This window comes from Lagopus leucura, unplaced genomic scaffold (assembly GCF_019238085.1).
Source record: "Lagopus leucura isolate 7727_CA_CO unplaced genomic scaffold, USGS_WTPT01 Super-Scaffold_100029, whole genome shotgun sequence".
Lineage (NCBI taxonomy): Eukaryota > Metazoa > Chordata > Aves > Galliformes > Phasianidae > Lagopus > Lagopus leucura.
The window spans coordinates 3195045-3267133 of record NW_024962280.1 but is presented as its reverse complement, the minus strand read 5'-3'; the positions used below and the strand labels follow the sequence as shown (position 1 = coordinate 3267133).

The following is a 72089-nucleotide window of genomic DNA, read 5'->3' as shown; positions in this document are numbered from 1 at the left end:
ACCACAGAACTCTTGAAGTAAGAAGTGCTACTTAAGATAGCCTAAAACTACTACTAATGTGAATCAAATTTTGTATTTTGAGAAAGTAAAAGTATAGGAGGGGGAGGAAAATGTTAGAAATTGTAGGTTTAGTGTAGTATGGTTTGAGTAGGAAAGGAGCCTTGAAGAGAAATAAGATAAAAATGAAGAACTCTTTAATACCTGTAAAGTCAAGTTTTGTCATTTAAAAGGGTGACATCTTATAAAAATAACTTTTAAGCTCCACTTCTTGAAATGTTTTTTTTGACAAAACATTTTTAGTAGAAGAAAACCCATGATTCAGTTAGAAGAACGGTTTTATATGTCATGATGAGAAAAATGATTTGGTTTATTTTTGATTTTGGGTTTTAGCCACCAATCCACAACATCACTTCTCCCATCTCTACTCTTCATGTCCCGCTAGCAAAGGATTTAGTGCAGGTTGTTCAGCACCTTAGACAAGCAGGGTATGCTTACATTTTGTGAAGCAGAAGTCTTTATTCTTAGGAGTGAATTCAAATGTATTGCTTATTGTCTAAACTATCATGATGTCAATGTAAAATACAGCCTTGTAGAAACAGATTGTTTCTGTTATTGTTTTTTTATTGCCGAGTTTTAATTGTGACTTTTCTACGCAAGTGAAATTCAGCTTCATAATACTTGTTTCTTGTTTTTATTTGATAGAAAAAGAAAAGACTGCTCGCTAATGTAGATGGGAACGTGTCTTCAAGACGTGAGATTATATTCTGAAGTCCATTCTCCACTGCTTTCGGTTAGTAAAAGGCAGTGGAGGAAGTTGAGGTAAAATGCACTCTGGATAGTTCCTCAGGAGGTGACTAATAAGCTACAGCAGCTTCCAGCCAAGTTCACCAGATCAGGGTGTGCCCAGGAACCACAAATCGTTACCAGCTGACAGCTATTCAATAGATCTTCTGAAATAAGCTCGTGGTCTCAGGTGTCCAAACTCCAAAAAAAAAAAAACAACCTCTTTAGAATTGGAATTACTTTACACCTTTTGCCATTTCAGCAGTGACCAGCCTGCAGAGAAGGCAATACCACTGCATTCCCCCAGGGAACTGAAAAGTGCAGGAATTTATCTTTTGCTAAAGCTAAATAGAATGCATGACAATCACCCTTGCCCTCACAGTTGGAGATCTCAGCAAGCTGTTGGGTGTGTGCACTTCATCCTGGGGGTGGAACTCATCCATGGATGTCAGGAAAGCTGCCAGAAGAATCAGCTCTGTCTGAAGCTCTCACTGCAGCCATTCTGATCCCTTGGCTCAGCCTTCTGTTATTGATGGTGAGATGGGGGCTGGGCTGGGTCTTAATACCTTTGTGTCAGCTCGAGAGGGCTCTCTACTTTTTACAGGTGAGGCTGACAGGAGTTGTGTGCTTTATTTCCTTGCTGATAATTAAAATATCTGGATGAGTTACACTACAGGTGATAAAAATCAAGCATTTGGGGGATATTTAAGAGTTGTTGGCATGGATGTGACTGAATAAAGCTGCTTTTGCTCTTTGGAAAATACAAGTTTAGATTAGTGAGCAACAGGAACTCACTGGAGGTGTTTTCTTGCCATTTTAGAAGTCTCTAGGGTGAAATGGGTCAATGGAAAGAGACAGCAGGGAAGAGACTACAGAGCAAATGCCTTAAACAATCAGAGACACCACAGCCAGCTGGTAGCAAGAGTAACCAGTTGAAACCATGGAAGTTTCAGCATCCACATAATGCAGTAACTCTGTGTAACTTCCAATAATGTTTTGTTAGAGACAGCGGTGGCTCTCCTACAGCTGTTCCTTTTGCAGGCAAAAAGATTTGGTTCTGCAGCCTGATTGTTAGCAAGAAACAGTGTGGGTTGGCCTGGAGTGCTTGCACAGGGACACTGCTGTGTACAACCTTAGATATAGAGCTTACAATGGGTGTGAAGCCTTTGTAGCTTGTGGAGATGCTAACACTTGGACTCTCATTGACAATTTCATAGTGCCATGTATTTTGGCAGCAATTCTGTGATAGCTTTTAGTTTTCCACTTCAAAATGAAAAAAAAAAAAAAAAAGGTTGGTTAATAGAAGGCTGCTTGGTCTTGTTTTTGTAGCCTTCTGCATATTTGTGGTTTTGGTTTGTTTTCCTTTGTAAGCCCAGAGCTCTTTGGTAAGTCTAAACTAGGGGAAGCTATGATTGTGTTCATATATATTTTAAGCTAATAAACAAAGTTTTAGAAAAATATTTGGGTGAAAGGACAGTGCTGGCACAAGAACATACATAAATTGGTCCTGAAAGATTTAAGTATGCAATTATCATTGGGGCAGCTAGTTTCAGGGCAGCTGTCCAATGGGAACTGTAAAAAGAAATTATAAACGATCAAGCAGCAAGAAAATGTCCAAACTGCATTAAAGTTGGATTATTAAATTTCCAAGAAGACTTAATATGTCGCTCACAGCAGCAGAGGTTTGGACCTGCAGGCTGAGGAGGTTTGTTCTGTTGCTGTATATATGCATGACCTGAATGGGATGAGAAGGTAGGCACGAGGATATGTCACTGTGTCATAAGACGGTGGAAATTAGAGGAGAAAAGACCTCTCGTGTCACTCACTCCATTTCCTTGACAGCATGGAATATGAATTCGGCTCAGAGCGATTTCTAATACTCAGGATAAATTGCCCTCGTCCTAGCTGCAAACCATTGCTCACATTTATAATCACTGTACCATGCTAAGCAGTTTTTTTTCTATTTATGTTGGCTGCCATCAATGACTCTCACACTGTCTCCCCCTGTATTTGTCACTCTCCTGGGCTGTATATGTTGATGTCTTTCAGTCTCCCCTTGTAAGCAAACCCCTTCTGTCTCATTAAGGAGAACAGCTGTAGCAGTGGTACTAAAATGTACAGACCTGCCAGCTGGGGATGGTTAATAGGGCTGAATCTCTGTGCTGCCAATAGGGAAACCACCTTCAGCTGATTGGGAATATCGAGGTTGACAGAACTTCCTCCCTCCCCCCCGAATTTGATCTTTCTTTGGCAGGTACAAGTTAGTTCCTTCACTGCTGCTCCAGTTTCCCTGTTTGAAACATCAGCTCATTCTCCCGAAGGGGAAGGCTGCAGCATTTCCTTCTTGAGCCATCAACTGATCCTTGCACCCACAATGTCACCTTATTGAAGTGAGCAGTTACGAGTGCCTGAGTACACACACACTGAATCAAAACCACCTGAAAAAGAGCAGTGCCAGGGCAATGTGTCAGTGTGGGATCTGTGGTGTGGGTATGGCCGGTGCTGGGCCCTACCAGCACTCTGCTACTGCATCCTGTGAGATGGAGAGGGCAGCTGCTGGAGCTGCGTCAAAAAAGCACTGCCAATGCTGAGGAGAACAATTGTCAAAGCGGGTTTATCTTGGTTGTCACTGATTTTTTAACTTGGAACATTGCCCAACCCCTGAGATATAGTAGAAAAGATCCCCAAAAGTTGGTAGATCTTAAATATAAAACTCGTGTGCAGCCCACTGCTGATTGTAGGCGAAGTTTGCATACAAATCCTGGCCCACTGGATGAGGGAGAATTTTATTCTAATTTTTGCTGCTTTGCATCCAATGCAGTCACTGTGCAATTTCAGCTGTAAAATTATCTTTGAGAACATAGTTTGAGTTCTATTTAATTCCATCCTTCAGATGGGTCTTCTCAGGGTATTTCCTTAAACTGAATACAAAGGAACACATAAATATGGTTATCAGTCAAAAAGAAATGATTGGAGGAAGGATTTATAGTTATTTAGTAGTCTATGGTGGGAAGCTATTGATGTGGAAAGGGCTGAAGGCCCTAATGCACATGGCAATAAGCATTTATGGTATAGATTAAGCAAAAAAGTAGAATGCAGAAACTTTCTAATGAGAAATGTTGTAATATCTGGAAATGTGAAAGGGAAAAAAAAAAAATGAGGATAGCTGTTTTCTCTCTAAGAACGAGAAAATGATGTGGATTACAACAAGCTTTATTTATTTCAATTGGTTAAGATGGAGTTGCTGAAAACTGGTAGACTCTTTACTTTCTAACAGGTCAAACTGAGTATAGGAGAGTGGCTTTTCTTCTTACATTTACCTTTGGGGACGTTTTCCCATGCAGTGAAACACGCACCTCCCTGGAGCAATGAAGGTTTATACCTGCAAGGAGTCTGCTCCAAGGAGAAGGTGGTTCTGAGTATCCAGCATTTCTGAAAAATGATTTTGAAGAAGTCATTGCTGACCGGTTGAAAATCAGATGCTCTGCTTTTTAAAGCAGATGTGACATTGTGGAGCTTATAGACAGGAGGCAGATCAACTCTGTACTTGGGCACGAGGGGGAATGGCTTTAAATGAGAAGAGAGGAGATAGAGGTTGGACGTTAAGGGGAAATTTTTCACTCAGAGGGCAGGGAGACCCCAGCACTGCTGCCCAGAGCTCTGTGCCCCATCCCTGGAGGTGCTCAAGGACATGGATGGGCCCTGGGCAGCCTGAGCTGGTGGAGGCTGTCAGCCCATGGCAGGGGTTGTGGCTGGTGGCCCCCATCCCTGATCTCTGGCTGCTTGTATCCCTCCTGTTCCGTGCTCTGACTGCTTCCTGAGCTTTCAGGAGTGCCACAGAGGACAGTCCCCACATGCCCTGCAGGCTTGGCAATTTCCTGTCATCAAGAGCACTTACAGCCATATGCTTAATAAAAACCCTTCACAATGCACCAAGTAAACAGTGGCTCAGAAATCACCTACTCATTTATGTGCACGACAGACCCCGTTTCCATCTCAGCTGCTGGTCTTCTGCCCCACAGGGGATATTTATCATATGGCTTCCTAAACCTGCATTAGTGGCTGCAGAGCTCAGGTTTAACCTGCCCAGATCTTTGGAGACCCTTGCAATACAGAGGCCTGCCAGTGCAGTTTCGAGTCGTTTGAAGTTTCCTCTGATAGCTCTAATTGCTTTCTGCGTGCGAGCGATTTGTGGCCGTTCGGATTCTGCTTCCTCTCATTTGCCTGACTGTAAAAGCAACGTCTCAGTGCAGATGCATCAAGTGAGAAAGGCACGAACTGCAGAAAGAAAAGCATGATTCATTTGCTGAGGTGTTGCACTGTAGCAAGACCAGGAGCGGGGCTGACTGCAAGCCATGCCCTTTATCTGCTGCATCACCTTGGATGCATCACTTGTTTCCTGTTGATGCACACTTTAAACATGCTATGAATGAGCTGGTCTGACAAACACTGTCTGAAGAGCAGGGGACTGGGAGGACAGACTGGGGTCTTTGAGCTGATTCTCCTGCAGCTGTGTAAAGGAATGTGGAAGCTGTGAAACGTAGCGTGCTGGAGTAGGAATGGGATATGGTTGGAATATATTGTGTGTTCATACCATGAATAATAACACAACAGGGCCCTGGCTGTTGATATAAAACAAATAATAAGAGAAAATAGTCGTTGACAACTCATTATAAAATGAACCCAAATGTATTTAGTGGTAAATGAGGAAAATAATAAGCAAGGCAGAACTTCTGCAGAGTGAGCTATTCATCTCTGAATCCCCTTCTCAAGCGAAAACTGGAGATAATTGGTGATCTCTCTATTATGTTTGCAGGTGTTGGGGATCTGGGGGCATTCAGCATCAGCTGTGCATCCAGAAGATTGCTGGCTTCTTCCCAAAGAGCTGAAATCTCATTCTCCTCTCTGTTCTTTTAATGAAGCTCGCAGATGCCCCTTTCTCTCATTTGATAAGCAGCTGAAGTTCCTGGAAAAGGAGCAGGAAATGAGTGGAAGGGTCAAAGGCAGCAGAAAGGTGTGAGCTGGGCAACTCAGTGCTGAAATAGGTGAAGGAAAAGGGTGAACCAACCTTCCTGCATTTCCCTGACAAAAAGCTTGAAAGTGCATGCATAAAAGAGGCTTCTGAAAGTTCAGAGGGGTGAGGAGAAACCCTGGAATGGAAATCCCATGGTGATGGAGCCTCACTGTGCTATTTTGATGCTTCCTGGAGGGAAGTATGGGCATCTTGCTTCTCCAACCTTTGAGCTGAAGTGGTACACCAGCTGAAGTCCTTCACTCTTCCCTATCTGAAAGGGCTTCATTTCTGACAAAAGGTTCAGTGTTTACAAAGAGATATACCAAATCTTCATGTGTCCCGTGCTTCAGCAAAGCACTGACAGCAGCAATAAACCCCCTGAGGTGAGATGTTCTGGGGTTATCTCTGAGGAAGGCCGCTCTTCACGCGGCTGCCAATTGCAAATGAACTGAGTTACAAAATTTCTCTTTAATGCCACCTTTCCATATCCCTGAGGTTAATTCTGAAATATGCATGAAATGTAATTAGTGCAGATTCGTTTCTGCCAGCACGTTTTACACAAGTGGCTCCCGGTGGCAGATCTGGATGTATTCATAATAAAATGATTCAGTTAAATGTAATGCCACTTGGTATGCAGCAAGAGTGTTGTTTGTCTTCACAGCACTTTAATGATGCACTGCAGTCTTTGGTATCGAGGCACTACCTGCATCCCAATGAAGAGCTGTGGTTGCTGTACAGGGGAACGCCTCTGATAACATTTCCTTGAGCTCAGCCCAAACTGCATCCTTTATCTATTGCTTGAGATGCAAGCTGTAGAGCATGTTGTGTCCTGATAGGGGCTATCATGACTTCGGTCATCACTTTGATGCAAGGGGATGTTTATACAGGGCAACAATGCAACAATCTGATTAAAGAGGAAAAACAGGAAGGAGAAAAAAATCAAGCCATCCACTGATCTAATTCTCATGCTGGGTTAAAGAAGCTAGTGTTTCTTAAACATCTCACTCAGAGCTCTAAGAGTATTCTGAACCCTCTCTAAGAAGCTTATTGTCTGTTTCACAGAATTGCAGGACTGCAGTTCTGGATTGGAAGCGATCTGCTGAAGCAGGTTCCCTACAGAAGGTTGCACAGGTAGGCATCCGGATGGGGCTTGTATATCTCCATAGAAGGAGACTCCACAACCTCCATGAACAGCCTGTTCCAGTGCTCTGTCACCCTCTCTACAAAGAAGGTCTTCTACGTGGCTATCTGGAACTTCCTACGTTCAAGTGTTAGGCCATTGCTCCTTGCCCTGTTGCTGTGCACCACCAAGAGCCTGGCCTTCATCCATTTGCCTCTCACCTCCCCGTAGGCGTTTGTTAACATGAATCAGATTCCCCCTCTGCCAATCTTTCCCCCAGGTTCCTCAGCCTTTCTTTGTAAGGAAGATGATCCAGGCCCTTTATCGTCTTTGTGATGATTGATGATTCATTAATGGAGACACCAACATGGTCTCTTCTTAGAAGCCTATGTGATTAACAACCATCCCATTACAAACTTTCTCAGACATCACTTGGTGCTCTCTTGAGCATTGCCATCCTGCCTAGTTTATATCTACGGCTTGCTTTGCCTGTTTGAGTCCCCTTCTGTTTGTAACTGACCAAGACTTCTTCCCCTACCACCCTGCTATAAAACACTGGTATCCATTTGTTGGGACGTATCAGAATTTCCTTGGAAAATGGATCAATTCCTGTATGCTTTCTATTTAAGACTACAAAGGAAATTAGGGTTTGGAACACTAAGTATGAATTTAATTTTATTAGTAGCAAAATATTACTTAGACTGACATTGTTTTCAGTGTATATATAACTTCAGATTAGCTGTTGAAATTGAACGCTCTGTGAGCTACAATCAGAATCAAACAAAAGATGACTAATTGCTGCAAGAGAGAAGCGTCGCTGGGTGGTTCTATTGCAGGGACAAAACCATCTAAAAACCTTATTTTGGTAGTGGCATTCAGAAGTTACATATATGTCTGAAGTTAGATAATTAATTTGTTCTGATGTAACAAGAAAAGATGAAGACTCAAAGAGCAGACAGTACTTTACAATATGGCCTGATGTTCAGAAGGTGATACTGATGTGGCAGTGCTGAGCAGCCCCTGGTTTGGAGACTTGTGTTGGGCTGAGTCTCTTCTTCACTAGGCATGTTGGGTCTCTTACTCGTTTGTCAACCTTAAAGCAGTAGTAATGGAGCAGTTGGTGAAACAGGAGGAAGGGCACTTGTTCCTTCAGGATTATGAAATACTGCTGTACACAGAACTCATGAAAAAGCCGTGTTCCTGCAGTATGGAAACAGCCTTCAAATAGTCTGGGCTTGCTCTGAAGGGCATCACCTTGCAAAATGAAGCCTAAACCAAAATTTTGAGGAAGTACCTATTTGAAGCTAAGAAAAATGGTTATCACTGTTATTTTTGCAAATCTTTTCTCTTGCTTTGTACCACTTATCCTCATCTCTTTTATGTCTGCAGACAGCGTTTGACATAAGTGCTAAAGAAACTCAAGAAACAAGATAAGATGTTGCCGCATGGTGATTTGGGAAAAGACACTTAAGTACCTGATCTGATTCCAGCTGCAAGAAGAATCATGAATTTGATCAGAAATGTTCCCTTTTTCAGTGCCTTTTTCTGAAGTTAAACGCTTCCTTAGGGAAAGCTTGTAATAAAATATTACCCTTATGACAGAGAATTGTCTCAGAAAAGAGTGAAATACATGTCTAGTACTTGTTTAGATGAATTTAGCTCTTCCGTAGAGTTAATCTGCTTCACAGATGGCGGTGATCTAGATTTATTTCTTCAGCTATTTTCTTCAGCCTAGTTTCTTGACCAAAGGTTGTGTGTTATTGCTAAATTTAGTCTTGCTTTTTAGTATCTGGACTCATGGGGAATGGCCAAATACCTGTGTGGGCTCAGCCTGCGTGACCATGAGGTGAGCCTTTGGGAAACTCCTCTTGCTTCTCCTCCACCTGAGCCAGTCTCCATCCTCACTCTCTTCTCTGCAGAGGAGATTGGAGAGCGCTGTCCTGCTGCTCAGAAGTGTTGGGCTGGCACATGTGGAGCACTTGGATGTGAAGATAAGAATGCATAGTGCAAATATCTGTGAAACCTGTGTTTTCTGAGTTTTAGACCTCCATTTTCACTTTGGTGTGGGAGCGTTTGATGCACTCTATGCTGTCGTATTTTCCCCTTTTAACCTTTATGCAATTTTAGATGCTGATTTTCTCGAACGGAGCCATGACTGTCTTACAGTAGTACATCTGAGTGTCATGACCAAGATTGCTCCTGCAAGGTACCCATCCACAGTGCATCAATCATGCCTTGGAGTGCTGGTCATGTCCTGCACTGTTTGCGCTCTGAGTAGTGGAGAGCTGCAGTCTGTTGTGCCATGTCTGACAGCCTCGACACAGCCAGCCTCAGTGCTTATATATCTTAGTGTCTGCTCCTTGCTTTGCTCAGTAGTTATATCCTATTGTCCCTTGCTCCATGTTTAAATCCTGGTTATGAGTCCATCTGAACACTGAGCCTGCTGCTCCGCACCCACAGAAGAGCAGAGTGTCCCAGGAGGTGACCTTGTGGCACTACAAGTTGTTCTTACACTAAAATCTTTTGCTAATGGAGGCTCCATTCGTTCCTCAAGCAATTTATGCTGAGCTTACTTTCTCCTTAACGTTAAAAAGCTTTTTCTAAAGCATTAGTGTTCTCCTTACTGCAATTTGAGGTCCCTCTTGCTTCTCTTATCCCCCTGTGGTCATGGACAGCAGATTATTACTTTCTTTTGGTGCAACAGCTTCTAGGGAACTGGAGAAGGTGGAATGAAACAAGTTGTTTCTCACTAAGTGACTAAAAAAGGTCTTGTAAAGGGTAGCTTCACACTGCATCACTTTAATGAAATTTTCTTGTGTGCAAGAACGTTCCTGATAGTTTTGGCCAGACTTTACTTACTAGAATCAATTAATACTATGGACTTAAGCGTGAAGATCAAACAGTTGTTTATGCTGTAGTTTTTCTGCAGTTTAGTTATATGCTATGGCTGCAAGAACTGTTGTATTTCCCTACATTAGAACAAGAATATACAATCTTATTATCTCGTAAGGCTTCAGAGAAATAATGTGAAAGTTTTGTAGGAGGAACTTGGAAAATGATATGGATTTGCTTCTAGGAAAAATATACAAGTTGTTTTTGTATGTTGGATTTTCGTTAGGAGAGGAAATATTTCAAAAGCAGGAACTGCCAGATAGCTTTTGTTGTTATTGCAGGCTGTGCAGAAGCAGGAGTTTTGCACTGTGAGGAACTGCTGAGTGAGCTGTTACAATGGATAAATTTCAAATGCCTGTCATAGTTCTCTTTTCTACACTTAAAATGGGGCTCTATCCATGATACTTCCGTCCAAAGGAATGTGATGACTCTGAGCAAGTTTGCAATGAGTAGTAATTTTCATTGCATTCTTATAATGCTGTACCTGCATGGCTATGTAATGCACAGGGGAAGGGTTTTCACCTGGGCAGGTGTCCTTTTGACCCCTGGCTGTGATGATTCATAGTGAAGATGCTTCAGGTTTCATGGGTGTTGAGTTCACCTGCCAGGAAGGCAGTGTCCCTGGAGTAGCCTGATTAACGCTCCCTTCAAGGCCTGCTGGCTCTGGGATGGATGTCCCAGGTAGAGGATATTCAGTCTTTACTCTTCTGATATCTAATGTAATGGTAGCTCAGTTTGTTTAGAATCGGGCTTTGACAGGATCAGACATTTTTAATGAATAAAAAAAGGAGGAAAAAAAAATCCATGCCAACTGCTCTGCGATTTGCATTTCAGATGCTAATAATTCTCCAATTTCAGAGCACATATGCATAAGATGACTGTAATGAAGATACACAGAGCAAGACAATATTTCATCTCAGTTTCTGTTTTCCCCTACATAATTAGCTCAACACAGCATCCACTGCTGTCTCCTCAGTGACTGGCAGTGGGCAGAAAACCAAACATCGGTTGGTTGTCATGGCAATGCTGAGTTCCAGCGCTGTGGCCCTGGATGCAAGTAAGCCCAGGCTTTAACTGGGAGCAGAAATGGAGCCATAAAGGTGTAGCAAAGTCCTTCTCCTGTAATCTTTCAAGGAATTGGCTTCTCATGCAGTTTTACCCACACTGATAAAAAAAAAGATGTCAAAACAACAACAGATTTTTCCACCGCCTGGCAAAGGAAGATGCTGAATTCATAGAGTGGTTGGGGAAGTGCAGTTTGGTGTCACTGTTTTTCTAAGAGCTCGGATAAACACAGAAATCACAACGCACTCCTTGCTCTGAGAAATGTGCAACATGTGGTAGAAATCCTGATTTATTTATTATTTTTTTTTCAAACAGGAGCTAGATAACTGCTAGTTTCAACTCTGGGCTGTGCCAGTTGAAGATTTAATAATAAGATTTAAACAGGTTTATCTATCTGGCTTACTGTGGGGTTTGGAGGAAATGGTGCTGAGTTAAAAGTCCACTGCAAACGCACTGAAAAACAGCAGCCTGAGTCAAATGGACCCATTCAAAGTTCTTCTGGTATCTCGTGGGCAAAAACTTCTCTATAATGACAAGCACTTGATGTTCTTGCTGCCTTGACCTCAGTGTTGTGACACCAAATCCAGCTCACGCCCTCAGCCTTTCCCTGCTTCCAAAGTGCTGACGCAGAGGTTAATGTGAAGGCAACTCTTGGCTTTGCTGAAGAAGAAATGCTCTCAGAGGAACATTACTCCAAAGATGTGGGAAGAAATAATAATATTCATTTCCTGGAAAAGAGGCTTCTCTAAAAGTTATATTAGGACTTATCTAACTACAGGTGTTCTGTCAGTTTACTGAGATTAATGTGAGCAAAACGATGTACCCAGCTCCAGATACACTACAGTTATGGCAACAGAATTAGCTCTACTTCCATGAATATGAGAATAACATTCTCTTCTATGTAATATTCCTGTCTTCCATATTGACTCATTAAAAATAGCCTTACAAAACCAGAGCTCTATTTTAAATAGGTAACAACCTATTTAAAACAACAAAAGCACAGGTGCAAAGGTGATGTTCTTCAAAGGATTGCCCAAGGAAAGATTTTAAGAACATGCCAAAATTTAAGTTAGTCACTTGAAGATTAGACCAAGTGTTTCCATCAGGGATGGTGTAGCAAGGGAATTCCTTGTTTCAGTTCTTCCATCTTGGAAATAAATTCGAAGATGAAGCCTCCATGAATCTCATAAAATAAATGTATGCAACACCTTTGTGTGAGATTCCTACATTTAAATATGCATAGTTGGAATACCAATGGGTGGAGTATGTTCCAGCTTGAATGGCAAACACGTGTCATCTGAAAATGTAGATAGAAATGGTTGCTGCATGAATTATTTTGCATTTAAAATAAGAGGTGCCACCAATTCTTCCTCAAATGGCATCTTTTGAAAAGCTGTTCTGATTAGCTGAAGCCAGACTGTAAATTAATGAATATCAGACAAAGGAAAGTAACATATCTGCCCTGATTTTCTCCTGCTTTAATGGAGATTGGTGTGTATCTCTAAAGCCCTGTGAGCAATGACTGAGAAAACCATGAGGTGTTTGGACAGAGAAGTGTCCACAGCCCTTGAGAAGGAGTTTCCTTCAAAGCACTGAATACATCCATGGGGATTTGGATAGAATTTACATCCCTTAACTACCAGATGGTTGGCTCCCATCCTGCCCCTGGTCTGCAGCTTTGTCATTGTCTCAGTTAATGATCCACAGCACATAATATAAGTTTTGTCTGCCCATGCTGTCACTGCTGCTTGCTTCTGTGTCTTGATGGCTGAAAGTCCACCAAATGAGGTGGGTGTAGGTTGTGACTCAGTAACCCCTGTGAGCTGTCTTGTCTCTCGTATCGGGCGTTTTTTCTTTGCCCATAGAATCCCTCTGGTTTACATGCATCATTTTTAATTTATAACAAATTGGACACTAGGGATGTGTTCCTTCATTGCCTTATTGATTCTGAAATTACTGGAGCATTTTTCTGCCTTGCCTATGCTAGGAAGGGAAGATAATTTTTTTCTTAATTAGAAGTCTGATCTCACTGTTGTCATAAACTTAGTGTTGGAATGGACGCCAGGAGCAGCTGACATACCTCTTCTGCTATGGAAGAGGATGATGTTGGGTGCAGGATGGGAAGGTACTGTATATAAGAAAAAAAAAAAAACAGAAGATATTGTGGACGTGTATAGTTTGCTTCATTTGTTTTAAAGGTAAAATCTGTCGAAGTTTAATTTCCTCAAAGCTTAATAATTTTCTGGTTGGTTGGCAATGTGGTGCAGGAAGGAGATGTAGGTTTGGCTGCACATCACTGGGGAGGGAACACTGCTGTCCAAGTTGCTGCACTGTTGAGGGCATGACTTACTGTATCTCTTACAAAACCAAGCACCAGTTCTGCATCAATGGATCCTGAATCCTGCTTCAAGCCATAGTTCTGTCCACATACAGGTTGCTGTAAGATTTGTGTATGCAGGTTAGGATTGCCACAATACTGACTTTCAGAGGCTTTGTTCTCTCTGCCTCATAGCAGAGGAGAAAGTGCACTTCACAACTGTTCAAGATTATCAAAGAATGGAAAAGAAAAATATACATAAAAGCCCTTTTCTGCTATTTTTATGCCATTATTATGAAAAAAATAAGACAATTTGCAGACATTTTTTGCAAGAAATACAAATGTTGTAACTAGGAGGGACGACTTACACAGCAAACTCTTGCTGAGAGATGAGGCATACATTGCTTCTGTATCACCAAATACCTTCTTTCGGTGCCCTTTAAGCAATAAAAGCAGGAGGAAAAAATACTCAGCTACAGCCACAAGCAATCAGTGTGATGGAAACGGTGAGAAATGCCTTTTACTATCATGGGCAAACAGTACCTCTCCACGAGTATACTATGTACCATAGGTACAAAATCAGATGCAGTAATACAGAAAATGCCTGCCTTAAACTTTGCAAAGTGTCTGCTACCCGAATGGAACAAAAACACAGCTCATCTGGGAGATTTTGCTGAGAACTGAAGGTGACGTACTGCGTTCTCTTGCGCGTATGATATCCTGGGTGCCACTAAATTACTGGTAATTGAGTGCAGACCGGGGGATTATTTACCTCTTTGTCCCATCGGAGTGACAAAAGGCAGCCTTGGGGTGCTGATCACTTTATTCACCTCCCCGCTCTCAATATATTCTCAAGGCTGTTCCTTCTGCTCTTGTCGCAGCCCTACATCAGCATTTTCCTATCATCACCTCCAGGAGCGCTCCCTTAATTTCTGCCTCGTTTAGCCCTCGACTATAAATAACAGTAACTGCTCACAGAACCGAGTCTTACAGAGCACTACCCTGGAGACTGCTCAAAACCTGAACATTTCAGTGGTTTGACAGCCTTTCCAGACTAACACCTAATACATACTAATCCTCATGCCAGGTGCAAATCCATAATTATAACCCACTGTCAACAGCAGAGGCAAAATAATTCAGAGTAGTCCAGTGAGAGAGAAGTGTTTGTCGAGCCATTTTCTCTCTGTAGTTCTCTCTCCCCTGGTTCCCCAGTGAATATGATGGGAAAATAAATATGGATCTTTATGTCCATTTCCAGGAATGCAGTTGTCTCTGTGTGTACGGCACCCAGGAGGGCTGTAAGGAATAAATTAGTGATCTGCTGCGTGCATGTGTCAGCTATGATCTATGTCTCTGTTTGGCTGCATCTACAGAGCTAAATATTTTATGTGAGGAAGACTTATAGTACTATGAATGTCATTGACGAGCAAAAGTAACGAGGAGATTATTGAGTTCTTTGGGGTCTATTCTTCACCTATTGCTGCTATCCCTGCTGTGGAGAGTGGGATGCTGGGGCAGTCCTTGGAGGACGTCACCCTGCAGAAGCCACTAATATGGCTCACTGGTGATAAAGTCCCCATCTTTTTTGGTGTAAAAGGAGTGAGGCCGCTTTGTGGATCTGACTCTGTAATTAGGGAATGATTTTCTTCTTCAGACAGCTGCTTGTGTGCAGACAACTCACTGATGCAGCGGCCGGGATGTGCAAATGAGATGGAGCCTATGTTTTGTGCTCATTAAAGGTGCTAGAAATCTCATATGGCTGCCATCTGCCACCTTGTTTGTTGAGTTTGATTGTTAGTCAATGAATGGTTCCACTGAAGCTCAGTGATTAATCTCCAGCATATGATTCTCTTTATCATGAGAAAGGATTGCAGAATTTTGTTCTTATTATAAAATGGTACAAATGTGCAAATTCTCTTCAAAAGAGATTGGGATTCGTTGAACAGATAAGTACCCAAATGGGGAAATTAGCAGTGAGTTTCTGTAGTGCCTATTTACAAAACCACAAGCTCCTTGATAATAACAGGGAATGCCTCTGGTAGACACACGGTCTCTAAACCAGCAACGTGGTTCTGCTTAGAGGTTGTGTGCTGGAAGCTGTGCAATGCCTGCAGGTGATTTTAATGACTGACACCAACCTCAACAGGATATCATGAGCCTTGTCTTTCTGGATGGTGAAAGGAATGCTTCACTGACAGGTATTTTCTGTACACTGGCTTGGTTCAATTTGCCTGTAAAGAATGAGATGAATTTTGGGGAAAAGAGGATTATTAATGGCTCTAATCTATTAAACATGCAGCAATCTTTCATCTCCTCCTCTCAAAAAGAATGGTTCAATTAGAATTCTTGGTGTTTGTAATCGCTTGTTGGAATATTTTTCAAACAACAATGCATTAACTCGTTACAGATGCATTTTGCTTTTGCAAGAAATGATTTGATCATAACTGATACTGACAGGGAATATAACCAGCCTAAACAAAGTCTGTCTGCAAACATGGAATCGTCATAAGCACTGATTTACTGCCCATGAAATGCTCTGAAGTCAGTGAGGTTGTGTAGGAGATGGATGTGACACATTTTGTTTTTGTGTTCATCTTCAGCTGTTTTCTGAGTGGAGAATGCAAAATGCATGCTCTCTTGCTTTGACTGGGCATCCTTTGGATCTGCATTGTGTATCTACAAAAAGAATTGAAAAGCTTTGGATTGATTTATTATGATTGAAGAAATCTCTTCAAAGGTGTATTGATTTTATTTCTGCATCTCTAGAGTATATTCAGTTTCACCAGTAGTTTTCACTCATGTAAAGAAAACTGTTTACACGGATTTACTTTGGAGCACAGTATTCAAAATAGAAAATAAAGGTTAGATTCCTGACAGAACATTTTTAGTTGTGTAACTGTTCTGCGTTTTGCATTGCTTTGGGAAATGAATGCTTCTAGCAACTAACCTGCAGCATGTACTGATGTGGACAGAATTGATTTGCAGATTTGGGCCACTCGAGATTTAAACACTGATGAGAACAATGAGTTGTGCCCAGCAGAGACTGCTTCAGTGGCCTGTTTGGCCATGCTCGTGTTTCAGGGCAAGCCAACTTTGCTTCCCTGTGCAAGCAAGCGATGACATTTTGAAAGCTTTCAGGCTCCTCAGTTACCTGGTTGGTTTTTCTGGCCAGGACTGCTGCCCAGTGAGGAAATGCCTGGCCACGTCCCCACTTCTGCCCTTCACCAGCTACCTGGCTACCTCCCATTTCTTAATTATGGACCTTCTTTACTAGTCTTTCTTCACATCCCTTTCTGTATTGCTGCAGAGCAGCTCAGGGTCTCTCTGTTCAGCCCTATTAGCTGGGAAGGCAGGAATGTGTTACTGGAATATTTAAGGAATAATTCTCTGTCTTTAGACAGTATTTGGGCAGAAATATGAAACATAAAAAGCAAAAAAAAAAAAAAAAAAAAAGCTGAGGTATGGTAGATATTTTGACTTTTAAAAGCAACACTTTAAAGAACTGAGGTAGAAATAAATACCATAGCTCTATGGAGTCTCAGGGGAGATACGTGCTTGCTGCCTTTCAGGTGACAACTGATATATTTATCTTTATACATAGAAGAGACTGCCGATTTTGTATGAAGTCTGTAAGAAATTATTTAAGCTTCAAGCAACTCTGTGCACAATGCTTTTAGTGGAAAATCAGCAAAGGGAAAACAGCCCTGCCTTCTGAGGGAAGGGTGTTGTCAGTAAAATGAAGAGGTACAAAGGCAGAACAGGGTGAAGATACAGAGCAAAGATACCTTTTACCCTGAAGAGGGATCTCCTCACCTTGGTGTGGAGGATTTTTCTCGTAACTCAAAGTGTGGGGTATTGCAGTGGTACATTTGGACTTGCAGATTCAATTTTCTGGAGCACGTTGGAAGACTTCGATATTTTGTGCTCGTTTCTGTGTTCAAATTGGTAGCCATTTTAACTATTTGTATGGTAGCCTAACAAAACTTACATTTTGAGTAAATTCTTGTTCTTTTTCAAACTGTTTCCTCCTTAAGTTTCCCCACCCTCCAGTTAGCAGCGTGGTTTCATGTCAAGTGCCAAGAGCAAATGGAAGATCCTGGCTTCATGTCCATGGAGGGTGTGCACTGCTCCTTGTCCATGTGCTAGATAGTGTCTCTTCCAAATAGGAAGGGAATGATGAAGCTGGCTAATAGGGAGTATGTTTCTTGGTTAGTATGTATGGATTCTCAAAAATAAAGTGTGGTTTGTTAGAAGCTTTTATGAAAGGTAATGTTTAGAGGCACTGACAACACGCTGTACGAACTTGTAAGAAATGCTTTTAATATACTTTAGACCAGGGCTCTAATTTCAGAGCATTACCCTAAATTTCAGTCCGTAAGGCAGTTCCACACAGAGCTTTTAATATCCTAATAGAAAAACCATAAATTGCTAAGTGAGCTCCATTCTGGGAGCAGAGCACATGTGGTCTCAGCCACAGCCAGAATCATCCAGCAAAACCTTTGTGCTCATCAGGTGGCAGAATCTGCGCTGCCCTGAGGAACTGCTGTTTTCTAAGCAGTGCTGTCTATTCCAAGTGTTCTCTTTAACGTGGAGCAGTGCTGGCCCCTTCTACCTCACAGCAAAGGCCTTGGAAAACCTCTTTGGGAGGGAGAGGCAGAGATTTTTGATGCAAGTTTTAGAAATGCCCAAAGACAAACAGATTGACTTGTTCCACTTCTGGTACATTTTTAGAAAAATGTGAAAAAGAAGCTGGCTTTTGGGTGCACTTGTAAATATTTTACTAGCAAGTGGCTTTGTGAAGGCTTCTTTTTGTTGGGGCCAGACTCCTCAGAAATAGTGCTTTCAGGGATCACATCAGCATGTCCTAGTTTCCATTCTGCAGTGATGTGAGGCATTTCTGAAGAGTAGGATCCTCCTTTTGGAGGCACTTGTGGCAACGTGTAAACCTCTAGACTGGTTTTCTAACTTTTACATAATTAACAGTTCATTAAAAAAAGATGATTTGGAGCCTTATATAAGTAGAATTTCTGGCTCACTTGTTAAGCATCCAGCTCGTATTTGCACAACGAGCGGTCGTTTCACACACGATTTGCAAATGGCTGCTGGCCTGATCTGAAACCCTCCAAAATTGCCCTGAGCCTTTCTCCTGGATTTAAAGAGCTTTTAATCTGATCATAAATTGCTTCATCTCCGTCTGTTGCTTATGCTCATAGAAAGAGAGGCTGCAGATACTTGCAGACATATGTGTGTCATATCACTGCATCATATGGCAGCAGCTATTTCTGAAAGAGGTGGCCAACTTGAGAGAAGGATAGAGCACAAACAACTCACAGAATCACAGAATGGTCAGGGTTGGAAGGGACCTCAAGGATCATGAATCTCCAACCCCCCTGCCACATGCAGGGCCACCAACCTCCATGCTGAATGCTAAACCAGGCTGCCCAGGGCCCCATCCAACCTGGCCTTGAACACCTCCAAGGACGGGGCATCCACAACCTCTCTGGGAAGCTGTTCCAGTACCTCACCACTCTCTGGGTAAAGAATTTCCCCCTGATATCCGACCTAAATCTCCCCTCCCTCAACTTAAAACCATTTCCCCTCGTCCTACATATATCAACTCCTCGGATTTGTGTTTATATTTTAGCCAAGGAGTCTTTAATCGTCCCAGAAATCTTATCCAAAGGTCTTTTTCATGTTGTACATACATGTATAAAAATATTTCCCCCTGTAAAGACATTTTCTATACAGAGACGCATCTCCCTTTTCCTCTAGCAAAGGAGAAGATTGAAGGTGATGTTGTGCACAAGACTCAAGCGGAGGGATTGGCAGGACATGGCTGCTCCTCACGTCAATGCTTATGGATTCCTCCAGTGGGGCTGACCTTGGGGGAGGTGGTTGTGTTCATCTTGGTTGGAGATTCCATGAGTGATGTGGCTTGTCACTGCACAAATTTATTGCAGTTGTGCCTCAGGCAATTTGGCTTTCAATATGGGCTCAGACTGATTCCTGGCTGTCTCTTACAGTCGTTTCTAATGGCAGCTGAATATTTATTTCAATTTGGCAACAAATGAAACAAACACCTGAAGCTTCTCCATGCAGGTTTGTTTTCATAGGATTTGGTAGTAGTTAAAATTATTAGCTATATTCAAGAGTCTGCCCAATTTCCTACTTATTTTGTAATATCTGAGTACATCTCATTTAGGAAGGAATCTACAGTGGTAGACTTTGGGCTTTTTAACTGAGGTGAAAACTGTTTTTAGGAAATAAAGGCATTTTTCCCTCCCTAAAAGATATTAAAGAATTGATAATTTCTCAGGGACTAAAAAATGATCAAAGTTTTATCCTGTGCCTCTGTTTAGAGGTCCTGAATGCTTTTTGCCATTAACTATATTGTCAGCCCAGTCCGGCAGTATTATGAAGATTAGATGAGAAAGTCTAACTTATCATACAACAATTGCACTTATTTTTTTAGTAAACCTGGAGTTTTTAGGTGTGTTTATGGCCTTGAATTTTGGAGCTGGCAAGGAGATTAATGGCACAACAAGTCTGATTCTGTTTCTCCCTGAGAAACACTTTAAGGAAAAGACAGAGAGGTGATCTGAAAACCTGAATCTTCCCAGCCTGTTGGAAAATAAGTAGACCTTCATTATATTCTCATTACTCCAGCTCTCAGCACAGAAAGGAAAGAAATAAAGGTCACTAGCTTTTACCATCTGCACTAGAATGAGATGAAGGTAATAAAGATCTCCAGGATGTATTGCTTAGCTGCTGATCTGAGGCTTCAAGTAAGTCTTGAGGCATATAACCCTGTCTCAACAAATTCCAACTTGGTACAGGCATGTTTCATGACTCACTGAATTTGAGTGGAAAATCAGAATTTCTCTCATTAGACACTGTATTGGGCTTTAATGGGTTAATTGAAAAAAAATTAATCTGAAATCCTGACTTCAAAATTCATGATAAAAGAAGAAAATTATTTTAATTTGTAAACATTTTAAACATATGAACCCAAGAGTATGAGAGTGATATTAGTATATTGCACCAGGTGATTTCTGCAGAACTATGTCTAATAACATGACAGACTTCTTCCCCCAATTAATTTGGAAACATAAACTTCCTTCAGCAGCCAACAACTGAAGATAGAAAACGACAGGAGAATGTCTTGGAAAACCAGAAATAATTCTTGCTGTAATGCCCTTATAGTCCAAACCAGACGGCATCAGAAAATTTCTCTTTTCCCTCATCAATGCTGTGTTAGTGTCTGATGATGACTCAATTGGCTCATTAAAGAGAAAATGTTGATAAATAATGGTAGGAATATTTAGAAAGTAAATATGGTACTAAAAGAGATGCAGGAAGCCACTTATTTCTGCACTTGGTCTTTACCAAGCGCCTTCAGACAACAATATTATAACAGCCTACTATATCTATTCCTACTAAAGAAGCAAAGTCCCGATGAAATGTCAGCAATATCCATCTTAAAACAGGTATTTGCTGTCTAGATGTTGTCCTAGTTCAGAGAAGCCTTTCTACTGTTCAAGTCAAAGTGGCTCTTGGCAAGGTTTGTGGAACTGCTTAATTTGATTCATTAAAGTTCGTGCATTAATTTAGTGTTTTTGCATCCTTAATGAGACACTCTGATGGCTTTGTGAGTTGCTTTGCAGCCTTTCCATACTCTTTACAAAATATCCTATCAAGACAACTGAAGAATATACAACACAACTGTGTGTTTCAGAATACTCGGTGGATAATGGCTCATAGATGGAAATATCAGCTCTTTGAAGGGCAGTGCTTGGTGCTCTTCTGTGAGGCACCATCAGCTTTCAATGAGATGGAAATCAAAGGTCAGTAGCTAAGTTCATGGAAAGAAATGAGGTGAAAGAACCTGATTGTCTTAGATGTCTTGCAGCTGAATCAGCAAGGCCAAAGGTACAATCTTTAAATACTTTGAAGCTCAATTAATTCTCAAATGAGCTTTCATTTTTCAATCAGCTGCCAGTTTTCACCTGGCCAAGGGATGTTATTTCTCAGAAAAGGTTTAATTAGCACTCTCCTTGCTAGAGTGTCTCTCTTTCCCCACCTCTCTTTGCCTGGTCTGTGAAAGCCCTGTGCTTATTATATTTCATGACTTCTTCATCATCTAACTATTCAAAGCTCATCTTTAACAAGCAAAAAAAGAATGTCTTATACTTCCACGTGACTGTGAGGTGCTCAAAAGGAGAGGTTAAGTGAGAGATAGAGCCATACAAGCAGTGTGGGCAGTGCAAATTTAATAGCAACACTTGCATGAAGTGTCGATTACTATGTGTGAACATCACCAGCATTACCAAATTTAAAAAGCACATGTACCAGTAAACCTACATTTCATCTGAAGCCAACATGGGTTCTCAGTGACCACTGCATAGGAGCCACAGCCACACTGCAGACTCCACAGGAGCCTAACGAGCTGCACTTGTGCTTTCTTTCATAAAGAGATACCCTCCAGCTCACTGTTTATTGAGAGATTTTTTTTCTGTGATGGCTGTGCTGCAGAAACAGGGGCTCTCAACTAATTTGCTGTTTGAGGCATTGAGCCATCTCCCATTTCAGCCAGGAGCAGCGCTTGCTACCGTGTGGGTGGGGGATCAATGCACTCACATCAGAGCCTTTTTTGCAGTTAACTTTAAATTGCTTCCTTGTATCTGACATACAGCACTTCAGCATTAAACCCTCCTGGTTGAGTAGTGTATTAATTAGCTTCTATGCATAGATAGATATATATGGTTTTTCTTTATATTTATCATACATTTTAATTAACTGGAGCCACAAATGCAGCTTGCACCTATAAAACTGTAATCCCTTAAATCACCAAGAGTTTCATCTCAGGCTTACTGAAATCAATAGGCCCCAGCAGCTTCCCCGAGAGCCGAGCGTCTGTAATTATGGCAGTGAGGTGACATCCCACAGTTTGACAAAACTGGTCTTGAATTTGTTTGCTTCTTGGTGTCCTGCTCTGCGTGAAAGGTGTAATTTCTTTCTACACTGCAGTGAGTCGGGCTCAGGAAATACTGTGTACTTCTGCTTTTGATTTATTTATTTGTAGCGGTCATTACATTGCTAACAGTCATTTGGGAATAACAGTCTTTGCGTACTGGATTCATAGCATGATTAATAGGCTTTCAGCTTAAATGGCTGCAAAAAGTTCGATCTCTGCGCTGGTGAGCTAATGCTCATCACCTTCTTAACAAGAGACACATGTGAAATTCCTAACGAGTTAATTCCTCTGACATCCCATCTGCATGACACAAGTGGGGTTCAATCAGGTGTCACAGTAACAGTTTGGTGACAGCTTAAGTTTTGTTTATGAACTGGTCTGACTTTAGTGGGAGGGTTATGTGCATGTGGGAAGGATCCTTGTCCTGGCTCCAGGACTGTAAGAATCCTCAAAGGTCAGCTGCTGCATGCGTGTGAATATATGGACACAGGGCAAGTTCATTCAGTCATGCAGACATTTAATGAGCCGTTTTAATGTTTCAAAGATTATTCAATTCTTTTTTTGTTACAAGTCTTCAGAGGCAGGAGAGACATTGCAATAAATACATAAATGGAGAGTTCACTGCTCCTGCAAGAAAGTTAAAATGAAGTTTGCTCCACATTGGAGGGGTTTTGGTGTGGGCAGCACGCACAGGGAGAGGACTCCTCCTTTGGTTGTTTCAGGATTCCCAGCTGATTCCCCCACAGGCTGAAGTAGGGAAGAAATAAATTTAAATCTGCAGTTACCACTGCATCCATAGAGCCGCTTCTGGGGATTTGTATCCTGTGGCTGCTGGGCTCTGAGCTCGGTGCTCACCCCTGGTTAAAGGCTCTGCAGGATGGGGCTGTTCCTGAGGTGTGGGAATTAAGTTCTCCCTGAGATCTTTCTTCACATTAATTAGTGCTTGATCTAGTGGTCAGCAAACAGCCAGCCCATGGCAAAGGGGGTGGAAGTGGGTGATCTCTGAGGTCCCTTCCAACCTAAGCCATTCTGTGGTTCTGTGAGCCTATGGATTAGACTCGACCTGATCTCAGTTCTGGACATGGATGGACACAGTGCAGCCCCCAGGTCTGACCAAGCCTTGTTCCCCTACTGGGAGAGAATTACCAAAAAGCTAAACTTGGTGGCAGAACTGGGGGCGGAAAATTCAGTGCTGTTCTGTGAATTATAGTGCTTCAGGTCTGCTTCTTTTATTCCATTCTCTCCCCCCAGTGTGATTTTTGCAGCACACCTCACCAAATGTATAACTGATTTTGATGTGGGATTCAGGCTTGTTTTGCTGCCTTGAAAGCTGTATTTGATGAGAAAAGTCTGTTCCCAGAAGAAATTCGTGATCATGAACAAAAGGCAATGCAGCTCCGTGAGCCATGTGCAGCTGATGGCGAGATAAGAAGCAAGTAGGGCTGGAAGAAAAATAAACCTTTTCTTCCAAAGGAGAGGTGTGTATAAAAAATGCCAAATCCAGGGTGAAATTGTCTTACTTCTTATAGCACAGATCCTTTTTCTTAGGGGCAGCATTTTCAGCTTTTGGGTGGGACCTCATGCGGCTCCCAGGGCCGGGAGCCCAGCTTTGGCTTCTGCTTGCTGCACTGAAGTAACTGAGATCAATGAGGTTATTTTTATGGGTGTATTTATTTATTTATTTATTTTTACTGTTTGGGATCATTCTTCTTACTGAAGCACAGCTGAAGGCATTTGGATGTCCTTGGAGTGTTTTTAAAACGGGAGCAACCAAATCCAAATCTGATTTAGACAAAATAGTTTGGGTCCAGTGCTGTTATTTGTGAGTTATTTCCCCTCTTTCAGCTGCAGGTTTGCTGTAAGAGATTTCTGTTCTGATCCTAAAAACAGAAATGCATGTGTGATGCTAAAGAAGAATGTTATTTACGGAGGTATTCTTGCAAAGAATTTGCTGTCTTCAAGGTCTGATTGTCATTAATTGAGATAATTGACAGGAGTTGGACTTGATCCATATGGGTCCACTTCAACTCAGGTTATCCTGTGATTCTAGCTATGTACAGACCCCAAATTCTGTCTCTTATTCCAGCAGACTTTCCTTTGTACCTGCAAAAGCATATGCAGATAGCCATTAGCAGCTGAACTAGCTACATAATTGGGTCAGCTGATGTTAAGGCATCAACCATGGCCAAGCACAGCAATTTTTCCCTTGGATGAAAAAAATCTGTAGTTTTTCTGGCTACGAACACTAGAGAATGGACTTTATTCAAAATGATTCACACATCTTACTGAAATAATGTTCGTGTTTTGGCTGATCCTCAAATTTCAGCCGCCCTATAAAATATCCTCTTGTTGGATCATTTATGTGTATTAAATTCCAGACCAAATCCAGCAAGGATTTCAGATGTAGGTTGTACAGAATCCAGTAGGACTATGATAGGTTTGAAAGAAAATCTTCAAGTGCATAGCTGTTTAGCAAGACACCATTTGGGTTTTTCAGAGCATTTTTCTTCAGAGCAAATAAAATCTACAAGAACACAGTTGCCCTGTAACATGAAATGGGGTCAATATGTGCTCATTAATTCAGAGCCAATTAGAACCTGGTAAGATAGGTATAGAAATCAGTGGACAACTTCAGAAAGCAAATGATGCTGAGGAGTTCAATAATTCAACCAAAGCCTTGAAGACGAGAATTACAAATTATTGTTGGTTTGTTTTTCCTAGAACTGTATTGCATCTCAAGCCTATGATTTTTTCTTATTTTTTTAGTACTCTCCTGTAATATTGTCTTAATGGCTTTAGGAGCTTAATTACACACATACTGGATACTTGATGTTTTCAGAGCTGTGAAAAATTATCCTTGCTATGGGGAAATCTAATTCTAAGGTGGATAAATGGAGTAGTCAAATGGAAGAGTGAAACGAAGCAAGCAGTTTGTATACATCTTAGCCAGGTTAGTAAACGTATGGCAAAGATCAACAGTGTGCTAAATGCAGGGTAGGAGCAGCCTGGCCTTGGCTGACTGCTGCATGGATTAAGGGTGTGAAGACGTGCAAGAAGGATTATGGTGACAGGAGGCAGAAGGATGATCAGTAGGCACGGCGGGAGCAGAGGGGGCTTTCCCTTTTGACTGCCCGATGTGCACATGAAACCTTTTTACACTGCTTAAACTTAATTTCAAACCTGAGGAATTTCAAGCAGAGGGCAATTTTTAAAAAGCGATGTGCTGTAGCAATGCCCTTTGTTATTGCCAGAACTGGGAAGAGATTGCAGCACGCCTGCCCCGAGCAGAGTCAAGCAGTTCTGAGGTGCGAATGGGCAGCAGTTCTACTGCTCTGGTGGCTTAGGTTTGATTATTTCCATCTTCCTGGCTTGAAATGAAACTTTCATGCTCTTGAACAAAGAGCATACCTTCCTACAAAGCTTGTTTCTCGTCCTAGGAGATGACAACAGGATGGGCTTTAAGCTAGCATCACCTTTACAGAAAAGCCCTCTTGGTTGACCTCAGTAATATCTAACAAATTATTTATGGCCTTCTCTTTCTTTAAAGCTCAAGCAATCTTAGATTTAACAAAGGCAGACAGTGTATGCTTGTACCATGTAGACAGATGCCATAGGCTGGGTAACAGTGCTGAGTTGAAGTGTGTTTGTGACGGTATGCACAAGTCACAACAGCTTTATCCCAAACTCATACAGAACAAAAGTTTTTGAGATGTTCTATCAGGTATTTCCAGTGCTTTTAATGCCTCAATATCTCTTGTAGATTAGACTGCTCATAGGCTAATGCTGTTTGTTCATGTACGCCTGTTCAGGTAGTGACAGATTAAGCCATGTTTCTATATTTGCAGGAAAAAGCCCTGAAACTGCAGCCACTGTGCTCACAGGGCAGGGAGGAGAGGGGGATGTCACAGAATTTGCTTCTGATTTCTTTTGCTATGGGAAAGGATGGAAGGGGCTTTGGTGCATCGATCCCATTGGCTTTCATGATAAGCGTTGCTGTGTCCTTGTTTGAGTCTTTCTTTTTCAAATCTGTTTTAATACCAATGGCAGAAAAGTGTGATACAATTTTCCAGGTAGATGTAAGCATTAATCCTTTAAATGGCTTTCGGGACCAGTTAATGATGTTTATTCACATGAAACAACTGAAGCGTTAGCACGTGTGGTTAGCGACTGCTGTTAACAAAGAAAAGCTCAATATTTTAAATGGTGTTTAGTGAGACCACTGCCTAAATCCAAGTTCCTTTTGCTTAAGCTTTCAGCAGCAGAGTGGTTAGCAGAGCCTTAATCTCTGCTCTCCCCAAAGATCAGTAACTTTGCTATTGACTGACTTAAATAAACTTGACTGGATTAAACAAATATTTCACTCTGCAGCCTGGCATGTTTGGGCACTGATCCAAAGCCCATTGAAATAAATGGGAAAAGTCCCGTTGGTTTTATTCTTTTTTGGATGATGCCTTTAGGACCAAGCAGGTGACAAGCGGAATTATGGGCTTGGTGCAAGGAAGAGCAGAAGTGAGATGATTTTCAAACTCCTGCCTTCAGCTCCCTGACATGATTGAAGTTTATGCTCTAGGTTAAGTCGTGAGAGAGACACTATTTCTTTGTATAGTGCTTGTCCAGTGAAAAATAAGGTTCCCATAACAGAAAGTAAATATGCTGTGGCAGTTCTTTGAATGGAGGAAAGGATGGGCGGGTGATCCTCTGAAGTGCACTTCTAAGTCAATCTCTGGTAGCTGCATTTCTAAAGAAAAGTTTAACCTGGGTTTCCCAGTCTCAGTGAAAAAATCCCTATTCTCAAAGTGTCTCTTAAGGTCAAATTTATACCAATACCTTTATCCATCTTGACTTTAAAATCCTGGATGGGAGCATTGTGCTACTGAAAACCTGAGCTCATATTTTAACAGGAGAGCCATTCTGTGACTGCAATACAGTCTTGGTGTTGTCATGTATGTCAGAGATGCACAACATTCCTGTAAATACCACTTGTTTCATTGCCACTGGCTCCATTCTCTTCTCTCTACTTTCCTTAGTTTGCACTTTCAGTGGCGTTGTTTCAGAAAGGAGAGACAGATGCTGAAAGATGTAGGAAAGACTCCACAAGGCAATGCGACAGTTTTTGGCTAACGTTTTAAACTGTGTGCAATCTGTATGGAAAAGGTGAGTTCATGTGTTTGAAAGCCAGACTATTTTAATCTCAAAACTTAGGCAGGAAGACTCTTTCCATTACTTTTTATCATTCTAACACAATCTTAACGAGTGCAGCCACTTGGAATAAAAGTTCTGAGGATGTTCAGTGTTGCTTTGAAAGTGTTTCCTACCATGGTCCCTTCTAGACGCAGAAAAATATGAATGTGCCAAAGGATAACCTGGCTTCTATCAGGCGTTCATAAACATGCAAGTCTGCTCATTCAGGCAGATGATTATAATTCGTTCCTATCAAAAACATTTGAACAGAGCTGTTGCAGGTGCCAAGTGCCACGCAGTCTGTCACTGGCAAACAGCTCTCCTTGCACGCTGCCTCCATGCAGTGTGGCACAAGCACTGAAGGTGGGTGCCAGATGTGATAAGGGAAAGCTGTATCCTCTGTGCTGGTAAAAAATGACAGCAGCAGAGGAGTAGAATAAGGTGAGAGGGGAAGTTAAGAGAGGGAAAAATACTGTAATGAACTAAACTACTGACTCATTGGCATAAAGTAGTTTAGCTGTAATGCCAGTGACATCAGTAGAGGTGCTTTGGAAGTGCAGTTGATTCAGGCTTCTAAAACAGAAATTAGAATCACATGTGATTCTCAGCGAGGTGAAGATTCCAAAATCCAAGTATTCTCAATAATGATAGCCAAAGCACATGAATGACTGCAAAAATCACCCGTATCTCTTACAAGCTGCCCACACTACAATGCAATCAAAGGCAGTCAAAACTCAGTATTTTCAGCTGCTGGCATCAATTTATTACAGAAGCAAAGGATCTCATTGGTATGTTATCTTTAAATTGCCTTTTATCACACTTTGAAGTAAATGAAATTTGGTATGACACTTTGAAGAAACTCCTCAGATTAATGACAGACTGTGCCAGTCTGTACTGAGCCATGTTTTAGGTTTTTGTTTTTGGTTTGTTTTTTGTGGCCCCTGCACCTGTTTGTGATGTGAAGTGCGATTTCAGGCAGGAATGAATTTGGTCAGAAATCACTTAACACATCAGTGTTGCAGAAGGACAGATCAGGTCATAATGCTGAAAGGGTGGCTTTGTCTCATTTTCTACTCCCCACAAGCAGAGGCAATGATGGTTTCAGCAGCCATCAGGCTGTGTTTCGGGCAGGATGTGGGCAGGACACAAAGCCAATGAGATCACATCTGCCTTTTTGCCAGGGTGCTCGTTGTGAGGGTCAGCTCTGGGGTGCTTTCAGCTGCAGGTATGTTGGTGTGCGGGTGGAGAGGCATGCAAAAAAAAAAAAAAACCAAACACCCACAACCAGCCAAACAACAGAGAGCATTTGCTTTCTCAATCTTTTCTCCTACTTCTCAGCCTGTAGCTGCAGGCAGCCTCCACCTGCTGGGGTTTGCCAGACATGACAAGTTATCCTTGTCTGTGTGAGCCGGACAAGGATGTTGCCAGGTTCCACAGACTCCTAATTTCCTTACCTAGCACCTCGATGAAGATGGGCTGGTTGAAGGGCAGATCATTACTGATCACTGTATAGAATCATAGAGCGGCTTGGATTGGAAGGGACCTACAAGATCTAGTTCCAACTCCCTGCTATAGGCAGGGACTATGAAAGGCATTGCTCAGGCCACTGCTGCTCATTCACAGAGCAGTGCTAGTTGAGCCAAACTGTGATTCTCAGCATGTTATGGGGTGAGTTTTGTGCACAGCTAACGCTGCTACACAGCTGTTTTGCGTTGTTCCAGCAAGGATGCTGCTGCTAACTGCTGTGTTTTGGGGGTGAGGAGTTCTCTCCCTCCAGCCAACTCTGCCTGTCGTGCTGCAAAAATAAAATATGTAAAAATTAAAAATTAATCTTGCCAACGTCCTCTACCTTCAAGAAGGATTCATTGTGGAAGGACAGCATTGCCATAGCAACGAGGACTCTTCAGATGGCTGTAAATCTGGTGAATTTCCAAGACACAAAAGCTTGCTCAGAGCCCAGAAGTACCTGGATAGAAAACAAAACAGATGGTAAATTCTCCACAGCTTTTGCAGTATCGTATTTTGCCAGTTATTCCCCACTTTCTCATATGTCCAGACTGTTTGTTTTACAATGAATTTGTGATCTGTGACAGATTCAAGACTTTGCACAGTGGAATTGGAAGTCAGCACCTCTTTTCCCACTGTGGCCTTCTCAGCATGGCCTTATTAATGGCTATCAGCCTGCTCTTAAAATAGCAGCAATGATCATTTGACTCTCAGCCATCAGAGAAGCGTCCTTAATACTTAATTGTTCTATACAATGATATACCCTAAAGTGTATGGAGTTGTGATCTTTGGGACAGTTACTTTTCACCATCTGAAAATCACTTGTGTTGTAACCTGCGTTTGCAATGCCAGAATTGGACTCTCAGCAGGGAAATTTTCTTCATAGTGAAAGAGTTTTGAAGTCTAAAGGGCAGTGCAGCACTAGCACAAGGATGATAATCTTCTCTAAAATGTACGTGCTGCCGAGTGTCACAGCTTCTTGCCATGGGCACAAATTAGTTTTCAGACACACCAACACTTCTGCTCACTTACACAAGTTAAGAGGAATGTTGTTCTGTCTGTGACTTCTGCACAGACTCCGTGTGACACCTGTGGGGTTTTCTTAATTTTAATTCTGCCTGAAAGATAATGGCTGATAGTGTTGTGATCTTAACGTAGGAGGTGACAGCAAACTTTCTTTCTTTTGGAAAAACTAATAGTAAAAAATATCAGTCTGAGTGAAGAATTTGGTGTGGTTTGCCTTGTTCAGGTGAACGTGCTTCACAGGTAAGAGAAAGCATTGGAGCATGAACTGCTTGTGAGCAGCTTCATTAGGAAAGAATTCCTCCTAGCTGAGACATCGATGAGGAATTGACCTCTGAGAATGAGAGCTGCTATTTTAATACAAGCATAATTCTGCAGGTATTTCACATATTAACTATTGCCCTAATCCTCTGAGCGTGATGAGCCTTTCTTCCAGCCAATTTTTTGACACTTGTGAGAGCTATTGCATTTTGGAACAGCCACCAAAGGAGTGGAGTTGAACAAGAACCCCTATTCTGGGTTGCCCTGCGTACTTTTGGGCGTTGCAAAGAACTGAGCACTTCTGCATGGCACAGCACCAGTGAACCCTGAGCTGCTGAGCCCTGATGGCTGCCACTGCTTTTGTATTGCACCTTGGGAACGTTCATTCTGCCTTCAAATTAATTTCTGCTCTACTTTTCTGGTCCTTAGGCTGCTCGTGAACTTGTTTTAGTGCAGGGAAAGTGATTTACTGCATTTAGGAAGGTTGGTAATAGGGAATTGAAGATAACGCGACTTTATTTTAACGATGGAGTTTGCCAATATCAAATTTTAATTCTTAACCAGCACATTTTCAGTTGTAAACTGCTGTTCCTGAGCATATCCTTCATCACTTAAATGGCCCTTTTTAAGCCTTCCATTTGCCAAATGCCTACAGGGAAAGTAATAACTGTAGTTAAAACAGAATATAGTTACAATATGCCCCGTGGATACATTTTAAAATGAAATGCCATGTCTTGAGTAGAAGAAGTTAACATCATTTGCGATTTCAAGCCAGTTACTATCAATGATTATTTGTGCTAGGCTGTAATGCGTGTTACACAGCATCTATTTAAAGACTGAGGTGGATGTTCTCCCTTGTAATTGTCCTGCTGCTGAGATTTTTCACCTTGACTGAATAAAATTAATCATTAAAACAAGCAAATACTTATATTGGAATATTTGTCAGAAAAAGAATCTTAATTCCTTATCCCGGCTTTTCTTGTTTCTCACCCAGAGACAGCTGAAGAACTTCATTGCTGTAGTATCCTAATGTGATGTTTGGCACTGCTCAGCTGGGGAGCAGTAATTGTGCTTCATTTCTTTATTTCTCTGCTCAAAGGCAGCAATTCTGGCACTTCATTACAGCACCATATGATGACAATCAGTAAATGGGTGTTGAGGGGGAAACAGGAAATTCCCCACACCCTTGCGCTCCACAATTTTTAACAATATGCCTGTAATGAAAATTTATGCTGTTTTATGATCTGCGTTGGATTTAAAATGTCAAAACTGAGATGCTGCTTAAATTATGGGCTTGAATCAAGGACACATCATTCATTCCTCTGCCGTAAAAAGCGGAGAAATTACTGTTATTTTTAACAATTGCACAATCGGTATTTTTGCCGGCGTGTCTTCAGCAATGAATTATGAATCTCTCGTGATGACAGGCATTTAGGGAACTATGTAGGCTAATGTGTCTCATCACGGATAGATTCAGATAAATGAATGTCTCTAACACAGTGTGGTCGTTCTCAAGGGTTGGGGCAATGTTGGCCATTTCCTTCCTGCTGTACCTTCCTTCTCCGAAATGCTGAATTTCTGCATCCATCCCAAAGAAGCAGTGAAGTGTTCTGACAGATGTAACTCAAGAGAATGATGACGCGCCATGGCTATGGGTGGCAAATAAGAGGCAGACGGTTCATTGGTGGATCTGCTGTATCCACAGGCAGAGCCTTTTGCTACACGAGCAAAAGAGATGTGCAATAATACTTTGACTATAATAGACGTAATCTGTTTAGATTTTCTTGTTCGAATAAATAACAAGAGCGGCTAAGGTCAGTTTGCTTGGTAAGGGAAATGGAATTTCTAATGTTCTGTGATGTTTCATTTCAGCGTGGTATTTTCTCACGTTGAGGAAATTGAACAACTGATGGAAAAACAAAGTTCAGAGCAATGTGTACCTTTAAGCAAACATTCCTTCCTTTGGGATATTTAGGTTTTGTGTTTTGCAGGGAACACTGGAAAAGCCTGCTAGAGCACAGTGGCAGAGACATGGAATAATCACATGAAGCTAAATATATGTAATTTTCTGAAATTACAATCTGATAATTACAACTTAAGTGCTGTTTTTAATCACTGTGTTAAAATGATGAGAAATTTTGAGTTTCAGAATAAAAAAGCTGTTTCTCTGCCCACACAATAACTGTCTTCTTGTTCATCTTAATACAACTACCAAGGCAATGCTGTATTGATTAATTCTGTACGCTGTGCCTTGATACCTAATTATTTCTTTTGTCAGCTTGTTGAAATCGGCAAAAATGTCTGATCTTATTCTGCTGTAATGATTTCTATATGAATTTTCAAACAATGAGATCTTCACTTGTATGTACTTGCAGCTCTGATGTTTTAGTCTGTAACTCTGGTGTGCCAGCAGAAGTGATTAATTCCTATTGCTTTTGGGGAGAGAAAAAATGACTGCAGTAAAGCTCTTCTACACTGAAGCCTTTTCTTTTTCTTTCTTTCTTTTGTCTGTAATACAGCAGCTGTTCTGTGCTCGCTTCTTTATTTGTTGATTTTTATTTTTATTTTGGACACAACTTGAATCTTTTTCTTCTTTATTTGTGGCGTTGTCAGCAATTTCCTGATAGATATTCTGCCTTGTCTTTTTTCAGTAGTGATCCAATAGTTACAAAATTTACACTATAAAGACATCAGTGCTTGTTGCTGAATATCTAACATACATTATATGCTTGATTTGCATTCTGGTGGTGCCTTGACCAATGTAACGTTAACATAGATGTGGCAAGAAGCCATCCCTTGTATTGAGTGTAGTTATAAATACATTTTCTGTGGGCTATGCTGGGATTTTACTCTGAGAGAGGGCTCGTTTGTAGAGTGATTGCAGAGTGAACAATGATTACAACCAGTGTTTACAATGATTCTTTTCATTTATGGTAACTGGTAAATAGTTTTCCAAGAAGAGCAATGAATCTAAGAGATCTGTCAGGTAAAGGCATTTGGTATTTACAGCAGTATTCAGCAGAGCTGAAATACCTAAGTTAAAAATAATAATTTCAAGCACCGAGAATGAGTAATTACTTTGATTTAACGTGAAGTTTCCTAACCATCAGAGTTCAGCCTCTGCTCAGGTGTGTCCCCGTCTGATTACCTTGTGTTCATTATTGGGCTGACAGTCAGGATCCAAAAACGATCTCTTTTGGAACCTCCTCGACTCGATCCCTCATTCTTTGTTAAAAAAAAATAAAGCTGGTCACTTCCAAAGAGATCAACAAAACTGTCCAGAACAAAGCAAAGAAACAGAGCCTTAAGGAGATGGGAATTCCCACTCCCCAATGGGAGAACACAGGATGTTTTTATCTAGATTGCTAATTAGAAAAAGGAAGCTCTCTCCTCGTAGGTGAAAAACTTTCATTTGAGATCTCTTTGACTGAAGCAATCGAGAAAAAATTCCTTTTTTTGAGTATTTTTAAAAGTGGATTTATTTACACTTGCAGCTCTTAAAATGAGAGTAGATTAGAATGAAACAATTCAGAAAATCATTGCTTTAGCTTCCTTGGATGCTTCCCTCTCCCATGCGTTGTGCACTGTGTTTAGATAGCTTATCCCAAGACAGATACCCCTTTGGGAGCCACGTGCCCAAAGGGACCTAAGAATGTCTGTTATAAAATGGTTATAGGGGAGAAAACATTCCAGAGCTTGTATCTTGAAAACTTGTATAGAACTAACAAAAGTAATTTATCTGGGCTTTCTGACCTGTAAGGCTGTCTGCAAAGAATTTGAGAATTGATCACAGGAAAGTAGTGAAGATTTTTTTATGATGGAAAGCTTCCCAGAGACATAAACATAGAAATCAGGATAGTTCTTCTTTGATATAACACTTTGCCAATGCACAAATCAGTTTCTCAATGCAAGGTTTTTGCTCCATCACTTGTTCTCACTGTCCCCACAGCAGAGTAATGTCAGTGACTCTCTCTGGTCAAATGTTACTGCTGATAGCAATGCTTTCTGTACAGCTTGTTAACAGTTAGAAAAGATAGCAGTGTGAGCTAAGATACATTTGTTCATAAGAACTTGTGTCCCTTCAAGCCCTGAGAACCTGAGCTTTCCATTTTGCCCATTTCAATATGGCATTGCAGTGATTCTGCAATGAAAGAACTGTAATACAGGCAGACCAAACTCTCCTTATCAGCATTTTGCACACACTGTACCATGTACATCAGAGCAGAAGCAAGTGAACAGTAAATATCCAGCAAAAGTTTGCAAGACTTCAGTCTTTCAATGCCTATGAAAATTTTCAAGACTGCAAGTATTTGCTAGATTGCATTATCTTAACAATTACATTAAAAACCTTTTTTTTCTAGAGAAGCATCTCTCACTTGGTCTCTTGCTCTTGCTAAATAAGCAATATTTTCTTTAAATTGTAACCAATGACAGCAAAAGTGATATAAAAATGACAAGTTGGCATTCTGGCTCTGAACTTCATTGTGATCTGCATTCCTCTTTGTGTCTTGTTCTTTCATCTTTTATAGGTATGAAAGATTTGAACAATTTTCCTGCTAGGGCTAAGGGAAATAATGTTGTATTGCTGTTAAAACCGGTCATTATTCATGTATAAACAGCTCAATTACTGTTTCTCATACCCAATTTTTGAATAAAATATTGATGATGACATATAAATAACTTGTCATGACTTAGCAGAAGCTCTACAAAGCTATTAGAGAAATAAATTGCGAAACTGAGGTACATTCAATAACTGTGTCAAGTGAAAGTCAATATATACAGTTCAGCTGAGGTTTTCTCAGTTTGAATCCTTCTAGGAAGTTCATGTTAACAAAAATCTTGGACACGTTGTCTCCTGATGGCGTGTGATCATGGAAGGGCTGTGATCTTGGGCAGAGGGGGAAGATTCATGGGGCTGAAATTGGAAGACCTTCAAGGTAAGACTGGAACTGGACTCACTGTGAGTTCAGAGAACAACTCTTGATTCTTACGCTATAATATCAGCGCACAAGCAAGAAGCAACGCTTCTACTTTTAATGCTGAATAGGTCTGAATACTTTAATACTCTTACATGAAAAGGGAAGACTGCCAAAACACCCAGACAAACAATTCAGTAGCCAAAGGAAAACAATTGTTTTGTCTTTGGCTATGAAACAGCAACTATACGGTTAAGTCTTTATAATTTCGTAACCCATGTTAGTACATCTGTAACTTTATTTGCCTTGTAAAGAAACTGGATGCTGTTTTCTCTCTTCTGATCTTTTATTTTCTTAGGGCCTTGTCATGAAAGCCACTTTAATCTTCGTAGATAAATCTTCAGGTTTGTGGATTTTTTTTTCTCTTAAGACCTCAGCTGCCTTAAGTCTTTCCATTTCATCATCTTTAAATTTTTTTCGGCAATTTGAAGCCCTATTTATAAACGGATATGATTAAGATTAGGCTATAATAAGTGCTAATCTTTTCCTCCAACTAGGGAGATAAAGCCTATCTTAAACCTGGATGGCTTAAGACAAGTTTTGTTTCTTTATCTGTACAAAGTGAACAAATAAAACACTATCCAGCAGCTGTATTCACAGGAAGCACTGAAGATAATCCCTTCCATTTATTATTGCAAAGTGTTTTTCTTTTTAGGCATCTACCTGCTCAACTTTCAGATGTGTAGGCTGTTGATTACAGAGCTGAAACTTGCTAATGAAAACTGAAAGTCACCTGGTCTGTCATCAAGGCCAATATTTGGCTCTTTTTTTTTAATATTTCTGATTGAATTTGAGGTGAACAGGGACAAGTCCTTCAAGGCATCTGTAAGCAGAAATCAATCACCCTGTCTTTGCACCACTCCTTCAGGTGAATGATCTGTCTTTTTATCAGGTAAGCCCAAATGCTTTGGTGTGCATCCCTCTCTGCAGTTCTCAGTTCAGTTCTACGAGTGCCTAGAAGAGCCCAAGGTTGAGCCCAAGGCTTTTAGTCCAACAAGGGCTTCTGACTAAGCAAAGCAACCCCAATTGGTGCAGAATGCTAAACAATCATCGAACATGATAATGTAACCCTGGAGTTCTGGGGAGCCTGAAGGGCAGTTTTGAAAGCAAACATAACACATCGTAGAGTCTTTGACCTCAAGATTTTTATAGAACGACAGGCTGAAATGCTGAAATGAGCATTTTATGACACGGAACAATAGCTTTGGCACACAGACCACAGGAGTCATCTACCCCCTGGATAACTTTGGTGTTTCCTCACTGCCTTCCTTGAATATGCCCAATGCCTGTGTTTCTTCTGAGCAGATTTAACCAGCCCTTGTGCATCAAGCAAAGGGGATTATGCTGTTTAGGAGTTAGCGTGCATTTAAATAGCTTTAATACTCCAGACCATCTTAAATGGGATCTGATGTAAGGAACCATGCTGCACAGCTGGTTGATTGGTGTCTTTCATTCTCCCTATCAATCTGCAGCCAAAAACACTGAAGGAAGAACAAAATTCTTGCTGTATGATGAAGTAGAGCAAGTAATTCATTCCTAATAACTAACCTGATCTCCTGAAGACTGCAAATACCCTGCTTTTATTGGAAGTGTATTAGTAGTACACGGTCAGGTAAATAAAATGATTTCCATTTCCTGCCTGAACATGAGACCAAGTTGTTCCAAAGCAAATTTAAAGTTCATTTCCTGCAAATATGGGTATATGAGATTTTAAAACTAGCTTTTCATTCATGAAAATGGGATTTGAATGACATGAACGTTTGTGGAAAGCAAACAACAACAACAAAAAAAGTTTGAGAGAAAACAAAAAGATCCTTTCCTCATTTTCATTATTAACCTATTAACTCATTGCTCCCTGGCCCCACAAAGCCTGAAGTCTTAAGTCTTGTACCTTGCCTTCATAAAGAACAGTGTCTCCCTGTTGTTTTATCAGCCTCTGCTGTAGGCACACAGTGCTACAGCCACCGCAGACCGAGGCAGGATGGGCAGGGTGACTTTATTGAAGCAGAGCCTGCTCCCCTCCTTGGCAGCTTTCCCCTGCAGCCCACCTCTGTACTGGCACACAGCTGCACACAGTGACTCACCTCCTTTGGGAATGCAGGAAGCTGGCTGGAAGTAAAATTGGCCAAATCAAGCCTGAGGGCCACAGAGCACTTAACATTCATCTGTCTCAAGGGCTGAGCCTTATTAGTGGCATGAAAATGTGGTCAGAGAACGTGATCTTGGAATAGCTTATGTTGGAGGGGACCCTTAAAGATCATCTAGTTCCAACCCCCTGCCACGGGCAGGGTTGCCAGCCATAGACCAGGCTGCTCAGGGTCCCATCCAACCTGGCCTTGAATGCCTCCAGAGATGGGGCATCCACGACCTCTCTTGGCAGCCTGTGCCAATGCCTCATCACCCTCTGATAAAAACGTGATACAGGGAGCTGACTAGGGAGGCCCCAATAACTGACAGGCTCAACCCATAAATTGCCCAGAACTAAACTGAACAGACCTCCTTAATTCCCTATTTCATCTGCCAGCTTTTTCTGCCTCTGCAAAGAGGGACTTAGTCATATGTACCTTACCTGAAGTTACAAGATGAACCATTTAAAAATGACTGAGTTTTGGAGTTTCACAGACCTGATCCAATGACAGCTGCTTCCAATTATTACAGAAGAATAATCATTACTATTATTACTTAAAATCTGTTGCTCGAAATAAATTTAAGGGGCTGCAAATCAAAATAGGAATATGACCCTATAATTCAGTCTTGGTGAAGTTATTTTGTCTCTGTGCTCAGGTGTTCTTTCTAACTGTAGCTTTAAATACACAGGTTCAAAAACACTGCTCTGAATTACTATAATATGGAACTGAATAGACAAAATCTACCAAGTCAACAAACCTGGTTTCACCTGTTGAGAAGATCAATGTGGAACCAAAGGTAGTTAATGGCAACAGGAAAAACCTTGAGAAACACAGAAGGTTTATAACTTACAGCACAACTCCACCAGATGGATTTTAGTTGAATTTCAGCTTCTTTATAAACTTTATATTTACTTTCAAGAAAAGCGACTCTAAGAGAAATTATTCGTTCACCCCTTTATTGTATGTGATCTGCATTTGTGAAAGTTGATTGCAGAAATATGCAATTACATTTGATGATGAAAATCAGGTTAAAGTATAGAAATGAAGAATAGAACTGAAAACCAGAAATGACACACAAAATAGCTGAAACTTAAATCCTGTAATTATAAATACGGTGATGTGCAGAATGCCAGCATCAGACTCTGCATTACTTCATCTCTCATGTGTATAAATCTAACAGCTCAAGTCTCAAATAAAACAGGCTTTTGACACTCTTCCAGCTACAGCACTTGACCCAAAGCCCACAAAGTCAGCATGAATCACTGAAGTTTTGGCAGTAAAATGCCAATTTTTCTGGGAAAAAAGAAAGAATCTTACATATCAGCTAAAAGCATTGCATTTTTCCTAGCGGAGACTTTGAAATTACAAGTAATCTTAAGCACTGTAGCAATGAATGAGACGCAGTTTATCCAGAACAGCATTAATATTGCGTTCTTTAAAGATAAGAACCTACTGGCAACTGAAAGAGGAGATGTGATCTGAAGTCCTGCATTTAGGTGGCTATATGTGACAGGTTTTCCCTACAGGAAAGAATACGTTTAAATGCTAAACCAGATGCTTTCTCAGTGATGAGGGAACCCCAGTTGGCCGCCATGTTGGCCACCCTGTTGCGTGGTCTTTAGAAATATTTTCTTAAAGCAAATGATAATTTATTTCTCCCTTTTCATCAGAACATCTCCATTGAAACGTCTGTGACGTTGTTTTACAGCTGAGAATATCAGGACACATTTTTTTTAGATTTACACGTATTATACAAACTGCGATTCTTTCTCAAGATCAAAAACGCACACGTGTTTCCACAGGCTCTCAACACAAATTGCCTGTCAGGGTAATATCTTGAAAACCGTGCTGTAACCAGGATGATGAAAGAAAATTACTGGCAGGCAGATTATACAGCTGTGTAACTTATTTAGTGCCTCCCAGCCTGAATGCCTATGGGACAGATGCAAATTCTCCAACTGAAGCACATCTCAGAGCACATGCACTTCTAACAGACAGCGGCTCGCGCTTATTAAGCTTGGTTTGGGTCGCAAGCACAGTGTGCTTTTGCCTCAAATGACAGCTTCTCTCCAAAGACTTTTTTTTTTTTCTCCCCATCCATTACGAATAAGGATCTGGCCGCTGATATTAAAGGTCTAGGCTCGGAGCAAACAAACCGAAAGACGTGAGGGATTAAAACACGATTATCCTGTCACTCACTGTAGACATGCAACACAGACACCCATCGCTTTAACCACAACCCCCCCCGGCCGCAAGAAGTGCTCTCACCCCACACGGCTGTTTCGCCTCCCCTCCCCGCAGCGTGGAATGGACTCTCCCGCGCAGCCCGCCCCTGGTGAGGTAACGCGTCGCTGTTGCCATGGAAACGGCTGTGGCGTCGCCGCTGCGGGAACCGTTGAGACGGCTGAGGCGGGATCTTCCTTCCCGCCTTGTGCCCAGGTTCCGGCGTAAGATCCGTGTTGGTGGGCGTTCGATGCAGGTTGTGATACGTGCTGTAGTCAGCCTTTGGATTCTATGGGTTTATTAATGTGAGAAAGCTTGTCCGGATGGTGACTGCTCCCTGTGGTTTGAAACAAACTGCTGTGGTCTCATCTGTTTCGCGCTAAACTCCACGAGCTGCGATCGTCTCGTCCATTTTGAAGCTGTTAAGCTGTCCTTCAATGGATGAGGAAGAAATTTCAGCCAGCAGTTCAGTTTGCTTTTAGGTTCTCCTCCACCAGCTGTTAGTAATCACTGACCTGTGTGAATCCCTCAACTGAGATATCATTGAGATGCACTTTAATTGCACTAATGCTTATTTTCAGGTTTTGCGTGAACGGACAGCTGAACTTTAGCCCTTGAGCTCAGTTACCCATTCGATGTTTCCGAAATAGCTTCTCTGCAGCACTGAAGTCCTGCTTTTAGCTGGAATCTATCAACCAACAGCTGAAGAACCAAAGGTTTGTCATCTGTAAGTCTTTGCTGCTGTGCTTGCAATCGGCTGCTGGCGTGCTCCTTCAGCCTGCTTAGCCTGTGTTAGTTACACTGCAAATGTTCTAGAGCAGGGATGGATGTTAGGCTTCTTTTTGGGCTTCTTGCTGTATAAACTTGCCTGTTGGAAGAGTCCTTACTCCAGTCTGGAAATGCTGAGAGTAGGGAATAACTACTCTGCAAGTTACCTTCCCATTTTGAAACAATTTGGGTAGGACTGAAGACATTTATCATTATTCATATGTGAAGACGTTTATCATTACAAATCAGCTGAAACAGTTTGACTTTGTAGGCGTTGATATTGTTTTCTCCTCACTGCTTGGGTGTCCTTCCAGAAAAATGTATTTCACTGTGTATTAAGGTACTTTCTTTGAACTTCAGGGAATTGCCCACACGAAACTGAAAAGTAAGTTTTTCCCCTGGTATCGTGAATGTAACAACAAGCTTTTCTTTCAACTAAATATAATCTGGAGTTGTTTTAGGTTTTTAGTGACGCCATACAAACCACTTCCACTCTGCATTTCTCTTTCCATGCGCTGGTATTTCTTGGCTTTCTAACAATTTTTTTACTGTTTTTAATTTCAATCAAATGAACACTTCATAAGGTTTCTCATTGTAGATGATGCAAATTCTCTCTCTCTCTTTTTATTTTTTATTTTTTTAATTTTTTTTTATTTTTTCAGGAACAGACAATACTGGGAACCATGAACAAAAATAATTTTGTGATACTCCCAGGTTCAAAAAGCGGAACCTCTGTGAGATTAAAATCAAAGTAAGTTCATTTTATCTGACCGTGATAGAAATGTTGTATCAGCATTTTTATTAAGTTGTCAAGAACTGTTAGGTGGAACAGCTTATGTGTGTGCAAATGAAACACAGACAGAGTTGGATTAGTTTTAGATTAGCAAGATAAGCTTATATTGGAGAAGCTTTATCACTACAAAAACAAAGAAACAGCATTAACAAACCGTAAATATCTTCATGTTGTCTTCTGATCTGAGGCCTTTCAGGTCTTATGAGAGTAAAAACCTGCAGTTTACTGGAGAGACTGGAATCTCTGGATCTTCAGAATGCTGCTTCTTTCAGTAAAGCCCGCTATGACAGGGCAGTCTTGGTTGTGAGAAGGTTGTTCTTGACCTGCAGTTAACTTTGCAGAGCAGTTTTCAGTCTTACTAGAGACAGAAGGGTAACCTGCCTTTTCTTTTCCTTGCTGCTTTAGTGTCTTTCAGATGTCTTAATGTATTTCATGTAGTTCCTATTGTATATTTTACTACTGTGATTTCTCTAGAACTGTCAGAGAGTTGCAACTGGAGAAAATACAGTTGGAAATGGAAAACAAAGAGGTGGAGAAGAAATTACGACAACTGCAGTCCAACATGAGCAGAGAAAAAGAGGAGAGAAAGTAGGTGACGTTTCTGGGTGCAGACCCTGCAGTCAGTTAGCATACTACAGTCTGTACTAATAGCAGTATGAACAGAAATGATGAAAAGTATATGGCAGTAAGAAAAAATGTGGTGAAATATTCAACATGCTCTTGACCTTTTCTTCTGGGGAGCCTGTTGCTGCTGTTCTTAGCTGGTCCGTAGGGAGAGTTTTCCCTTTCCTTTTCCATCTTCCTTCTTCGTTTATTTTATTTTTATCCCCTAAAATAAACAGTAATCTGTTCTGTTAGAGTTAGTACATGTTTAATAAGCTCCTTCTTGCCTTCATTCATAGGAAATCAAGTGCTTATCATTGGAAGTCTGGACAAGCAGGAGCGATGACTGTCCAAGCCCTACTTTTATCACAAAACAAAGAAAAAATCAATAAGGTAATAAGCTATCAACATATTTGCAAATAATGCTATTTAAAATGAGAGATTTAGGTGATTTGTGCTACGAAATATGGGAATTTTAAATACAGCAGGAATAAAAAGCTGAGTAATTCTGAGTAAAATTTGTGTTTCCTTTTGAACTAGAGGAACATCAAGCTCTGCCTAGCCATCTGTTGTTTTTTTAATTGCAATAGATACTGGATTGGTAAAAGCTGTGCTAATTTGCTGTTGTGAGAGTCCAATTTGGTATAGCTGGAAGTCATCATAAGCCTGCTGTAATAAGTCTGTGGCATTGTGTCTTGAGTAACTTGAGCTGAGAAAGTTCTTTCCAGTATTTGTACTCTAATACATTAGTATGTAAATATATATGTCAACACTCTTTCCTGTAGGTTTCTTCAGGAAAAGTGAAGTTGCAGCTACTGAAAGAACCACTTCAAGGTAATGGTTTCTTTATTAACTTAATTAAGAACCCACTAACTTCTGGCAGAGTATCGGGTTCTTGAAGGTTGCTGCGATTAAGCAGTAAAGAATAAATCAGAGATTGTGGTAGCAGGTTATTTGGTTTTGTTATTTTTCCCCAGTGCCAAAGAAAGAACCATTTAAGCATGAAATGTCAAATTATGGAGCTCATGAAAAAACTGAAGCAAAGGAGATGGTTTCTCCTCGTCCACATACTAAGAATGCAGGGCTGGTAAGTATGTGGTATAAAAGGTATCAGTAGAATACGTGCATATAAAAGCTTTGTAACAGTATTTAGGCATGATTATGTGGTATAGTATATAGGAAAAGTGTGTGGCCTACAGGAAGGAGTCTGGCATAGGTCTCTTCAGTGAACTCCATATGTGGAGATACAGATGTGCACTCTTAAAACACACATTCAAGTCTGAATGTTAGTTTTTGTCTTATGCTAGCTTTTCTGTGCAGTGCTGTTGTATTGCAGTCAATGGAAGTGTGTTCCTTCTGCCTCCCTTCTTGGAGAGGGAAATGGAACTGAGTCGAACTTTCAGCCTTATTTTTCCTGGCAAATACGAGATTTTTATATATATTTTACACTTATTCAGCTGCTGGGAATAGTAAGTCATTTAGGGGCTGCTTGCTTCACTGGGATGGTCCACATGAGATGCCAAGTTAAAACTATTAGATGCACAGTAACTTACAAACAGGAGAAAAAAAATAGCTATCTAAGACTATTTTGAACCAACTTTAAATGATCTGACTTAACTGGAATGGAATTCTTATAGTAATAGGGTTTTTCCACCTGTTTGTATGAATATGTTGGTAGTGTTATACACGATGACATCCTCTTCAATTCAATGATTGCTTTCAATGATAACAGCTCAGTACACCTTAAGTAAAGGAAGGCTTTACGTGTTGATCTCCAGGAGTGGCAGAGATAAACAGCTCTCTTATCAGGTCTTTAACGGCGGGCTTCCCCATGCTTTGTTTTCATTGGTTGGCCCAGCATGTGCATGTGGCTGAGGAAGACTTGAGATTGCTGCGATAGAAGCAAGCTGAATGGTTGTAGGCAGATAGCGCATATCCAGTAGTCTGTGCATATGTTGTACTTCTAAATACTTCGTACTTAAATACTTAGATAAGCAGGATGCGTTGATAATTCTGTCTGCTTTCTGAACTCGGGCTTGCTGGCAAAGTTACACTGGAAATCATCATTATGAACGATGAGCTTGTGTGTGTGTCTTTTAGCAAAGGCAAGCAGGAAGCCTACCCTCCAAAACTCCTCTGAACATTACCTGGCATCAGAACCACCTGCGTTTTTGCTTGTCTTAGCGCTCAGCTGGAATTCATTCATTCCCCGCCTGTTTAGTGCGGTGACCGCCTGGGGACACCGGCTGTCCCCGAGATCACCGCCAGGGGGCGCTGCGGCTCCACTACGGCTCCAGGCGGGGCAGCGGGTCCGGCCGCGATCCGCGGCTGCTGCTCTGCGAGCCTCTGTGACTGCGGGTTATTGGATTGTTGTTCGGCACGCTTGTGTGAACTCTTCGCACTCTGTTGATTGTTGACGTTAGCGTGTGTTTGCCACCGTCTCTCTGCTTTCTATATCTGGTTCTCTTGATTCTTCTATTGTGCCGTTTGGTGGGAAGTTTATTTATAACAAATAAAAAGGTTTCATGTTATTCCATAAACAGACAGAAGCCAGTACACGTCCTGGAAAACTGCAAGTTGTTGATCCCTTCAGATTTACTTCATTGGTGAATGAAACAAACATTAATCATGAGGAGAAGGTGGACAGCAAGCGCGGGGTCACTTCAAACAAGTTGACATCCTCACCAGCGTCAGCAGTCACTGCTGAGGTACTGTGCAGTTCAAAGCCAAAATCCTTTTAAATGTTTGTGACACCTTCAGCTGAGTGATCTGAGGTTTCACTGTGTGCCGAGGGATCAAATTGTCAACTTTAACAGTCTAGTGACCTGCAATTATGTATATCTGACCTATATACGCAGGATGTAGGCTCTCTGACTAATGCTTTGTGCCTCCTAAAGTATTTACTTCTTTTTTTGCATATGCTATTTTTTTCCCCCTTATTTTGCTCTTGACAGAACACTTGAGTTTAGTTGTGGGCAAGATCACTTAACAATTGAGTGGGTTTGATTATCAGAGCAGCACAGAAAACTGGGTTCTGCATTTCCTTAGCTGAGAATAAAAATGTTGATATTGTGTATGTAACCAGAGAGAGGATTATTATCAGAAGTGCTGTATTAATGATGCTGTGGAACTGATTTAGGAGCTCTCTTCAGAATCGGACTGGACAGGTCTTGACAATCAGGACACAGGGATCTTACTAAATGGCATGTTTAATGAGGAGGAATCTGCAAAGATTTTTCAGGAAGCTTTGATTCAATGGAGGAACGGTAATCGTGACCACAGACCAGAACAGCATACTGGTGAGGTTCTACCAGGTATGATTTCTTTGTTGTTGTTTGAACTGCAATTTTAAAAGCATTAGTAGCCATTTGGATAAGTTAGCAGCTATCTTAAGTAGCAAGGATGGGTTTTCTGCCAGAACAATGAATGTTTATTCTTTCCTCTACGTTCTACTGTAAATTAGCAACAACCTATTAAGTTTTATGGCTACCACCACTGCTGAAAATACTGTGCAATGACTGGTTTTAAGATCTCATGCACCCTACTGAGATTATTTTTTAATTTACTTTTAGTAATAAGAAGTCAGGTAACAGTTAGATGCACAATCCTATCTAAACCTGCATAAAACCAGTGTTTTCTGCAAATTCTGACAGCATGAATTCCTTCTGGCTGAGTCCAGTAAGTGGAAACAAGTTGTAAATTATGCTTTAAATGACTCAAATCTCCCTTTATCTTTTTGTAGAACAAGATTATCCTGATATCCTAAATGATAGAATTGAGCAAAGGCTTAGGTGGGCATAGACTGCTGGCTTGATGTTCATTCAAAAATAACGTACCTAAATATTGAACTTGTAAATATCTGCATTTGTGTTGTTTTCTTTAATCATTCTAATAGAATCTGTGGAAAATCATGAGGTACAGACCAATCTTTCTGTTATGAAAGAACACGTCCAAATTCAGTTCAAGGAGAGTGGCCTGAGCTACATGGAGAAACTCTTGCTTAAGAAATACAAAAGGTATTGTGGAAGTGGCTGGTACTAGCAAAAGTAGTCAGAAATGCTTCATGGCACTAACAGAATTCCATTGGAACTTTGTGATGCTGGGGGATTGATTAGGATGTCTGTTTACTGGGTATGTAATTGTGCAATGTAGCCATTGTAGCCAGACTTGATGACTTCATATATCAGAATTACTGCAGAGTATTTGAAGAGAGTCTTTGCTGTCAATGGGTTGCAGAATTTGAAGGCCAATGATGATATTTGGAAGCCTGATTTTTATTTCAGGAATTTTATACAGGAAAAAGTGTGCCCTTTAAGATAGTGCTGTAAATATAACAAACACTTGCTGAGTTCCTGCAGCACGAGGTTATCCCATCATTCATTGAACAGAAGTGGCTGCTTTTTAGCAGTAGTAAACAGTATGGATTTTTTTTGGATGACATAAAAAAAAAAGCTAACTTTTTAAAAGCCTGATTATAATTTCTTTTTTTGTTGGTGATGGTGGATTATTTTTCTTTTTTTTCTTTTTTTTATTAGGACTTCTGCTGATGAAATGCCTTCTAGTCGCCTTACAGATTTAAGGCCTGAGCGTAAACTGACTGCATTACACAAAGCTGTGACTGGAGGAGAGGAAGAAGGAAATGCTGGTCATACAGATGATTTAACAGGTGTAGTAGACTTGTCATTGAAATTAAATATTACATATTTGGGAGGTAGATACTTTTTAGCTATGGTTTTTGAAATATACATTCTTAAACAGTTTCTGCCTGAAAAAAGCAAGCAACTAACTTAGAAAGTAACGTAATAGTTTGTGTTTTTAGAAACGTATCACAGGCATGAGAAAATAAAATGCGTTATATTAATTATATTTTGTAGTTGAGGAGGTGAGGAGATACTGGACATCTGTTTTTAGAGAGGAAGAACCCAAGAGTGGTACGGAAAGTGTGGAGTCATCTCTGAAAATTGAACTTCTTGATGATGTAAGTATGTGCTGAAGAACTTTGTAAACCTTCACAGCCATCTTGTATGGTTTAAGTATTGACCTGTTGAAATCTTAAACTAGCAACGACATAGTAATTTGTAATGAAAATATATGCACACATTGCATCTTCTGATCATCTTCATAAAAACATGGAAACTGCAGCTTTCACTTCACAGTAATTTTCTCCTGTGGTGTCTGTGGATCCTTAATGTATAGGAATGACACAGAAATGAAGTCTGCAGGCATTTTGTCACTTTGGTTTGTGGTACTTAGACTTATATTTTATTGCTGAATATGTATTTGTTTTTAATTAGTCTTACGACGTGGAGTTGGAAGAATCGTGTGACTTCTTGGTGTGTGAAGCTGAGGCTACAGGAATGAATAACCAGAGAAATATGGAACCGTTTGAAGAGTTTGGAAGGTGTGAGAAGAGATTATTTGTGAGAGGAAAGGAGTGATTTCTAATTTGATTAATGTTCACAAGTAACTGGCAGAACTTATCCTTAATAATTAGAACTGATATCAAGTGAAATGTGCGATTTTTCTGACATCCCAAAGTGTAGTTGGTAGGATGTGATCTGTTTTGGTGTATTTTACTCCTGTAATCTTTCCTCTGTTTCCAAGTGCTTCAGCAATTGCAGATCAGCAAAACACAATGCCAGACCTTTTGCCAAAGGAGACTGCAGCCATGATGAAGTCATCTTGTCACTCGACTTTTGCGGCTGATGCTCAAAGTCGTTCACCTTCTGATGGAAATCTTGTTTCCTCTAAAGAAATCTGGCAAGGTAGATTTTCATAGCTTTCTTTTTTCTGTTGTATACATAAGTTTTATATGCAGTTCTATCATTCTCATGATAGTCAGCTATTGATAATAGTAATTTTTTTTAAATTAACCATTTGTTGAGCTATGTATGTGCCATGAGCACAACTTGTGTGGTAGTTATCTCACTTCTGTGAGCTTTTATTTGAACGATAGCTGCTCTAATGTGAGTTGTAGACTGGAAAGAAATCCATTGTTAAGCAGAATGTGATCTTACAAATCTGTTTCAGTGTACAGTATTAAACATGTGGCACGTGTCTTTTTATCCTTGCCCATTGCAAGAGGCTTGGAACTAAATGCTCTTTAAAGATCCCTCCCAATTCAAACCGTTCTATGATTCTTTTCATGTAGGAAAAATGCTTTTATATTGATTAGCTGAAGAAAAGTATAGATTATAATATTTGCTGTGTGAAAGATGGTCTCTGGTATAAGTGTTCCAGTGCCTGTTGCATTCAGCGTAGTCATGATGAATTCTTACACACATCAGTGGTTCCAGGGATCTTATTCTGTGTCTTAAGCATATTCAGAGTAGGGCACTTGATTAATTTTAAGAAATGTGTTGGTCTGTAAGGATCCTTTTTTTCTTAACCTTGCAAGTACCAAAGGCTTGCTCCAGCATTCAGGACCTAAAGTGTGTTCTGTTTGTACTTAATACAAGGAACTGTTTATATGAGTCTTCAAACAGGGGGGAGGAGGATCGAGAGTTGACAAATGAGGTGCAGCTTATGCTTTTTTATAGTAAGTGCAGAAAACTTAATAGATTTCTTCATATCACCTTATGTTAAATGCAGCAGATACAGTAAGTGTGCTTTAATACAAAATCAATAACGATTTTCCTTTTAATAATTCTTAATTTCAGGAGATGGGAGATGGGTTACTGACATGAGCTTAAGCAAGCAAGCTGATGAGTCTGTAGTTCAGGCTGTCTTAGGAAGTCAAATGAGTAGATCTTCAAGTGGTCTCAAGACTCATAGAATTTCTCCTCTGGTAACATGCAGACCATGCTCAGGTAAGAATAATAATCTTGAGATCCTGCTTTAATAGTTTATTTTGCCTAGTATTTATTTTTAAGCACATTTGTAACCTTGTTTCTTTAAAGCAGAGAATGTGTTTTATGGATCTATTTGTTGTAGGCCCCCTGTTTGTGTTGAAAGATGTTGAACTGGGAAATTATTTTGGTTTTTTGTTCCAAATACAGAGTAAAAGAAGAAGAAACAACCACCAAAACATCAATATTACAAAAGTTTTGGAGTTTTGACAGGTATTTAAATGACAGGGATGGTTTCAGCTGCCTATATGAGGACAACCAATACCTGACACACAGCTCTTTTTCTCTTACAAATGTTCCTGACAGCCTTGGATTGCTTTAGATGAGTGGAACATATGCAGTCTTTGAGTCAGTTTGACTTGTTCCAGCTAGGAAGCACAGAGTTTGAGATTTGTCTGTATGAGTAGTAACTGTTTAAATTAATGATTGATTTTAATCCATTTAGATCAACTCGTAACTTAAACTACAGGTTACGTCATTGATTATTTTTATCTTTAAGAAATCTTCATTATCTTTATGAAATCTTGAGTTTGCTACAAGTTGTGATCTTGTGTGATTTCAGGGAATGATTCTATCAGACCTCGATCATCAGATGTGCTGCAACGTAAACTGACCAGAGATTGTTCAAAATACACTCATCCAAGACCAGAGAGTTCACCTCTGCGTGCATTTAGAGCTAATACTGAGATATCAAAGCACAAGGATGTTGATGTAATTAAACAAGATGAGCATTGTTGGGAATATGCTGCTGACCAAGAAGCCTTACTCTGTCTGGAAAAAGAATTACAAACTTATAGAGGTAAGTGATAATATTGCTTTTTCCCCTTAGAGGTAAGGTAATGAAAGCATGTAGCTATTTCCTTATTTTTTGCCCTAATATCAGTTAGATCTAATAATATGAAACCAATTAACTATGCAAGACTAGTTGAACTGTGATTTATTTCTGTTTGATCATGCTTTAATCTACCCCTAATTTAGTAGAAGCAGCTGTTTCATGCAACTGTCTTAATTATTTTATTTATACTCTGCGATTTCACTGCAGGGATCTGCAGAATATGTGTATGGTATCAGATAAAGATTTGCTTTCAAATAAGTATCCTTTCCTTCAATATGTATCCTTACCTTCAAAATGGGCACCTTAACTGTTGTTAGAAGCTAGATTTGTGATACAGGGCTAGCAGGAAAGGGAAAAGATGGACAGAAAATTCTGTGAACCTATCCTGATGAGAATTGCCAGTAATGAGGCACTATGGATCTGATATTGTCTCACTTTGGGTTTGACTCGAGCAACTTTGCTTTAAGACTGTCCCAGTCTTTATTTCCCCTTTTCATTCCACTTCCTTGGAATATTTTTCATATGTGTGGAAGCCTGTAGCAAAAATGTGTGACTAGCTGGAAAAATAATAATGCTTGCATCTGTGTTATCTAACAACTCTAGGCTGTGGCACTGGCTGATTATCCCTTTGGATTAGTACTTGTTGTGTATCCACTACTGTTTTAAGTGCATTCTGCCATTATCAGTCTGCCTTTGCTGCTGTACACCAAGGTCTCCTACTGGACCTTACCAACAGTGTTTCTTATTGTGTTGGTGTAAGCAGCTCAGAACTGAACTCTCCATTATTTCTAATGATATAGGAGCCATATAATAAAAAGTCATAATTCACTTGAGGGCTTGTAATGGCATCCTTTACCAGTTACAATTAGTTAAACACTTAATGCTTTCGTTGATACTGTGAAACTCTTTAAAATTGATAGTGTAAATAATGTAGGTTTTATTTTCTTGGTTATATTAGTCACTGAAATGACTGCAGATATTTCAGATCCTCAAGAAAAACTTTACAGCCTAACTTCTGAAGACGTAACCTCCTCCAGCAGACGTTCAAGGAAGATATATGGAAGTGTTACAGATTTCCATAAAACCCTGGATCTAAAAGACTACAGCACAGCTGATATGCTTGGGTAAGTTAAATTCCTCAAGTATGTTTTTATGGTACTGTAAAAATTTTAATATGCCAAACATCTTCCCAGAACTGTAAAACAGTCTTAACTTTCTGATTTTACTTTGTATACTTATTACTAATGTCAGCATGACCTATTTTGTATCTTGTTTGTTTTTTAAGTTGGTAATTGCATCTCAGATTAAGAGTAAAGCAATGTATTTTTGAGATCTCCAATTAGGAATGTTGAGATTTAAAAAATAAAAATAAAAATGCTTTGTTAATATGCAGCACTGATATTTAAAATGAATGTTACAAGTCATCTGAGGTCTCTGCTTGAAAGATTGCTTTAAAAGGAGTTGTGAGCAAATGAGACAATTACGTTTGACTGATTTGTGATGTATCATTCATGTTGCTTTGGAGACTGAGGAGGAAATTAGAAAAGAGGACATTCCCCAAAGTTCTGTTCTGCCATTGTTTTCTTATTATGATCTTGTAGCAAATAATGGTGAGGCACTATATATTGTGTGAAGGTAGCTGACTTAGACTTTTGTGTTGATACTACTGAAATTACAGTGCACTAGAAATCTAAACTATATTTGCAGTACAGTTGGTGTTAAAAAGGCTCACTTTTCTGGCTCTACCATTCTGGATTGTGGGGTTTCTTCACTAAGGCATACTAGTGACAAGGTTGTTTACCTCTTCTTTATTCATTTACATCTCCTAAATAAAATGTGATAAAAGCTGAGGGGTTGAAACTGAATAGAGTAGGTTTTGGTGTATGCAAAACATACAGTAAAAGCTATTTAGTGCCTTTATTCCTGTGCATGAACGCATGTCCCTGAGGCTTTACACAGTTGCTAGAGGAACTTGAGCTGCTGAAAACCTCTGTGTTGTGTTTGTTTTAAGGGGCTGTGATGAAGACCACATAGATGATGAGGAAGAAATTCTGGAGGATAAACAGCAGGTTCTTGCATTACAGTAAGCTTGTGAGGAATGTAATGATTCCATATCTTTGCACTTTGTATGAAAACAAAGAAGCAGATGAAGAGTAATGAGTTCTGTTGATGTTATTTATTAAAGATTACTTTGTAAATTTGTAAATAAAAATGTTTAAAAATCACTCCACTTGGATTATTTTTCTTACTGTGGAAAAACTAACAGGATAAAAGAAAACTGAAAAGACTTGTTGGGAGATGCCCTGCATTCTCAGGCACAGCAGCTCCCTTCAGCTTTCTTCACAGCGTGGTGGTGGTTTTTTCATTTGTTTTTGATGTATGTCTGAAATGTAGTGAAAGCTTTTGTGTTTGGTGCGATGCTTTTCTCCACTGTGGTTTTTATGATATTTTGAAGGTATCTTAATCTTTTCTCTGGTTTTGGTCACCAAAGAAATGAAACTACCTAATTGCACTTATTAAAAGTTAGGACTTGGTGTCAAAAATGCAAGATTTCTCTCTGCTTGTGTTGGGAGACTTTGCAAGTGGGACTAACTGTAAGCTTTTGAATGATAATTGCTGTTATCACCTGACACAACTAAAATTAATGGAATTTTTTCACTGAAGCTTTTGTATAGAAACTTTATAACTTGGTTTATGTTTTTTCATCTGTTCCACTGTTGTAATGGTTTAAGTGGGGAGTTTGTATAAAATGTGGCTCTATGAATCTACTGTATGTGTATTTGATTGTTATTAACATTTCTGTTTTTAATGAAGGGATTGTGTCCATTTCAGTCATTATTCATCACAGCAACAATGATGATTAACTGATCAGTAAATAATGAAACCTGATATTAGATGTCTTGTAATGAGGATCATGATTTTCATCACTACATTAACATATGCAGGTAGTTTTACTAAGTTTGTTTTGCTTGAATGTTTAAGGGGAGTCTTTGAGTGCTCGTGCTGGAAACCTAATGGATGTTTAGAGGTGGCAATTGACCTGCTTTAATGTAACAGAAGAAATGTTCTGATGCATGAGGTGGTTTCTGGCAATTAAACACACACTTATTGGTGTCTTCCTTGCTGCTATTTAACTCTAAAGTGGTGTGCAGTTATTTTCTATCTGCCCCTCAGTTATGCACTGAACACTGCATCAGTTTCTTTTACAGAAAGGAGTACTTGAGTGAGCCTAGCTCGTAAAGAGTAGAGTGATTGGGCTGAGCAGACCATGGTTTGACTTCCTGCTATGTTTCTTATCTTTAAGGTGAGGGCGTATTTTTTCACTTTAGTTTCCTTTACGAAGTTTACCGTATATCTATGTTTCATTACAGGAGCTCTTTGCCAGGAACTCTAATAATAAAATCAGAAAGCATGTTTTCTGCAGATTAAGTCCTGTGCTGCTCTTTCATGAGTGCAACCTTTTCTTTCTGTTTGAGTTACCTTTCTGCTTGTTCCTGTTATGCTCATTTCCCTTGAACAGAAAGAGGCTGACTTCTTCCATGCTGTTCCCAACTCTTTTAACTAGGAAGCCAGTGAAGCATATGCTACTGTATTTGTGTGCCTCAACAGTCAGATTTTAATCCTTTGTGACTGTAAGAAATTAAGAAGAAGACAGTGTGTTTAACATCTGGATTTACCAGCTGTGCCTTCCCATTCCTTTTATTTGAAAGAAATGGTTATGATAATACAGCTAACGAACTTTGGACTAAAACTTACTTCAAAGTGATAGTAGTCTCTCTAGTCAGTTATGCTGTGAGCATATTTCAGTTTTGTAATTTGAACTTTAGAGTATTTCAAGATGTCTTTGTATGTTTTTCTTCAAGACATATTGGTCATCCAGTTAGTCTATCAATCTTACCAAAAAGAATGCCTGAACTGTAGACAGTGACTTCAGTTAAATGTGTGGTTTTACACTACACAAATCTTATGAATCACTGTGGCAATTAATTTAGATTTTGCAGTCTACTTTGAAGTGCTCAGTACTTAAATATAAAATTGTTTTCATACTCGTGAGCACGTAGGTGAATCGCCATTGACAGAAGTTCTGTTTACAAGTATTTGCAAGCTATCCCTAGAGCACTTTAGGTCTCTTTGCAGAGCACTGTGAATTGTATGCTTGCTGTTCATTTGCTCACTGCTGTGCTCAGATGGGGAATGCTCCATGCCTGTGTGCAGGGCTCAACAAGTGCATGAAGAGAAGCAGGAAGGGAACTGCTCCTATCCTGATGTGTGCTATTGCTATCTTAATTTAAAGAAAAAGTTCCAAACAGCAAAACATCTCCTCTTGATTACCTATCTCCATGCTGATGCTTTATTTTAATTCGGATTCTGTTGTCTTATAATGTGAAAATCTGTGCTTTTGTAAATCACTCAGAATTTACAAGTCAAACACTTTTGCGTGAATGACAACCAAGGATTTGTGCCTGCGAGTATCACTGCGTGAAGTGGGCTATTTAAAGCAAAATCTATTTGCTTTAGATAAAAGAGAAATAATCTGACTTTGAATGATATGTCAAAATGTCAACTGAGTTGTCAGCCGAATGTGGCAGCTGTTCCATTCTTAGGCTCAATTTATATGGAAGATAATGGAGGAATGTTGTAGCTGGCTTTGTTTTGTGTGAAAGTATTTTTGTATTACAAATGACTTTTTCAGTAATTATCAGTAAACAGCTCAACTTTTATCTAAGTTTCTGTAAGAAAAAAAAAATGCTGGTTCCAAAATGTGAATGTCTATCCTTTGTACACTGTTGAAGGTCAAGCCCTATTTCATCCTGCATTGTTCTGTGCTTTCTTTTGATGTTCTTCAGCTGCTCCTGTTTCGTTTCATTCCAGGGGTGTTAATCAAGATGCAACATGTTGCAAAGCGAAGCAAGTAAATATCTGTGTGGAAACATTCTCAATTCCTTCTCAGTTTTCTGTATCTTATATTATAGAGGGCATCTGGTACTTGTTCCTCAAATTTTGCATCTTGTCCTTATTCTTGTTTTTGTTTTTTTCCCACTCTCCATTATAGCTGGTAATGAACACATGGAGGCAGGAGAGAGAAGAGACAAGGAAAAGATGTTTGCTAGCACTGTGGAGTTGGCCTTTAATAGAAAGTTTATTATTTTGCCTGTGTGGTACAGGAAGAGAATGTTTAAGAAATATTTGCTTTCAGGGCTCCGCAACTGAAGTCTCCAGGTCTTTCCATCCACACTGAACCCAAGGAAAGGCTCTGGTTTTCGTTCTTCTCTGTAGACAGTCAGTGTCTTGGCCTCTGTTCCTCAGTAGGTTTTCTGGCTTCAGCCTTTGTTTTGTTCATCAGTGTTCCTCTTTGCTGGCAGCTCTTGGTGGGGATGTTGCTAGTGCCATCTAAATGCTTCAGGTAGGAATTTAGACTTAAAAATAATTGATTGCTACTATTTTCTGTATATGATAATTGAGAACTAAAAGCTCACACAAGATGCGTGCAGTGTGGCTCTTTCGGTACAAATTTGAACTTCAGAAGATGTGTAGATTTTCCTCAAATGAGGAAGTTGTATTTACCTTGATTTACGAGCAATATAGCATCAAATAAAACCCAATTAAAATCAGCATGGGTTCAGATATTTTTCTCTTAGAAGATGAAGAGAGTAGGCAAAAGAAGGTGAGAGAGTAAAATGGCATGAAAGCGTGCAGTATGCTTACGTGGCTATGGAGATAAGGCATTATTTCATGTTTTGATATGGGGGAACTAGTACTAATATAAAAAGCTTGCCAATAGGAACAGCAGCAACGTGTTTACGTGTGCTAAGTACATGCATAGAAGCAGTCTGAATGATCTAATAGAGGCAGAGAATTCCACAGAGTTTATGGAATATATAGCAGCTTTAGTGTTCTGATTTTGGTCATATTCTGTTATACTTACCTCATTTAATCCATCTGGAATCGTGGCTTAAAAGCTGTATTTGTAGTAAAACAGATACCCCCATGTCTGTACTGAAGTGTTTCTAGGTACGTTATGTTGCAAGTCATGAGCCTTCTGTAGGGTTTGCTGTGCTCAACTGACCTTTCTGGCACAGCTCTGAAACAAATTTGATTTGAAACAAATCAATAAATTGAGCAGTAACAAATCACTAGGACCATATGGGCTTCACCCAATACTTCTAAGGGAACTAAAATGTGAAAATCTCAGATTATGCAACAAGTGTGGTATGGAGAAGAAGGCAAATAAGCAAGAAATAAGGCAAATAAGTACTGTCTGTGGGTGGGAAAGGACCTTAGTCAGAGGCATGGGTGGGGTTTTCATTTGCTGGTGGGAAATGTTGTAGTTCCTGGAAAATGTTAGCTGAATGGCAGTCAGGCTACTGTGTCTGTAACTCATGAAGATGTTTTATATGATAGTATTCAGCATAATTGGCACTGCAGATGTAATGATAGCTGTGTTTGAAATTCAAGGTATGCTGGGCATGCTGACTCGGTGTATCCACAGCCCAAAGCCTGCAAAATGAAGAGCAAAAGGAAGGAAGTCAAAATCGGTGCAAACCTCATCTTAGAACAACAGAGTCCAGAGAATGGTGTTATGTAAGTTATGTTGCATAACGTGCTGAATTGTGATAAATAGATCTAGATGTAGCATCTCCTGAATTGATCATGAAAGAGGTAGGTGAAATATTTAGGTAAAGATTGTACCCCTTTTGTTTGATTGCTGTTGCTTGATACTGCTCTAAAATACTGTACAATCATACAAACTGTTTCTTCTGTCTATGGAGAAGGATTAGGAAAGGATAATAGCTAATAACCACCTCTTTACCAGTATGAGATGCATGGAGGAAAATTAAAGCAGTCAGTGAAGAAAACAGAGACTAAAGTAGCAATGTTTCTGTGTAAGTTGAGCCCAAAGTTGGGCCTTCAAGCTCCGCTATTTGATCCAAAGTCAGTCACAGCACTTCAGGTACTAGAATAAGTGAAACATCCACTGGCTGAGGCAATATTGCCTGATGTATGATGGACACTATCAGTACCTTAAAATCCTTGACTACATCCTTGACTTTATTTCATGGCAATGCAGTGCTTTGTGAATACTGTGAATCGGCTGCACTGAGCCATACTGACATATGGCCAGATGGATCCCGCAGGGCCTTCAGATATGAGGGGAATACTGGACAGCAGTGGCAGACAGCTGTACAAGGAAGAGCTGTTTCATTCCTTGCCACATCAAGGACTCCAAGAGCTGCCCTTGCTGCAATAGGAAATGCAGAGATACCCAAAACAAGGAGATTTGATAAGAGCCATCGCTCTGTGGAATCCTCACAGCATAATTCATCCAAAAACAAAACTTTACCTGACTTGATACTTAATTTTTGCTTTCCTTGTCTGAGAGAATTATTAAAATGAGTTATGTCTTGTGACAAACTTTGGGATGCTTAAGGCAACACTCCAGTTTTTAATATTGTAGTTGCAGTATATCTGTAATACGAAAAAGGACTCCTTCCTTTCCAAACTGCGATCGTTTTGTGCACTTGCTGATATCAGAAATACCTCTGCTTTTGCTGAGCTACCTCCACTGATAGTGATGTTATTTGGTTTCAGTTCAACCTTGCTGCAGTCAGTTGTTATTGCTTAAGGGCTTGAAGGGGATGATTACTTAAGTCAGGGAACAGTTTAACATAGGGTAGAATGCGAGGATGTTTCTAAGGAAGGAGATAATGGAGTCAGCTTTAACACTTGCTGCACACAGCAGCAAGTTCTTGCCTGTCCTTCACAGGCCATGTCTGTCTATCAAAAATGTGAGCGTGCATCTTGCTCACGTATTCCAACTTTTCAATTTCATTTTGGGAGAGAGGGAGGTAGAAGTAATCCTCATCTTTTCTAGGGATAGCTGCGTCATCTTTTCCTCATTGCTTTCTCATTTATCCTTAGCTTTAGAAAGGAGGGCATCTGTGAGTCTGAATAAACATTTAAGGACAGGGAGTAATAAAACAGTGTTTTATGAATGTGAACTCTTTCGTGACAGTGCATGTTTACTTGGAGACCCACAAGGAATCCAGAGGCCTTCCGCCATCAGCCTGGAATGGTGGTGGTGCTTAGACCAGTATCAGTCATTGCTTACAGTTCTTATGGTCTGCTCAGTGTATTGGGAGTAGCTACTCTGTACAAATAAACATCATCTCTAGAATTTAGCAAATATGTCTTAATTTGGATAGGCATGATTGAAGATCAAGTTAACTTGGTAAATTCTAACAAAAACATTTTAATCTGAGGGAACAAGACTAGTTAAGTTAAATGAATAGGAGTGAATTAAGGCAATTGCAAGATCTGCTTGTTGTGTCATATTTAGGTTTGTGTCGGCACGTTTAGGTCTTTGCTCCTGATTATATCCAGATGTTGAAGAAGAGCGAAAAGAAACCTGAACAGATTCACGAGCAGGGTAACTGTCTATCAGGAAGGAAAGTATCCTATGTCTATTGATTGAGGCTGTTGGAGGAAATCAATGAAGAGTAGATATCTCTGGAATGTGGACTCCCACTGTAATCTTGTAATGAAAAACTCTGAGCCTGGGTAATTCTCTTTTGCTGAGGCTGGATGTTGCTAAAATATTTTCTATATATGAATAGCAGAATTTACCAGGATTTGCTAAAATCAGATTTTTTTTTTTTAGCATGTTTTTTGTGGTTGTTATTTTATATGCTTAGAAGAGCATGTATTCTAATTCTTAAGAAGCAGGAATATTCAGAATGTTGGACTTTTCTCCCAGAAAGCTCACTAATACCCTTGGTACTGAATTTTCTCCCAGTGAAACATGCTAGTTTTAAGAGATACTAATTGTGATTTTTATATTGGGAAATGAAATGCAGGCTTTTCCTAATTGATTCAGTATTTTCCACCAAATGCTTTGAAGAGGAGTTCTCTTCATACAAGTCTTTGATGTCATGCAGCTACTTAACTCTTCATTAACCAGAAATACCAAAAAACCCAAACACTTAAGACCTGCTGGAAAAAAGAAAGGAGGAGGTTGTGTCGTCTGAAGCATGAAGCCTGGGGGAAAGAAAGTGGTCACTGCATGCCTCAGGATTTTTGTAGAACAGCAAAGTGCAAATAGTGATTAAAGCATCAGGCCTTGAGAGTCCAACAATATGATGTTAAATTAATTAGGAAAAGTACTGAAAGTAGCTTGTAATGATTAAGAAAAAAATGTCCTCAAAAGATGTAATACAATTAAACCTTCCTGTGCTCCTAAAGAAAAGGAGGCGTAGGAAAAGGGAATATTACTTTCTTCTGCAAAAAGCAAAATCTTATGTTTTCAAGGGATAATAGATTGTACAATGTCAGTGCAACAATACACAGTCACTAGAAGGTTCTAGAGATGCTTTTTTTCTGTAAAATCAGCAGTGCTATGGGGGGAAAAGTGCTGATCTTTCAAAAGCAGTTGAAATTAGTGCTTCTGAAAAAGTGTTAGCAAAATATATTCAGCAATTTAAATAACCAACTTTGCTTGGAAACTTGCTATTAGCATTATTTTCTGATATGAGTCTAGCAAAAACACTTATAAATTGGGTCCTAAGAGATTAGCATACAGCATTCGAGAGTTGCTCGCTGGGTTTAAAACAGTCCATGTTGCAGAGATGCACAACATGTTTAGGCAGCTCTTAGGAGTTGTTTCATACTGATTCCTTCCCGAGTCCCTGTTCTGAGTATTTCTTTCTCTGTAGGTGTCACTGTAGCATAGCAGATAGAAAACACTTCCCTTAATGAAAATGTAGAAGAACACAGGGAGATCAGAGGCAAGCCGTAATCTGGTTTATTGTGCTATGGTTGTCATATCAACACTGAGGTTTCCCAGCAACTAACGGAATAAATTGTTTTATAGATTTATTTACTTATCCTTTCTAATAATGAACCTGATGCAAGAGATTTTTTTTTCCCTTTATAGTTCTCTGCCAATTAAGAAAGCCTTCTCAAATCATTTACATTTTGTCTTCATGTTAATACTGACAGTTAAAGTGGATCTTGTTAATCTAATTGAAGCTGGTAGAATTAATGAAGGTTTTGCCCTCGCAAAATAGTTATGTTGTGAAACTTTGCATTTTACTGAGAGGGGAGGGGGTTAAAAAAGCTAGGCTTTATAGATTTGATGTTATTTTTAGATCTTCAAGATACAAAACTTGGCTCCTATTAGTGTGCCTTCTCTGCTTCTTAGGCTATCTGCTTGCACCATTTCAGGAAGAATGGTTGAACCAGGGCTAACTGTTTTAAAGAATGATTAAAGGAGGTAGGTGCCTTGAGCCTGGCCACTGGAGCATCCTGTGGGATGTGAGAAACCTAGGTCTAACACATGCTTTGACTTAAGTATAAATGCACATCTGCAAAGGACTGAATTGCTGGAGGTCTGATGGTTAGGGCTGGAGGGAGAGCTGGAAGCTGTAGTTGTACTCTTAGCTCTCTAAAAGAATTCTACCCATGGGTTATTTTTTTCTTAACTGCATATGCAGGAATGAGAGCAGACGTCAGGTCACTGTTCCTCCTCTGGCATGGTGTCAGAATCACAAGGCTAAGCAGCGTTATGATTTTTACACTATTTTCTTGTGGCCCACGGATTTGGCATGATTTTGCCAAAACATTGGACAGCTTTTTCGTTGCTTTACGTAGCCTGGTCAACAGGATGCACATTTGGGTATTGCATCCAGCAGTGAATGAAGTGCTGCTGAATCTTGTCTGGAGAAAGACTGTATTGACCTGTTTTCACTTCTCTGGAGGGCTTTTCTAATTTTTAAGCTGTTATCTAATAAAGTAGAAGTGAGACTCTGGCAATCATTTAAAACCAATAAAGTTGATCTTGTCTATTAGTTGTACTTTGAACACGCTTAATAGATTAGAGTCTCAAGGGTGTTCAGAGCCCCTGTACTTAATCACAGGCTTGAGATTTATGTGTCTGGCTCATAAGGGCTGGATCCTTCTAGACGCAGCTTTAAAAGCTTTCAGGCAAAAGGAGAGATTTGGTGAGTTCTCACCTAGGCAACCAGTACGAATGGCGTTGTGGGTGTTTTTTTGGATGTAGTTTGGACTTCAGCTCTAAAAATCCCTACAAAGCCTTTTGGGGGCTTGCCTTTGTGTGTATACCTAATGGATAAAATTGCTAGAGATACTGAGGTGTCACGCTACCATGTGGTTTTATTTAAGAGCTGCAAGCCTAGTTCTGGTCCTCAGCATCTTGAGAAATAGATGTTATTTTTATTTAAAGAAAAAAAAAAAATTTCATGCAGACTGCCTTGGATTTCCACCCTGCTCAAATTTCTATGTAATTTATACCACACCTCTGCATAAATTCTCCCTCTGCTCCCTTAGAGGATACAGCACTTGAAGTTAATTAAGTAGAGAAGCTATGTGAAACCCAGAAGAAACTAGAACAACACTGATTGTCTGACGGTAGGAGATCATCTCAAGCAGGCATTTGGGCATTTATTAGGAATCTGGGAAATTACATGCTAAGAACCAGGGGATTGTGTATGTTATGCAGTATCTAAGGAAAGGTCTTCACTCCTGGGAAGGAAAGAATAAAAAGGCGTTTAGCAAACAAGTCAAAAGAAATGTAATCTGGTTAATAGAAATACATGTACTAGCTTGTATGGGGCATAAAAACAGATTTTATTTGCATAGGACAAAGTCTTGTAAATGCATTGGCATTGAGTCTGCTGGGTTATGCTGGTTTGAAATGAGCTATTTTCAGAAGGTGGTGTGACATGGTCCTTCTTGGGATTGGAGATCTGTGTTTTCCTGAAGAGTTGCCTCCTAGCCTTTCTGTAGCTGTAGTGATCTACTCTTACTGGGGGAAATGGAATTAGGACAGCTGTTCTGTACTCATTCGGCTAACATGCTGATAGGGGCAGGCCTGTCACACTACAGACAGCTTTTCTGCAGTTACCATCTTATGTGTTGACTTGCTTCAGCTTTTGGTACTCTGTGGCTGCTGTCTCCAGCAGCCTAGCACTGAATGAAACTGTTGGTTTACTGTGCAGTTTGTTATCATCGTTATTGTTATTGCTCCATTACCAAGAATAGAAAAAAAACCTGTGCAGTTTATATATCTGATTTATAGCATGCATGTTCTTTGCAACTCCAGACACTTGCTTTCTTCTCGTGTCTTTTCAGTCTCGAGAACTATTGTAATTAATTAATTCACAAGATAAGACAATTTTATCAATTGGTTCTTCTCCTCACTTCTGGAACTTGGGCAAGGTTTGTTCCCTATATTTATTTTTTCTTCTATTGAGTTTTTAGCATTTTTTATCTTAGTTGCTATATTACATGCTAGTGACATTCCAGAGTATTCTCTGTAGCCTCTGCTCTTATAAACAAGCCCTGGAATATAGATGAGTCTAAATCAGCAGAAATAACAGGAGTCGATAATTTTCAAAGTGGCAGAGCAGTGAAGATGTTGAACTCTGAGTACTAGTTGTTAGTTTTAGGCAATTCCTGATCATTTCCAAGATATATTTCTGAGCAATTCAGCTCAGCATCTCCTTCTGGGAGTTGTGTGATCACTTTAGAGTAAAGTATAACCTTCCAAATATATATTTGATAGATGTGAATGTTTTTGAAGGACTAATACATAGCATTAATATTTACTCAAATTGTTTGGCTGCTTATTTTGTGTTAAAGTTCCACTATCTGTGAATGTCTTTATTATAAATAGTATGTGAAGGAAGCATGTTTCTGAAAGTCTGTTCAACTTAGCTAAAAGCAATGGAGTCATTTACTGTTGGCAAAGACTCCTTCATCTCTCTTAGTACCACTAAGATTCTAAATCACTTGTGTGGTAAATTCATTTATCATGAATACAAGAATAGCGTCTGTTATTCCACTAGCTGGGATAAAATTACCACACTATTAGTTCTCGTGCTGCAGGACATAATAAGATCATTAGATTGGTTCAGTGATTTTTCTTCCCATAGTAGCCAGATTTGATTGATTCATTGATTTATCTATCTAGATATTTATTGATAATAAGATTTTGTTTGAAGCATGTGATGTCTGCAGCACTGGCCAACAAGTTACCAAATAGGAGAGCCACAAAGATGATCAGGGGGCTGGAGCACCTCCCCCACAAAGGCAGGCTGAGAGAGCTGGGCTTGTTCAGCCTGGAGATGAGAAGGCTGTGGGATGACCTCATTGCAGCCTTTCAGTACCTAAAGGGAGCCTACAAACAGGAGGGGAGTCAACGCTTTGAAAGGGCAGATAACAGCAGGACAAGGGGAAATGGTTTTAAGTTGAGGGAGGAAAGATTTAGGTTGGATGTCAGGGGAAAGTTCTTTACAGAGAGAGCAATGAGGTGCTGGAACAGCTGCACAGAGAGGCTGTGGATGCCCCGTCCATCCCTGGAGGTGTTCGATGCCAGGTTGGATGGGGCCCTGGGCAGCCTGGTCTAGTATTAAATGGGGAGGTTGGTGGCCCTGCGTGCGGCAGGGGGTTGGAGAGTCATGATCCTTGAGGTCCCTTCCAACCCTGGCCATTCTGTGATTCTGTCAAGCTACCATGCATTTCTTGAACACTCACTCTCTGGGGCTCCTTCGTTAGTCTCGGATTCCACCCTCATTGTTCTTATCCTATCCTCCAACAGATAAAAAAGAAATTGAACAGGAGGATTGATGAAAAAGAGTGAAATTGTATGCAGTACATTGAAATTGCATGCAGGATTCTATTCAGCACTCAATTTATTATACTTATTTGGTGGAAAAATCAAATGCAGTAGTTTTAAAAGAAGGATTTTGTTACACAGGTTGTAGAATATTAATATAGTATAGCAAGAAGAGAAGAAACTAAAAAATAGGAGAGGAAAGAAATGAATAATTTATGAGAAAACACTTTCTTCAACTCATTAAAATGGTCTGACAGTCATGGAAACCTAAGACTTTTCTTGTTCAAGATGAAAGTAGAACAAATGCAAATGAACTTTATAAAAACGAATCAAATTTCTCCCCCTTATCATTTGGAAGTGAAAAAAACAGTACTCAGTAAGATATTTCATTTTTAATTTTTTACTGTTTTCTATAATGATATTTAAATTTCCACGTGCAGATCCCTCAGTAGTTAAAGCTGATGTTTAGAAAAGTGACCTCACTCCTTTCAATTCCCAGCGACAGATATGTGGGTAATCACAAAGAAATAACAGATTCTTTTCTTTCCTCTACTTCAAACACACTGTTTTCAATGTGTGACCTGGGAAGAGTAAGGGAAGAGAGATGGTTTGGCTCTTCTCTGCTCCTTTCTAGGAGATCATTCTGTAGATGGTATTAAGGCACAAGCTGGAATTGTTGGAGTAGCGCGTATCAGATTTCTTTCAAGGCTCAGTTTTCTTTGAAGATTTACCTTCCATTGCAGTGTGTGCTGTGCCTTTGCCTTTTTTTGCTTCTCCTTTAGACGTTAGTGCTGGTGGCAGCAGTGAGAGATTCTTCAGGTACAGCTCAAGAGTCCTGCTGCCATACAGCTGGAGGAAGCGGTGTGGATCTGAAGGTGTGGAAGCTTTGCACAAGTGGTTCCTATTTCAGAAAGCCCTAGCGTTCAGAGTGCTGCATGCCTTGGAAATTAAAGCTCTTTTTCAAAGTTTTCTATCTAAATTTACAGAAGTTGGGCATTTCTAACTTACAGAGTTACTTTTTTTTTTTTTTTTTTCTGCACATTTTTCAGGTCTTTCTCATAAAGGTTTGAAATAAAACCAGTTTTAAACCATACTTTTCAGGTTTTTTTTCCCTTCAAAAATTGGAAGCGTCAGTGGTAAGTCTTTTTGGATGGAAGACATCTAAAGGATAAAGAGATGTAAAAGGAACGCTTTTAACTTCCAATTTCACAATTGTAAGTCCATTGCCTTAGGTGAAATTCTTTAAATGCTGAGTTATGGATTTTTTTTTTTTTCTCCCTCTGAAATCAGCCATCCCAACTATTTCAGCTGGAGTCTGTTGGATAGAGAACTCGTTATGACTTTGCCTTCCTCAAAGCAATGACTCAGTCTGCTATCAGAAGAATGTAGTGCATCACACCACCATCTAGTGTTTGCTGGGTGAACTTGTGGGTCATCTGTAGATAAGTTATGTACAGTTTTTGCAGAATTCTTGGAGAAGAGCAAGAAGTTATTTAGTAAAGAGCAGTAAGAACTGCATTTTCTGATGTACTCTTTTAGGTTTGGAAAGCCAGTGTAACAGTTTTACAAGGGACCAAGGCCTGAAGATCTTGGAGTGCAATTCTGGTAGATGGGTGTTTTTGAGTTCTAAAGTAGCATTTTTTTCCCCCACTTCAACACATTTTTTGATGGATGTGTTGTATGTAGGATTGGTTGTTTTATTCTTGAAATGTTCCATGCAGGTGTTTCTGATAGGGATATAAATTGGCAATGTTGATCTCCTATTAGCATACTTATTTGTCTCTCTGAAACGCATATAAAATGCTGTGATAAAACATTAATAAGGGCTGCCAGCCCAAAGTAATGTTAATTGATGCTGGTGAATACTGATGTTGATACAGATAATAGGAAAATCATATTTAGGGGTGGGGTTGCTCACACATGTAAGTACACACAGTTGACCTGCACATCTAGAAATACATGGCCCATTTGATCCTATTGTTTTCCAAGAGAAGGGAATGTACATCAATGCTGCCTTTTTAGATGGCACCTTCAAAACAAATTAAACAGCAGCAAGGGTTTAATGTGTGGCAATGCATAATGTGTTCCAGGGCCCTCAGATCCAGCCTCAACTGGCAGTGTGCTCGGTGAGATTAAAACTTGTCCAAAAACGGGGCTGTGGCTGTCTGTGCGAATGCTGTGAGTGTGATTTGTTTTTCAGCGGCGTGCGTAGGCAAACCAGCTGCCTAATCTTGGCTCTGTCGTGTGGCACGCGACACCGTGGCGTGTTGATTTCACACCTTTCACGCGTTACTAACAGGATACAACGTGTTTTTATGGACTTTGTTTTCTTATCGCTCGCGTCTTTAACGTACAATAGGAAGTCTCCTTTAAGATAAAAGATTTCTTTTGGTTCTTTAATAGCAAAGGATAAATGATTGAAACCTAAATCCAACTCTGCTGTTCGAAGCAAGCTGAAAACAAAGGAACAACACAAACCCCATCAAGCTACTCTATTTGTTTATCCATTAACACAGTCTATTTTTATCTTTAACAATGTTACTTATGTTCATCTTTTTTCAATTGCAAGTCCTTTGGTAATGCCAACCAAACTCATGAGATATGATATTTTCATTGAAAACACTGGATTATACTTTTAAAGGAGCCATTAGTTGTCTGAGGACCTTATTTCCAACATATGTGGTTGTAAATTGTTTTTCGAGGTTGCTCCAAACTTGTTGTGATATCACCAATACATTTTAAGTCTTCTGTGCTGCTTTGTCAAGTTTTCCTTAGGGTTACCAAAATAAATACCTATATTTTTTCTCTAGTGTTAGAACTGTTCACAAGAAATTCAAGTTCAAATCAAATTCAGCGTTCTTACTCTGGAACCTCATGAGCCTCAGTAATGCTCTGTCACAATAAGAAATTTTTCTTGTACAAAATGGGAATGAGAATCACCTCGTTGGAGAAGTTCAGAATTTAGACCATTTCTTCTAAGAAAGATGATGGTAACTTAAACTGTTTCATTTCTGGAGGGCACAGAGGAAATCCTGGGTTGCAAGCAGTGCAGAACTCACATTTTTAAAGACTTTATGTTCCTTGAACAGAAGTGGGACACCTCGTTAAGGTAGAAGAGGCAGTTTAGAAATAAGAGGCAGTTCTGAGAGGTGCTTGTTATGGTAACAGGTCTTTCCAAGGATCTCTTTTTGAGGCTATGTGCTTTGCTGGAGTGGTCTCATGCTCCTCCAGGCTCTGGTTTAAACCATGCTTTGGCATCTTTCTCTTTGCTTCAATATTGGTACTATCTTACATCTCTATAGCAAAACCTGTAAAGTAGAACTTTACTTGGCCTTCCTTGATCTTTGCTTGCTACTGACAGCAACGAGAGGTCAATCTCTCTGTCCCTTTGCAGCTGGGAACTGACTCAGCTTTTGCATTTCCCGATGACAGGCTGATAAAAGCAGCATAAATCACCCTATTGAGAACTGTGTGTAAATACATCTTGACAAACACAGGAGATTTGGGAAGGCTCAGAGCTACACATCCCAGACCTCCCTGGAGTCCTACACCCACTCTATTGTAAACAATTGTTAAAAATGGCTGTTGTTCACCACCTCGCTATTTTACTTCTGCTCTGATTTTTCTTGGTTTTGGTGTACTGGGCAGCGTTGCAAAATGCTTTGTGCTCCACATGGGGTTGTGTGCATTTATAAGAATCAAATGTCTCAGGTCAGACCTCTTTGGGAAGACAAAAGCATACCGCTCTTTCACACTGTTTTGAGTTCTGCTGTGTCTAGGCAAAGCCATGCAGCTAGCAGGATTTTCTTGTCTGCTGCTTGCCTTCCCTCAGATGAATGGAGGTTATTGCTTTTAGTCACATACTGTGTATGTGCTTGCATAAGACCTTGGCTAACTTTCCTTTTTCTTGGCTACAGCTCAAACCCTTGAACTTCTGATACTATTTTACCTTGCTGGATCTGTTTCAAAATTCAAATGCAGGGTATGTCAGCTTTCCCACAGGAGCAGGCTGCAAGTGCAGAACATGCTCAGAAGATGGCTTGCCTTCTGCCCTAATTATTTTCCTCCTAGAGATGCTTGTTATCTGAGTAATAATGTAAATGACAAATGAGCATCTGACTGGTAAAAAAAAAAAAAAAACAAAAAAACAGTTGAAGGGAAACAGGCAAAACAAATAGGCTGGGACTGAACTCTCTTGGCCTCCTGGAATTAGCAAGTAACAAGAATGATTTAGTTGAGGAGATGAGCGTGATTGTGTGCCCAGTTTGTGGAAACAAAGAAGGGCTTATGTCCACCACTCCAGTATCTGTTTTCTGAGTGTCTATGCATTTATCTCACTGGAGAGGGCCCATGAAATGATATCAGGTTGGGGTAGATAGCTGAGGTTGAACTCTGCTGTGCTCTCCCCTGATCTCCTTTTTGCTCTTCTTGCAGTATTTTTTAGGCTCCCTAGCTAAACTAGCCTCAAGGGCTGCTTCATTAATGAGTGTCTTTGTTAATTCAACTGCTTTATTGGCTATACACAGAAGTGACTTCAACTACAGTTTCTAAAAAGGTCTTTGGAAGCATCTTTGTAGAACTGTACTTCTGTCTTTGGTCAAAGGGGCTTGGAGTGCAGTTGTTTGGTATCTGTTTTTATGGTCTAACATGTTTGAAATAGGGCAAATAGATTTTGTTGGGGATGTGTCTGTGGGCATCGTGCGCAGCTGAAGTATTGAATCGTGGCTTTTCATCTTCCCCTGGGGACTTCCCAAGAGAAGCAGAACTGCTTTTCTCTCTGAATTGAGACAGCTTATATGGGAAGTGGATGTGTAGATTTGGGGTGGCAGGCTTCTAAACATATAGAAAAGTCTACACTTCAGAGCTAGTGAGGAGCTCTGCTGCAAGAGTACCTGTTGATTTCACTGCTTTGAGAACATCCTTATGTTACAGAGCAGACACTCCGACTTATTTTTGCTTTCAGAGTTACAGAATATTGGACATTGTGCACAGTATAGGTGGTCTCAATTTCTGCGTCTTATGATGCCAGAAGTCAGCAGTGATTATTTGTAGGGTCATGCCACACTTAGAACTAGAGATTTAAGAGGAAACTGATAAAAGAATTAGCACATTTTTCTCTGGCAACACATGGGTTGATAGTGCTGAAGAATTTAGGTTAATAACCTCTGCCTGCTGTGTTACCCAGTTTTAATCCAACTTGTTGTGTTGAGTGGATACACCTCTGAGCTGCACAGTTCCTTCGTCAGGCACCGAAGCAGGTTAAGAAACCCCAAGAACACTCTGCTTGAAAGTATTAAGCCACCCTCATTGATATGCTCTGCCTAATTTGTGCTGCTCCAGTGATGCAAAGCAGCCATAAACCAGGATTAGTGCAGTGGAGCAGTGGGGAGACTTAATAAAGAAACAGGATAACTGTAGTTTGCTGTGATGTTTACTTTTCTCTGAGACTTGTATCTAATGTATATTAATTGGCCAATTTACTCAAATTCTAATTCAATGCAGCTGAATTCTCCTAGGAGTCGCAAATATAATAAAATTAGATCCTTTTATATTTCATTTTCCTGAAAAAGACATGGATGGTACAGAGAGCTAGATCTTGTTCTGTTTTACTTTATTACTCACAGTGTTAAAGGATTTTCCCTTAGCTGTGATAACTGAGCGTGCCTTACTCTGTATCCTTTTGCAGAAGCAGGAAGGAGATGAGAGAACAAGACTGAGCATTTGCTGCACATCTGTGGAGAGAAGGAGTGAGAGGTTTTCTAGTTGTTATTTTTCATTTGCTTAAAAAGTTGTATTTACTCATAGTCAAAGGGCATAAAGAAAAGAGCTCACAGAATTTGAGGCTAACTTGTAAGGTCTATGATCACCACCTTTGACTGAATTAGAAAGGCAGTAGGAGTATCTTGTCTTGCAATATTACACCATCACAATGCCTACGATGAAATACTGAGCAGCTGGCATTAAAATGGTACTAAATTGGGAATCTTTATTTCTAAACTCTTAAAATTATATATGGACCCATTCTAAGAACAAAATGGAGTATGCTTTGCTGAAGAAAGATAAGGCTGGTCTTCTTCCAAGTACGACACTATGTTTTATACCACCGCTTTCTCTTTATTATACTTTATTTGCACTCCATTTCAACATAATGAACTAAATCTTGGGAGACATAGAAATTGCAGAAATAGCTAATAACAGCTTTTGTTTGAAACACAGCATAAGTTAAGTAAACTGAGCTGAAGTATGTGTTAATACTTGGTTTCCTTTATATGTTCTATTTTTACCGTTATGCAATTTATTTTCCAAAGAACAAAAAATTAATAAAACATAGAACTTTATAACTTAAATTACAATCTAAGCCCCAGTCTCTCTTGGTTCTGTTCCACAATTGCTTTTTAGTAGAAAATCGATGGTATCTCAATTTAAACTTTTTGAGCATTAGAATCAGCCCCATAGTGATAAACTTGATGACCTCCCCCTACCATGCTTCACCAAACACAAGCAGGCTCCTGTATGTGGCCTTCCCCTTGCTTTGTTGAGATTTTTAGAAGTACTGAGTTTGTCAATTTGCATAAAAATTTATGGCAAGTCCACATGGAAATGAACATTAATTACTTTCCTATGCAAGTTTATTCCCCCTGACCAACTACCAGATCAGATTTGATGTTGAGCTATTTGGAGCTGAGCTCTGAGATGTACAATCTTGCAGTGTCTGTTGCTTTTTATATTTGTTCTCTTTGTATTCAAAGCATTACTTGCTATGTAACATTAGGGCTTGTTCATATGCATTACTGTACCTCTTTAAATTAAGATGTAATTTAAAATCAATGTCATTAAGCCAATCCAATAGACTGCATTGCCACTCTTACTTCAGCCTAAAACAAGTTTATTTCAGTTTAGTGTAAATCACCTAGGAATGTTGTGTTAGCTTAAAATGTAATAATCCATTAAATTGGACTGAAACTGCAGATGTTCTCACAGGATTTTGCCCTAGTATATGCCCACTTAAATTAGCTAGAGCAAGCTTATGTGTACACAAGGAATTAGAAATGAAATCAAGCACCTGCTGTCATAAATTCCATTGCCTAAGACTGGTCTGTATCTCTGAGCAATCAGCACACAGGGAAGAGACAGAAAGGAAACCAGGGCTGTCAGCCTTTGCCCAACCAATGCATTGCAGTTGGGGGGCCATGCTGCTGCCCTACCCTTCTCCCTGTGGCAGGCAGGAACTGTCTGCTGGGCTCCTGTGCAGCAGCTCAAGAGCTGGAGATGGAAAGAGGAGAAAATTTCACTTTGTGGTTCAGCTGGAATGCTTTGTGTGTTTGTTTTTTCGCAGCTCAGTCCATCTCCCTATTCACAAATATAATAGAGAGAGGATGGAGAGGATGAGTAATGCTAGGAGTGGGCTTTTTGCGTGAGGAATGGACTCTGTTATGTTGCTCTTCTGCAGGATTGTTAGGAGGGGAATATGCAGGTGCAAAATGGTAAAAATAAGCCATGCTTTATATGTGGAAAGTTTATAGCACCATCTGTGCTTTGGTACATCTTTCTTTAGCTGAGAAATACTGGGCTGCTTCCCTACTGCTAGTGGTTTCTTTTACCGAGTTGCCATTTGTAAATTTAAAAAATACACTCTTAAAAAGTAAATTCAGTATTATTTACTGCAATGTTTACTAAAATTTTATTTTGTTTCTTGAAATGAATGAGTTTGAAGGATGGCTCTCCAAGACTTGTATTTTTCTTCCTCTTTATTGAAGCTCAAATTGCGCTTCTATTTTAGCTGAACTTCTGCAAATACTGATAAGTGGGTGGAGAGGGGCAGAGGGGAGAGATGGCACCTTGGGACTATAATTGAGGCTCTAGTTTTTGGTTCTGTAGTTGTGGAGCTCTGCACAATGCCCAGCATTAAGGAATAGCTTTGGGATCACAGTGACAGCGGTTCCCTTCCTGGCAGGAGTACCCACACCAATTTAACTTCCTTCTTTCCACTGCAAAATTAGTGGGAGGAGAGGGGAGGTAACTATTCCCATCTCCATCTGACATCACTGAAGTGTTTTCCCTTATGAGCAGTGATGAAGAGAACCAAAGTAGCTATTATTTTCTTGTGCTTACAGCAAGTATTACTGCTGCAAACCTCAGTGAATTTCGTGAGGGCAGCTGCTTGGTATCAGACTGATATTAAGCAGGAACTAAAGTAAACACTAAATGTGTTAAATAATTAAATAAAATTTTTTACAGCTGCCTGTCAGTATCAATGAAGACACCAAAACAGCGGTTTCCTAGTTCTTCCATGCTGTGAAAAAAAAACAGGAAAGGTATTTAGTGGCTTCAGTCCTGTCCACCACTTATGTGTGTAGTGTGATTTGCATCAGAATAGAGATTTTTTCCTTTTTATCTATTAATTCATTGACTTAATGTTCATTGCTGTGCAGGCTGGGCCCAACTTGTACCAGTATAAGCACTGTTGGCATGGTGAGATGCCTCCCATTTTTTGTTTATTGTTCACACACACTGGGTATCCAAAAGTAGACCTTACAAATCATATAACATATTACTTGTCATAGCTCTGCTGTCTTCATCCTATATGAGAGGAGCTTCAATAAATTTGTCCCTTGGTTGAATATTAATGGCAGGGTCTAGAAAACGCACCCTAGGATCTAGCAGTTTCCCAATTCATGCTGAGTTTATCTGCAGGGGATTAAAGCACTCTGAACGAAAGAGTCGATCTGCAAGGAGAGAGAAAGCAAACTTGATGAAGGTGGTATTCCAAAGCATTTCCCCAAAGGCTCAGTTTGACCTGAGGTGCTTACTGTGAGCAAAATGCTTGCAAAGAAAAGCCTGATGAGTTCAATAGTGCTAAATCATTAAATTCAAAGGAAAGTCAAGTTTCTTAAGGCGCCTGAAGAAACACGATGTGAATGTGGGATGCTGAGACGTGCCTGGGTGCAGGAAGAAGTGCTCAAGGTATCAGCAGAACAAATTTGGGGTATGACATGGAAAAAAACACAAGCGTGGTGAAGCTTAGTTGAAACAAGGACTTCAGCTTTTGTGGAGTTTCACAAGTAATAATGAGGAACAAATCCTGGTATGTTATGTGAGTGTGATCTGTGACCTGGCTGCCAAAGCCATGCTGAAAGGATTTGTG

General features: G+C 40.1%; 1 protein-coding gene across 4 annotated transcripts; it reads left to right on the top strand.

Annotated features, from left to right (window-relative positions):
• Positions 1–39586: 39586 nt before the first annotated feature.
• Positions 39587–52084, top strand: ZBBX (zinc finger B-box domain containing). 4 transcript variants are annotated; one of them, XM_042881236.1, is made up of 18 exons: positions 39587–39963; positions 40046–40180; positions 40895–40983; positions 41500–41613; positions 41928–42021; positions 42414–42462; positions 42606–42715; positions 44172–44336; positions 44768–44927; positions 45524–45644; positions 46164–46294; positions 46503–46606; positions 46923–47029; positions 47233–47393; positions 48288–48437; positions 49039–49275; positions 50297–50435; positions 51323–52084. In XM_042881236.1, exons 3-18 carry the CDS (start codon positions 40916–40918, stop codon positions 51396–51398), a joined length of 1986 nt encoding a protein of 661 aa, XP_042737170.1. In that variant the 5' UTR covers positions 39587–39963; positions 40046–40180; positions 40895–40915; the 3' UTR covers positions 51399–52084. The 4 variants fall into 4 exon arrangements, with proteins under 4 accessions (XP_042737170.1, XP_042737169.1, XP_042737168.1 ...); XM_042881235.1 differs by having other exon boundaries at positions 50288–50435; XM_042881234.1 differs by having other exon boundaries at positions 44768–44942.
• The last annotated feature ends 20005 nt before the right edge of the window (positions 52085–72089 follow it).

Coding starts and splice junctions, on each gene's coding strand:
- ZBBX (XM_042881233.1), top strand. CDS start 40,916: ATGAACAAAAATAATTTTGTGATACTCCCAGGTTCAAAAAGCGGAACC. Junction 42,463..42,605: donor ACTGAAAGAACCACTTCAAG/GTAATGGTTTCT, acceptor ATTTTTCCCCAG/TGCCAAAGAAAGAACCATTT. Junction 48,438..49,038: donor AACATGCAGACCATGCTCAG/GTAAGAATAATA, acceptor GTGTGATTTCAG/GGAATGATTCTATCAGACCT.